This window comes from Ictidomys tridecemlineatus, unplaced genomic scaffold (genome assembly GCF_052094955.1).
Source record: "Ictidomys tridecemlineatus isolate mIctTri1 unplaced genomic scaffold, mIctTri1.hap1 Scaffold_54, whole genome shotgun sequence".
Classification (NCBI taxonomy): Eukaryota; Metazoa; Chordata; class Mammalia; order Rodentia; family Sciuridae; genus Ictidomys; species Ictidomys tridecemlineatus.
Genome location: NW_027523576.1, coordinates 1,259,022 through 1,331,110, shown reverse-complemented (window position 1 = coordinate 1,331,110; position 72,089 = coordinate 1,259,022). Strand labels below are relative to the sequence as shown.

Here is a 72,089-nt window from a genome sequence, read left to right as displayed (position 1 = left end):
GTGGTGTGTGTGTATCCAGCACATGTTCAAATGGAAAGACATCTATTCTCATCAGTGGTTGCTGAAGTACTGTTTAGCATTCAAAAATTATTCCTGCTACAGCAGTTCTTGATCCATCTATTTCCTAAAGAAGAATCCTTTCTTCAGTTTTTTTTTCTTTCTCTGGAGAAATATATCTGCTCAAATTTCTCAAAGAAACAAGGCATACTTTTTGCAAGTCAATAAAGCCTTGAAAGACTTGAAGTCTTTACTGGAAGACTTGGAAATAGAGAAAGACTCAGCCTTTCCTTGTTTTCTTTGTATGTAGGATTGACCTAGTCACACATCTGTAGTCAGGATTTCACATTTTAAATCACCCAGTTCCTTCTAAAAGTGTCATAAGTATTCTTAGGCCCAATATTTAAATCTTGAAACTTTCTCTACAATTAATAAGGTTTGCATACAGAAAAGAAAAAAACAATCACTGAATTTAGAATTTTAAAAGAAATTTTCTATCAAGGGATTGTTAAAAAACCAAGATATAGGATCAGAAGATGCAGAATTTTTTTTTTGCATTACAGATTTTAAATAAGTAGTTTAACATTCTACATTCAGTCATTTTAAATAAAACGTTTAACATTCTATATTCAATACATGCTAAGTATACTTTCTAGCATGGTAAGATGGTAAGAATGATGGTTGGTGATGGTGATGAGCAATGAAGAATATAGGGACCATGGAGATCCAATCCATCTCAATGAGTGAGTTCTTTCCCCCTGTTCACATGTGCCAATGATGGATGTTCCTTGCATATGATACAATGCCTCCAGCTGGAACTTGCATCATGATTTTAATGAGGGAGGTGCATATCTTGGCTACTCGTCTGTTTAACATTAACTTTGAACAAAAGCATGTTAAGCACAAGTGCTTAATTGTTTTCATAGATATGCTTTCTCTCTGTGTTTGGAAAAGTACATTTGAACCACAAATTATATGTATTTAACCTGATTTCAACAATCTAGAGTGCTTTATTTTATAATATCTACTATTTAACACATACTCCTTCTCTCTTCTTTCCGTACCCTTTACACTTTTGCCTTTAATTCAAATTATTACTATAACCTCTTCCATCTGCTAACTTGAAGTAATTAATTTTATGATATACTTGGAAGTAGTTGCATATCCAAACACTAATGAATCTTGTGTTTATCTCTTTATATTTTGTTGTTAAAAATTCTATCTAATTAACAAGGGGCACACTGTTGCAACATGTACCAAGCCTTCATTTATTTGTGCATTTGTTTCCCGTGGGGGCATATAACATTTTGAAGAGAGAGAGAACTAGGGTGGAGGAGTGGCAAAAGGAAAAAGAACCTACATATTTTTTGTGTGCTTTAAAAATAAAATGATTAATAGTGAAAAAGAGATAAACATAAAACAACTTTTTTTCTCCCCTAGAAAAGCTGTTTTTGGAATTTGCTTTCTTCTCTCATCTTCTATTATATAGCAATTCCTTGGGGGCACTGTAGTTTGTCTCTGCTCATTGGTTTGAAAGCAAATCTTGAGCTCTTCCATCAGTGTACTGTACTCTGTTTTCCTATATTCATCATCATAATTTTGATGTCTGGGTATCGAAATTGTTTCAGGGCATAACTGGATAGGTCGTACAATCTCCCTGAAGGTGGTGTTATTCTGATGTGGCTGATGGTAAATCTGAACTCACCAACAAGGGTATCCATGCAGAGCAGTAAGCAATGACTTTAATAAAGATTCTAAATGTTCTTCTGATTAAACTGCTTTCCAAAATCCTTTGATTTTATGAAGTCAGTTTGGGTGCTTTTGTTTCTCTTTTGTTGTTTCATTCCCCCAGACTGATTTCTCTTAAAAGCTAAAGCTATACTAAGTCAAAAATTACTGCTATTTGCCTATAAATCACTTTTTGTTTTGCATGTGAAGCACATACTGTAACTGTTGCTTATAGTAGAAAAAAAGAAAATAAATGAGTCCTTGATTTTCCTTGTTACTAACATTTTCTTTTAACCTATAGACAGGGTGCTGAATAAAACGCTAATTATATTGATAAAATTTGAAATTTATCAATTCAAATTGATAAAATTGAATGAATGAATGTTGGCTCATAGCTGAATGAATGAGTGGTGGTTGATTGAAGGCTGTCACCTTAAATAATGGTCTCTCATTTCACAAATGCTGCAGTCCCCTTGTACACTTTTAATTCAAAATTTTGGAATTGTTTTTTAAAAATAGGTTATTTTTATGCTTTCATTTTTTCACTTCCTTGCATTATCTTCCTACTATCTCTTTCTTTACCTTCCCTCTCTCTCATACTTTTCTTCTGATTACTTCCTGGTTGGACTCCTAGAGGTAAAAGCCACAAAAATATAGCTGTTTCTTTTATTCTGGGTCCCATTGGAGTTTTTAATTCTCACACTTGTCCAAATTGAACCTTCAGCAACTCATCAATTACAGTTTAATCTGCCTACCCCAACAGTGGTTCCAACAAAAATTTTTGCTTCTTGGTTTTTATTCCAGCAAGGTGTGTATTTTTGTATTTGCCTGTATTTACTCTGATTGTTGAGGCATTGCATTTACCCTCTGACCTTAGTTCTCATTTGTATCTAGGAAAACTTATCAATTTTTAGTTTGCACAGCCCTTTTCTTATTACAAAGCCAGAAGTGATGACTGTTAAGCTTTTTTCATGCTAGACCAGATATCAGAAGTCTCTTTGAGTACCTTTGAATGTAAAGGAAATTTAGAGCTTTGCAGAGAGTCTGGTACATTATAAGTCTTCTCTCGTTTTTAGTTGTCAATGTTACTATAGTTAATGCATCATATCCTATTATTTTGAAAACTATATTTTTAGATTTCAACAATTCTGAAATTATGATATGGTGTCTTACATTTACTTGTATTTAATTCATTTTGCTTCTGACACTGACTCCACCAAAAGAGAAGCTAAGAGACTATTGATAGAGTGAGATCTAGGTATTTGCCCCCTCCTTATGTTATACCTCCAAGATTCAGTCTATGCAGTGCCATTCCACTGAGGCCTCCCTATAAAGTACAGCCTGTAACAATACTAAACCAAGTTTTACACAAGGCAGGTTCACTGGAAGCCCACCAAGATATGTCTGAGCCCTGTGTTAATCAGCTTTTCCTTATTGTAGCAAATACTTGAGATAATCAAAGATAATCAATGGTTTGAGAAGTTTCTGTATAGGATCAGTTGGCCCTCATGGCTTTGGGCCTATGGTAAAGCAGCATATCATGTGGGGAGAGCATGTGGAATTCATGTTGATCTCCTAGTGAAGAAATAAAGAGAGAGCAGAAGAGGAAAAGACCAGGGTCCCCAAATCCCCTGCAAGCGATGCCCTCAATGATCTAAAAATTCCCACAAGGCCTCACTCTGAAAATTTTCCTCACTTCCTAGTTGCAGCAGGCTGGGGATCAAGCCTTTAACACATGAGCCTTTGAAAAACATTTAATATTATAGTAGACCAAAACTTATTTTTGATATTTCTAAACTGTGATGGCACAACCATCTAAAACTTTCTCTTCTATTTCTCTTTGCATCTCTTTCTCTTTCTCTGAAGTTTAACAGAAGATAGGGAAATCTTCTAGGCCAGAGAATGTTTTTAAGGAGCCTTTCTAATAAATGCAAACATTAAAAATAAATGATAAAAAATTTTCATAGTTTAATGGGCAGCATTATTTCTTGCATATATGTGTGTGTGGGTGTGTGTATATATATATATATATATATACATATATAAAAATATTAGACAATTGGCAGCAAATTATATTTGATCAAATTATCCAGTGGTACACTGAAGACAGCTCTTACTGATCTGTGAAAAAGATCATGTGTGTCTCTTCCCTCCTGTGTGTCCAGTGATGTGAATTCATAACTTGAAGTTAGTCATGGAGGGAGTATTAAGTCTACATTTGCCGCAGTCTGGCTGGGCACAAAATAACTGAGCCACCACACAAATTTGTAGATTCAAACAGCAACTCTTTATTGCCGAACTCTCACTGACACTCTACCCACACTTCCCGTGAACACACTGCCTCCATCCAGCTCTGCGCACCAATTCTCAGAACACCCCACCCCCCACCCCCCAACTCAACGGGAACTCCAAAGGAGTGGGCTACTAAGGTAGCAGAACATGCCCTAATCTCAGCAGGATCCACCCTAAACCCAGAGCCACTTTAATTCCTGATCAGGGTCACCTTTCAACCCAAAATGCCATGCGTCATTCCTACTTGGCTATGGCTCTCAGCATACATTAAGATGCAAACATTAGAAATTAGCATGCCAGCCCCAACAGCCAGTTGTAAAACTGTTATCAGAACACTACTGATTTTATCTCTGAGTTACCAACTTCACTCTGGAAAAACTTTATATGCATATAATTGATCTCATAAGATACCAACATGTGAAGTTAAAACATTTTAAAAATGTGCACATATCACCATTTATTTAGATGAGCCAGCTATATTCTGAGAATCTATGCTAATTCTCAGCATAAAGGTTTATACAAAATAAAAAATTATATTCAAGTTCATAATAAAGATATAACTCCAACAATTTTTTCCTCTTCCTTTGAAAAGCATTGAGTTTAAAAGTTTTTAAGCAATGTTTTTTAATAGCAAATCAGAGTTAGATTTGTCCATTGTTATAAAGAAGATTGATAAAGACTTTCTAGAACTTCCAAATTTATAGCAACTGAAGATTCTTAGACTTTTTAAAAAGGTGTTCCAGATTTAGCTGGTAGTTAAAAGATTTTCTTTTTTTCAGAAAGAAACTTTGTAAAGTTGAAATTTTTTTACAAAGAGCAGAAACTCCTTTAGCTAATATTATTCTCTTTGACTAATATTAAACCGTGACCTTAGAAAGACCAGTTTCTTTTCCTTTTGAGATATAGCAATGAAGAAGCAATGCTTTGTTTATGGTATAAAAGAAACAATGTCCTTTAGAGAACAGTAGGTGAGGATCCATAATTGTCTGTAGAAATCCAGTACAAATGAGTTATTAATATGAAGCTTTTATTATGGTTCTTATACCTTTAACTGAAAAGGCAGTAGAAATTAAACAATAAAATAAAGTTAGATACCTAAATCACTTCTAAGTCTACACACCACTTTAAAACTTTTGTGTAGGTCAAATGGATATCCTTGGAAAAGTTATCAACCATTGTTTTTACATCTCTAAGTTCTTATTGTTTATTTATTTTCAGTTATTTTCATATGATATATTCCCTTTGCTTAGGACAATATCCTATTATGATAGGAACTCAGTATATTTACAAATTTTGAAAATATGTGTGTATGTCATATATATAAATATATTGAAAGGGTAAAGTTTCTAAGCTGCAAGGCCTGAGTTAAAAAGTGAAGGACCAGGTATTGTTAAGTTCCTCTGCCACACTCAGAACCTGAAATTCCTGAGGCAGTTAATACAACGCCCTACTGGCCATTTAGCCTAGGGCCCTGTGCAGCTTGTCACTTAGGCATACAGGGCCCGAACCAATCAGTTTGAATGTGTACCCTGCTTAGGAGTGACCAATCACCCCCGCCCGACCTGTTCTCTCCAATGAATGTGCTAATCCTGTATGAGAGTTGTTGTTCAATTTTCCCGTGCCTCATGCTGATTTGTTCAGATGTATACAAAGCCCCCACCCTCCCCAAAAAGTGTACTTAAGCACTGCTTATCCTCTGCTCTGGGCTCTGGGCTGCTCTCGCTTCTTTAGTGAGCCTAGAGCCTCAGCACGCTGAATTGGATCCTCAATAAATCCCCTTCTGCAATTGCATGAGTCAGTCTCTTGGTGGTCTCTTCCTCCGACTTTTCACCGGACCCTTACAATATGTGTGTGCGTGTGTGTGTGTGTGTGTGTGTGTGTGTGTGTGTGTGTGTGTATAAATGAATTGCTGACAACATTCAAATGAATCTATGATAAGAAAAAAAAGAAATGAGTTTTTATAAATTATTAAGGACCTTTACTCTGGGCTAAATGAATTCTGTCCTTAATCACGTTCAACTTTGACTTTGCTTTCTTTCACTACAAGTCTTTTCCAATTTGTTTCTTGAATCTTTTTCCTATTCCTTTTGCTGTTTTATTCACTACTTCTTCAATTACCTTTTTTATTCATGTCACATCTTTGTAAGATTTGCTGAATCATACAGGCACATGAAATATTGACCCTGATTCCTTACTTTCTTTCATATTAAAATGTATTTCCTCAGTACAGGTCACAAAAATGATTGGTGACTAGATGCTGTTGTGCAGTTACATTTCTATGCATCAAATGATAAATACAGAGCAGACTGCTGGGAAGCAAGAAAACATTGAAACCATTGAAATGGAAAATCATACTGAACTGTCTGAAATGCTACTCTGACTTTATCAATGATAAACAATAAATTAAACTTTATTTTCTCAAAATGGCTTATGTCAATATTTTATAATGTAAATAGCATCCCATATTGTATACATGGATATTTAGTAATATATACATGGATATTTATTGAATAGCTAACAATTAACTTTTTTTTTCCTCGTGCTAGGGATTAAACACAGGGCCTAATACATACTAGACAAGCATTCTTCAACTTAGCTGCCCCCTCAGCAATTTTTTTTTTACTTTCATTGTGACAGGGTCTCACTAAGTTGCCCAACTGGTCTCAAACTTCTGATCCTCCTGCCTCAGCCTCCCAAGTAGCTGGGATGACATGACAGGTGTATGACAATTTGACAAGCTACTTTCTTATTGTTTTAAGAGTGTATTTTCTTAATCTGAAAAGCTAATCTATACTTGTAGAAAGGCTTAATTCAGTTTTACTTATCTGTTGTTGTAAGGTTATTATTTTTTTCACATTCTATTTATTTATTAATTCATTTTTTTGGTATTGAGGATTGACTCTAGGGCCTTCAGCATATTAAGCATGAACTCTCCCACTAATCATAACCTGAGCCCCCATTATTTTATATTTTTAGATAAATAAAGAGTAATTATTACACATGTGGCATAGATAGTCACAAACCATATAATGATGTCATGCATAACCATTTTTGAGTCAACAAAGGATGGCATGTATGAGGATGGACCCATAAGATTATAATACAGCTGTAAAATTCTCATCACAGATACTTTTAGTGTACTGTTCCTATAGTTAGATATTTTCAGATATAAAAATATTTACCACTATATTACAACTGTCTACAGTATTCTTTATAGTAACATGCTATACAGATTTATGGCCTAGGAGAAGTAGATTGTACCATACAGTCTAGGGGCACAGAAGGCTATATTTTGTGATGGTCATACAATGAAAAATATGCCTAAGAATGCATTTCTGAGAAAGTATCCCTGTCACAATGTGACACAAAATTGCATTAGGAAAAAATACTACAATTTAAATTGGAATATAGTAGGATAATTATCTTTTAATGAGTAAGATGAAATATTTATGTAAAAAATAGAAAGTTCAATATAATTAATAATATCAACCCTAATAAATTATATTAATTTGTTTATAAAATATTAAATATTTAAACACATAACACATATCAAGTGATAACATTTTGTCTGTAGGTTGCAGTATGGAAATGTTTATTAATTCAGAAGACAAATAGAACTAAGATTTAAGTGAAATTAATTGCATACTAATAATGGACATATCAGATTTAAACTTCAAAGTCCATCTTGCCTTCTGGTTTGAGATTATGGAAGCATCAAACATAGAGAAATGGAGGAAAATATCTGCTGTTCATCTGGCTGCATGTCCTAGAGGAATACTCTAAGCTTGTAGATCCTTGTCTAATTAGGAAATTCTGTACTTGAGTGGGCGCTGTAAGGTGATTTTTAATGTAAGAATTGAACTTATGTAATCCTGCTTCTATTTTATTAAACTATCTTAACCTAAGAAACTTCTGATCAGTTTATGATTATTTTAAAAAATATTCATTCTAAATGTGTGGCAATTACCTATGGAAAATATTAATCTTGAAGTTAATCTCCAGAGAGGAGTCATCAGGAGCCTTTGAAGGACACACACACACACATGCATGCAAGTGCACACTCACACACATACACACACACACACACATACACATTTAAATTTCTAACTCTTCATTTAGAAAGTCTTGGAAGACTGGTATTTGAAAAAATGAGAAGACTCTGGCTAGCAGAAACAAACAATAATGATCATAATGTAATACTTACTTATGATCTGGTCAATCAGGTCATTCATGGTGCCAATTTTGAACCTTTATTTCTTTAGGGTTGAGAATAGTGTTACTCACCTCTCAATAAAATGAATAAAAAAAAACAGAAATTAAAGATAGTACAACTTAATGTTTACTGCTTAGTAATGTTTACTGGTTAGTATATTCATTTGCAAAATATTTCTCATATAATTAAATATCACATATTTGATATTCATATACTCTTTAAATGTTTTTAGATTTTAAAATTCTATTAAATTTAATATATATCTTTACCTTTTCATTAGCCAATCTTTTACAAGAAATGTGCAGAAGATCACATGTGCCCCAGAAGGCTGACTTTAGTTTGGTGAAGGTAACAAACAAACAACAAAATGTGTCTTGAAGCTCTTGAGTTATAATTTAGCAGTGAGGATGAAGGGTCCTTTGTTTTCATTTAACCACCTGAAATCAGCAATCATATTATTAAAAGAGGCAGGCAGGTGATTTTTGTTCAGATTAAAAGAAAAAAATATCTTTCAATTCTAAAGATAAAATCAATCAGAGGGATAATATTCTGAACTGAATATATAATTAATATGATTAAAAAATTAACACAAATTTCGCTCAAGATTTGCAGTTTGCCTTCACACAAATGAGAAGAGGAATTTGTTTTTATTAATCTGGACATATCTAACACTATAGACAGTGATCTTTCTGTTTCTCAACAGCCGCTGTGTATCCTGCCACTAAACATGGGTTTCAAGTTTTCAAAATGAATTATTTTTGTGTAACTATGTCAGAAATACGTGGACTCTATAAAGTTTAAATAATTATTAAATGTGGCAAGATATTGAGTTAAATCAAGTTTGATTAATAAGACCTTGAACATAATATATATAACAACCCCAGAACATTCCTTTTGTCTGAGTTAATGATTATTAATATCATTCAACCTGTGATAGAAAATGAAAAATAAATGCATCATAAATATCAGTTACTATAATGAATACCAAACAAAAAATATTAGAACATAGAGTAGATAAAGTATATGAGTCAAAAAAAAATCCCATTTGAAGTCCAAGTCATTTTCCCTACTAGTTGAACTTAGGATTCTTTCTTTTTTCAAAAGAGTACTTTCTTCATCTGTGAAATAGGATAATATTGCCATGTGTTCAGTATGTTGAACCTTACAGAAATGATTTGGCTTGTGAATTACTCAGAAAAACTAGCTTTTATAGTTTTCAAGATATAACATTTCAAAGAATTAAAGTACCATAGCATAGTTACAACTTTTCAAAGGTGTTATTTTCTATTTAATTCCATAAGCTAGTGAAAAACTTATCTTGTTATTGGAGGGATATAAATAAAAGTTAATTTAGACTTTTAAAATGTATCTCTTAGGGGTTGGAGTTTTAGCTCTGTGGTAGAGCACTTGCCTAGCACATGTGAGGTACTGGGCTCCACATAAAAAGAAATGAATAAATAACACCACATAAAAATACATGAATAAATAACAACTAACATTTTTTTAAAAAATGTATCTTAGAATTACAGAATATGTGCATTTGTGCATACACACATAGAAATTCCTATTTGTCTGATATGTTATTTTTATTAAAGTAACTCAAGAAGTAATACCAATTTTGTAATAATTTCATTATGTTCTTTTTTTTAATGTGGTATTGGGGATTAGAACCAAGGGCTCTTGTCTGCAAGGCATGCACTTTACCAACTAAACTATATCCTAGCCCTCATGATGTACTTTTAATAGATTTACAAATTATTCCTAATGAAAAAATGTTTAGTATCTCTAAAGTAGATTTTCAAACCTATGCCATATTCACTTCTGAATCAAATCACAAAATAACTCTTCCGAACATTTTTGGTATTCATTATTTTTTCATACTTTCTTTGATTTATTTGGGAAAAATAACTGTATTTTTCATCATTAATTTAATATCACAATATGATAGATCTTACTGCTCCATCTTCATTTTAAAATACCAAATTTAGAAAAGGATCTATGTCTGTACTCTGTTGTGTTTTCGTACGTTATTTTTCTGTTTAATTTTGTTACAAATCTATTGAATCTGGTTCACAGATGCATTTTATTTGGTTAGAACAACTGGTATTTGTCTCCATGTTCATGTTTGTGCATATAAATGTACAAATAAACAATTAAGGGAATGAATATCTTTTTGTTGGGGTGTGCATTGTCCAGTTCACCATAGGCTCTTCCCCTCTCCAGTGCCTCATTCTGAGCAGTTTCACATTCCATGTGCCAGGAAGATGGATGAGTTGTGACTCCATCTCTAGAGGTCTCCAGATTGACAGAGCCCTGTAATAAATCATGACCATTGCCTGGTTGAGACACAGTCGTTTTAGTGTCCTCCAACACTTTTTCTCTGCTTATTTTTGTTGTTGAACTTATTGCTTAAATATATGACAATTATTTATTTTTAAAACCATGCAAACTAAATTGATAGACCAATAGAGATCGTAGTGTTCTATGTAACAGATGGCTAAATCTATGTAAAATATTCAGTAGGTTTTTATTCTGATGACATTACATTTATCAGATATAAAAAGCAAAACAGCTAACTTTTGCTATGAAAGCACTTTCAGAGGAGAAACTGAGATATTTTCACTTTTTTATGTGTATCTAATGTAAAAATGAAGAACTGAGTTTTGCTAATTTCAAACTACAATTTTACATACATCTGCCCTTGGTGGATACACTATCATTATTGTTTCCATAAAAGGGCAGGTTCAATCAATTCTAATTTTTGCAAAATGACAAGCAGACAGCATTTGTCATTGCCAAGACTAATGTGGGCTTGTACTTGGCCCTTTTCCAAGAACAGCTCTTCTAAGGGTCAGCAGACATTTATAATTTATTTTTGAATTTTGTGCTTCTCTTAGTAATTACAATACATGATGTTTTATCTTTAGAGTTCTAAGTTTCTAAGGAAAGAATATAACATGTATATCTATATATTCACATACATACATATGTAAATATTAAAAATGCATCTATGTGCAATAGTTATACAATTATATTCATGTTTATGTGCATGGACATGTATATTCACATGTTAATGTATATGTATATATACATATCCCTACATCCCTTTTGCATTAGATGGATTTAGGCATTACGTCTAATAACACTGTAAGAGCATAATGATTTGTTTGAAAAGACTGGGCTGATGGATTGCAGGAATCAGCACTGAATCAGAAAAGAGATCAAAGGAATTGAAAAAGATGCTGACAGTGGAATTTGGAACAAATGAAGACAAGACAGTCTAACTTTTGTGAAGTTTGGTCAATACAGAAGGAAACATTAATTATGTCTGTCTGAGATGGAAAAACAGGGATTGTACCTGGCATCAGAATCTATGTGGTTGTCATTTATGTCCTTCTACACAAAAAGATTCAAAAATTTAGTACAAGGTAAATAAGTGTAAAACTTAGGTTTCAGGTAAAACTTTTTTCTTCCAAGAAAATCTCTAGCAAACATGCTGTGTTTTAGTTCTCATCAGAAGTTATGGAAATTGTACAGAAAGCTTGAGGATTTATGGAGTGCTTGATACTGGGTGCTCTGATGGAGTAGGAGGTTAAGCATGCATTTAAAACAGGTTGGGAGAAAACACCCAGAAATGGAAGAGGCAAGCTCCCTGAGATTGGGGAGCAAACAGCCAGGTCCCAAGGACTCTATGCCCAAAACTTGACAAAGAAATTCTCCCTGGACAGCTGAAGGACAGAAAAGGAAAGCCAAGACATCTAAACAAAAAAACATGTATTAGGGCTGTTCCTTCTTTAAAAAAATATTGTTTTTTTTAAAAAAATAGATGACAGTGGAATGTATTACAATTGTTATTACACTTATAGAGCATAATTTTTTATATCTCTGGTTGTATATAAAGTATGTTGACACTAATTTGTGTCTTCATAGTGTACTTTGGATAATTATATCTATCACATTTCACTATTCTTGTTAATCCTCTGCCCCCTCCCTTTCCCTCCCACCCCTCTGTCCTATCTAGAGTTCATCTATTCCTCCCATGTTCCCCTACCCTACCCCACTATGAGTCAACCTCCTTATATCAGAGAAAACATTTGGTATTTGTTTTTTTGGGATTGGCTAACTTCACTTAGCATTATCTTCTCCAATGCCATGCATTTCCCTTCTAATGCCATAATTTTATTCTCTTTAAAATTCCATTGTGTGTATATGCCACATTTTTTTTATCCATTTATCTATTGAAGGGCATTTGGGTTGCTTCCACAGCTTAGCTATTGTGAATTGGGCTGCTATAAACATTGATGTGGCTGTATCCCTGTAGTATGCTGCTTTTAAGTCCTTTGGGTATAGACCCAGGAGAGGGATAGCTGGGTCAAATGGTGGTTCGATTCTCAGTTTTCAAAGGAATATTCATGTTGTTTTCCATCTTGGCTGCACCAATTTGCAGTGCCACCAGCAATTTATGAGTGTACCTTTTTGCCCACATCCTTGCCAACACTTATTGTTGTTTGTCTTCATAATAGCTGCCATTCTGACTGGAGTGAGATGATATCTTAGAGTAGTTTTGATTTTCATTCCTTCTTATAATCAAGAATAGTTCAGAATCTTGAGTTCCAACTGGCCTCATGTAGGGTTTTGACTGAAGTACAGGTATTGGAGAGATGGAAATAAAAAACTAATATTTATGGCTAAGAATTAGTATTTAAATAATCAAGTTTAAATGAGCCATAGTTCAGATTAGTAAGTGAATAATTTTAAACGTATAAATATCATTCTTTTATACAATTGCAGTAATAATTCCAATTTATAAAATAGGTATGCTTAAAATGTACATGCATATAATTATTGTTTTAATAAATTGTGTTGGTTTTAGCTGCATAAGGAAATTCGCTTAAAATATATATGTGTATATATGTATCAAAAGATATTATCAGAAACGTGAACTTTGTTCTTCGGTGTATATCTTATATTTTTATAGTGATTTACATTTATAATATGTGTATTTATTTTCTCATCTCATTTGAATCTTATAACTCTGCAAGTTACACAGAAGCAGTATAGTTAGTTATATTTTATGGAAGTGGTAGAGATTAAGAAAAAGAAATATTCCCAACATCACACAGCTTTCAAAAATCAATTCTCAAGTCTGGGGCTGTAGCTCAGGGGTAGAGTGCTTACCTAGCACATGTGGGACACTGCGTTCAATCTGTATCACCACATAAAACTAAATAAACAAAATAAAAGTATGTCCATCTACAACTAAAATATGTTTAAAAATCAATTCTGGACCTTGGGACATCCTTGTATTTTTTTTTCTCTCATTCTTCTTTTTCTGTTTCTGCACAGGATGTTGCCTCTTTGTTTTGAAAAATGCATTCCTTCTTCCTAAGAGTTTCAGCGCAAGGGTGGAGTCTAATTAGTGAGAGAAGGTTGCCTTCTCCTTGGTCACATCAGCAATAGTTTAGCCCATTCCCTCAGCATGCAGCACAGCAGCTCAGAGCTGGAGAATATGGCTTCCCTTCCTTACACCTGGCTCCTCTCTCTGCATCCCTTGTTACTTGTGCTAATTTTTCACTCTGAGCCTCTGATTCTGTGCCCAGGAGACCCCTCCCATTGCTGTGTGATCCTTCTTTATAGAGCTTAAACTGTAAGTCATAGAGCAGCCTATGTAGTAGCCCATGAGTACAAGGCATGCTGGAAATTTCCTCTTCTTATTCCAAGTCTGTTGTTACCACGGGGATTCTGTTTTGCTGCCACTCTGGAAGAACATAACTGACAGGGCACTTGCAATATTGAGGATAGCCTGTTACTACACCTTGGTTTTAGATGGTGCATAGTTCCTCGTTGCTGCAGTGATCTGTTTGTCTTATAAATGATTTCAATGTTCAAGGCATGTATCTCAGTATAACTCTGTGGCTTAAAAGATTTCAGTCACCAGAAAAAGGAGACACCTATCAATCTTACATTAATTACTTTCAGGTAAATAATTTTGTGACTGGACAATTAAATTATTATTTTTTTCTTATTGGAATTACACAGTGTTTCACATGTAGAATAGGTTAAATTGTAAATTGTGAACTAATTTGAAGAAACAAGCTGCGATCGTTCATTTGGGAGAAATTCATTTCAGATTCCCAAAGACTCATGCAAACCTAAATTTAAAAATAAAATCAACCTGTTTGCAGTTTCAAGGTTGTTTTGAGATGAAGCACATCTGCTTGACTAAAATTTCTAGTACCTTACTTATAATTTCTTCTCGTACAGCTGAATTCCACATACTATCTGCTCAGTAAATTAACTTAAAACCCTGTGGTGGGTAAAGTGAAGTAGTATCACCTTAAAAGCTTGATTATTTAATCATGCTTTAGTTGAATTCATGAGTTTTTTTTCAGAAAACGATGTTTGACCTTTAAAGTATCAGAATTCACAAAATAACCAAGAATTACAACATATCTTAAAGAAGAGTGTATTTGGAAAACTTTGCCAATTGAATGAGTGTTAAGTTGAATGGGAAAAAAGAAGGGAGTGGTCGATAGATAGATTTGATGAATAAATGAATTATATTGAAATGGAAAAGAAAGATTATAATAAAATAGGTTACTAGTACAAGTCAGAGGGAAATAATGGATAGAAGAATGTTATGGAGACTGAATACTATTTGAAAATTCAGATGGTAGAAGCAAGTAGAGAGAATTTGAGTGACAGTTAAAGGAACACAAATGTGAGAGTCAGCTACAAACAACTAAGCTACAGAAAATAATTCACATGGTTTTCCCTAATAGAGAAGCAAACTGCACAGATGAAATATCCCACATTGATCAAGGAAATTCACTCTTATTATTTCTGTATGATCCTAATTTTTTGAAAGCAGACAATCTGGAGAATTTATATCTTGTCAACTTTATTGTTGAATTTTTCAACAAGCAATGTTGAAACTATGTACGTACTGTTGGTATTTGATTGATGGGGATTCAGGAATATGATCATGGCTGTTTTGAAATGAAGAAAGCCATGTCGTGAGCAGAATAGATTCCTTAAATTTTAACAGGCAATACCAGAGCCTATACTTAGGACAAAAGTACAGATATTGAAGAAGTCAAGTTAACTCAAAAAACACAAAAGTTCTTTTTTACTTATTCATTTTTAATGAGTATGGACACAACACAATGAAATGAGCTTTCCAATGAGGAAACAAGGGGATAATCATGGGTGTATCTGTGGTTTAAAAGATAAAATAGGTGAAGTCTCTGAACTTTCTAAAACTTATTAGAAGAGAAGAAAATGGTACCACTATTACTATTAATAGCCACAGTTTACTGAATGCTTACTGTATTTCTGGCATTATTTAATCTCATTATAAGTTTTTTTTTTTTGAGAAGGGTGAGAGTCATCAAAGAGCTGACAACAGTCTAAAGAAAGTCTGTATAGAATCATGCTTTAAAAGATTAGGTAGGCTACTGGTGGTGTGGGTGGATTGTAAATATTGGCTTCTTGAGCTAGATAAAACACAATGGCATGAATATCTGAACCATTTGTTAAAAAGATACTGATAACTTCCTGGGAGTGATGGCACATGCCTATAATCCCAGTGGCTCAGGAAGCTGAGCATGAAGATCACAAGTTCAAAGCCAGCCTTAGCAATTTAAAGAGATCTCAAGCAACTCAGTGAGACTCTGCCTCTAGATAATATATATATATATATGTAATATATACGTGTATATATATATGTATATATATATATATAAATACATCCCCATGTTTAATATATATATATATATACACACACACACACATACACACACACACACACACACACACACACACACATATATATATATATATATATATACACACATCCCTATCTTTAAAAAAAAAAAATATATATATATATATATATATATATATATATATATATATATACATCCCCATCTTTAAAATATACATAGAGATCTCTTTAAATTTATATATATATATATATTTTTAAGATGGGGATGTGGCTTATTGGTTAAGTGCCCCTGGATTCAATCTCCAGTACCACAAAAAGAAATAAAAAACCTAATAATGTAAAGAAGGTACTTTCATTGTAATTTGAAAATGGTCTAAACAAACTTAAATGTTGATAAAGACCCTGGCTATAGAAATTACAATTTAGAACATCAGATGAGTTATATGAAGAGGGCAGAGAGGTTGTAGGAGAATAATCAAAACATTAGAAATATTAAAAGTAGGGTTTTTAGTATCCAAGCAGAATAAATAAATTTAATTGGCTTCTATCATATTCCCTGAATGTTTCCTTCTAATGAAACACTGTTATTTATTAGTCCATAATCAATTTATAAGATACCAAATCTGACCAGGCACTACTATTTTCTTATTTTTAAAAAAATAATTTTTAGTGTCAGTAGATTTTTATTTTACTTTGTGGTGCTGAGAATCAAACCCAGTGCCTCACACATGCTAGGAAATCAATATACCACTAAGCTATAACCCAGCCAACTACCATTTACTTATTTTATCATTAAAAGTATATTCTACATATATTTTAGTCTACTCATTCTAATTTTAAGGCACAATAAGAACAATTTCAACATGGCATATACTTTAAATAAGTATCATAGAGTGTATTCTGCCAAAAGCTTTTCCCTTCCTTTTCCTTTATTTATTTATTTATTTATTTATTTTTATTTTTTTAAGAAACAGAAATTCACTCTGTCTCAAATTGAAACCTGAGATGGGATTGTTCTAAAGAATTGACAAGCAGCATCAAATAACATTTTTGGGAAGGAAATTCAGTAGAGTGCAGTATCATATGAAATAAATTTAAGAAGTGAAGTAGCTGGAAACAGATTCTTTTTCTGCTACTATGTTCCAAAAAGTAGTTTTCCTTTTTGCTCCCATAACTAACTTATTTAACCTCTATTTCATAAAGACTCCAAACAGAAAGAAAATTATGCTAGGAGTAATAATCATGGGTGTATCTGTGGTTTAAACAGAAGTGTAAACAGAAGTGCTCCTGCTAGAAGTTTTCAAAAATAATCTTAATAGGAGTAGATTGCTTATGTATTTTTAAAGATCTATTTGACACAGTCATCACTGACACATTTAGTAGTAGTACACTCTGATTTATTTTCATTAGGCAAACAGAAATTTCCACTTTCAATAATGTGTTTCCTTTAGAGATCACCTATACTTAAATTATTCTTCTTGGAGACAAGAAGTTTAGTTTGTAAGTTATTTAAAGATTTTAAAAATATTCTTAGATTCCGGACTTCACCCAAAACCTTGTAAAGACTTAAACAAAAAGTGATGTTCTAAGTATTTTTAATTAGTAAATATATGGAATGTTAGGTTCCAAAAGAGGATATCGGAGTTTCTGTGATGTTTCCTGCTTACTGCCAGCATTTATTCAAGTGGGAAGACCCCCTAATCTAGGGACGAGAACCTGAAATTGTATAGATTAAATTGTTTAACATAAAGAAATCTCAATGAGGCTTTGAGAAGTCATTTTTGAAAAACCTGTTTAAGTCACTAGAAACCATACTTACAGGTATACTTTCTAGAGATTTGTCCATGTCATTTCTAAAAACCAATTAACGAGAGAACAATTTTTCACAATCTATCATTTAAAGTAGTAACTATAGCAACTATATAGTTTTTATCATTTCTATTCTGGCAGAAACACAATTACTCAAGATTTATTGGTCATTTTTATATTTTGGCTTCCACGTTTCTTTGAAGAAATGTTTTAATATTTTATACATTAATCTGATAAAATCTATCTACAAAAAACTGTAATAAGCAATATTTCATAGTGAAAGTTTGACAATATTCCCTTTAATGTTAAGAACTAGAAATATGTGACTGTTCCAATAACTGTTCAAAATTAGATATTCAGTACAGAGGCAAAGAAGTAAATCATACACACATGAAAGCAAAAATATCAACAACCAAAATTCAGTTATTTTGTATAGATCATGATCATTATGAATGAAGACACATTGATAGAATACATAAATAAATTATTAGAATTAATCACAGAGTTTAGATATGGGCTTAACAAAAATCAAAACCACTAGTGCAAAAATATATGGAATTAAAAATAATAAAAAAACCCCAGTTTGAATGACAGCAAAAATACAAGTTGTCTAGAAAACTTACTATAAAAAGCTGTAAAAATGTATTTTTTAATATACCTAAAAAAATTTAAAAAGTTAAATAAATGGTGGACATACAGGTTCATTGCTCAAATAGTCAATAATCAAAATAAAAATTCTTCCAAACTTGTTTAATAGTAATATCCAATAGTATGTGAATTTATGTGCATACATGTATATTTACTTAAATTAATTATTTTAACCTAAAGTTAAAGGGAAGTAAAAGGAACTAACAGTATCTAAGCTAATTTTATGTAAGAATACACAGGGAGGAATCTCAGTACAAAATATCAAAATTTATGATGCAGTTATAATTATTAAGAGTACAGGGTTGGTCAAAGATATATAGACAAATGTAGCTGAACAAATACACAAGGAACTCACTCCTACACAATCACATATAAGGGAGTCAATGGGGAAGATATTTCTAAATATGTTGCCTTGGAGTTACTGATTATCATCCATTCTTTTTTTGTAAAGTGAGAATTAAATTTTTTCTATATATTATAAACAAACATTAATTCTATATAGATTTAAAATCTAAATATAAAAGGAAATCGTAGAATTTTAAGAAGGCAAAATAGTTTCACAACTGCAAAAAAGGAATGGATTTCTTTATTGAAAAACAAACAAAAAAACACAGATGAAAATCATAAAAAGGAATTGCTGGAGGCGGCTACCTTTGAAAGGAATTTCTATATATCAAAATATACAAGAAAAATATAAAACATGCCCCATATATAATAAATACAAAACACTTCCAGGACATGTGAAAACCTCTCATGAGTCTATATACAAAAATGATAAAAATCTAAATGTAATATGCCAAGAGTTTTCTACATGCACTGCATAGAGGGGATGGTCTAAAATGAATTATAATTGTGTAAATTATTAATCAGGGAAATGCAGATATAATTATTTTCTGATACATACATTATTTTACACAAAGAGAATGTGAATGGCACACTTTTTGCCTTAATGTAAGCTTGAAATTGTCCCAATTTTTTCTAAGCTTTAATTTTGTAGATAATTAGTCTACAAGTATTTTCTCTTTATATATAACCTATTTTTATGACAATTTTTATCACTCTTACAATTTACACATTTTATAAGACTGTGACTTATTTGCCAGACACTTAACACTTAATATTTTTTATGTTAAAAAGTAATTATACTTAGAAACTTAAATATGTGTGTATGTATGTGTGTACATATATATATATATATATATATATATATATATATATATATATATATAGTATTCATACATATGTAACAAAGTTTACAAAGAAAATAGACTATAAATAATAAACTTTCAGGAAAAAAATATATTTCTCAGTTTTTACCTCTATAATAACCATAAGGATTCCTATAGAAAAGATTTCCCAAATTAATCCTCCTTTTTTTTCTTTTTTTTTCACTTTTCTATCTTCCATATTTTTTATTTTTGGAATATGGAGAATTTCCTGGTATTCTCTTTTATTTAGTTTAATGATTTTGATTTGCTTTTCTGACTTATTCAATCTATTTTTCACAGTTTTGGGGAGAAAACATCCCCAGCAATCATGATTTATATTTCCAACAACTACCTTAATTAGCTATATTCCATGTGACAATTGCCAGTTCCAGATTTACCCATGCAACATGCTTTCTAATTTTCCAAAAATTAAAATAATTCCTATTTTTCTTGCACCTACAATTATTTACAGAGTATGATTTGCTGAATTCTCATTTTGCATGACATAAAAATGTGATCATTGTATAATCAATGTTTTTGGATTTATAGATTTTTTTCTTTTCTCTTTAATCCATGTAAATGGAAAGGCCTATATGACCAAAATTAATATATGAAGTCCTATGATTTTTAAAAAAAGGAGGGGTGCAAGAGCATAGAATAACAGATGGCTAAATTTAGTAGAGACAAGAAAAGTATAAGAAAAACTCAAATACAAATTATAAAGTCCCATACTTACACAGATATGAAGACTTTCTTCTATAGGCTCAAGAGCAAACTCAATAACTGAAAGCAGAACCAGTGAATGCAAAGATAGACACTGGAAATAGAAATTAGCTTTGAAAAGCTACAAAGAATAAAAAAATGAACAAGGTTAAACAAATTCATAAGTGAAAAATAAAAGAGAATACAATAGCCATATATTAATAGTAAAGTTCTAACACATATAACTGACATTTCCTCAAGAAGAAATAATGAGAAGGGAGGAGATAAATGAGGAAAAAATAAATAATTGAAGAAATAAAGGCCAAATTTCAAAATTTCCCTCCTCTCCTCCCCTCCCCTCCCCTCCCCTCCCTTCCCCTCTCCTCCACCTCCTTCTCCTCCTCCTCCTTCTCCTCCTCCTCCTCCTCCTCCTTCTTCTTCTTCTCTCTCTCTCTCTCTCTCTCTCTCTCTCTCTCTCTCTCTCTCTCTCAGTAGTGGATATCCAATGCAGGAGAATAATCTCCTATTGAACTACATTCACAACCCATTTTATTTTGAGACAGGGTGTCACTAAGTTGCATGCACTGGCCTCAAACTTGTGATACTCCTACCACAGGCTCCTGAGAAGCTGGGATTACAGGCAAGAGCCCCTGTGCTTAGCCCATCAAAGTTTCTCTATATTGAAGGACAGGTATCAAATCATATATGCAAGTCATGAAAACACCAAATAAAGCAAGAATGAAAGAAATCATATAAATATTTAAAAACAAAGACCAAGAGAGAATCTTGAGGGAAACCAGAAAAGAAAAGCCAGACAACATACAGAGAAACAAATATAAAAAATACAATAGAAAATCTAGAAATGCCTTTAAATTGTAGTGTTGAACAATAATAACAGCAGAAAGTTAATCTAGAGTTTTAAATAGTAAAATTTCCTTTAAAAATGAAGTAGAGGGCTGGGGATGTGGCTCAAGCGGTAGCGCGCTCGCCTGGGTTTGATCCTCAGCACCACAAATAAAGATGTTGTGTCCGCCAAAAACTAAAAAAATAAATATTAAAAAAAACTAACTCTCTCTCTCTCTCTCTCTCTCTCTCTCTCTCTCTCTCTCCCTCCCTCTCCCCCTCCCTCTCTTCTCTCTCTCTAAAAAAATGAAGTAGAAATAGAGCATTATCAGAGAAAAACTTGAGGAGCTCACTACTAGAGGATCTCATTTACAAAGTTGTTAAAGGTTTTCATAAAAGGAATGCTACACTGTATTGAAATTTTAATATTCACAATGAAATTATGTATTTTGGAAAATACAATAAATGAGAATTAAAAGTAAACTTTATTGGCCTTCATATTTATAATGTCTCGGAAAAATAACTGAGTGTGTGAAGCAGAATAATGGCCAAGTATACTTTTTTCATAATTTTTTTATGAAACACATAAGAGATTAAAAAGGGAAATTAAGCATATAGTTTTCAAAATTCTTGTATAACACATAAAGTGTTTCATTTATTAGAAATTATTGATGTATTAAATAAAGATATATGTTTGAATCATAGGATAGCCAATAAAATTTGAAAAGGGATAAAAGCAAAAAGTGAATAGAGGAAGTAAGAGGGAAAAATACTAAATCAGTCCAAAGAAAAACAGAAAACAGGGTAGAAGAGTGAGAAAAAGCAAAATGAATAAATAGAGAACTGCTAAAATATATTAAATTTTGATTCTATAATATCAAAATGTCACATTAAATGTGAACCAAATAAATCTACCAATTAGAATGAAGAATATTTCAGACTGAATAGAAAAATATGATATAAGTGTATCATTAGATTAACTTTAATATAAAAAATTATACCTGGATGATTTTCAACACATACTTTAAAGAAATAAATGGTGTCAGTTCAACTATAATATGCTAAAGAATGAAATTGGATCCCTAACTCACATCACACACAAAAAGTTACTAAAAATGGATTATAGATCTAAATGCAAGATTAAAACCAAAAAAAGAAAAAGAAAAAAAAATACAAGAAATTTTTCACAATATTGGGTTAGTAACAATGTATTGAGTAAGATGCCAATAAGCAAAAGCAACAAAACCAAAAACATACAAGTGAATTGGACTTCATCTAAATGAAAATCTTTGTGATGTAAAAGATAACTCAAAGGATGGAGAGTCTATTTGCAAAAAAGAAAATATGATAAGAGACTTGCGTCTGGAATACTTCAAAAACATTTAGAGCTCAAATACTAAAAAAAATAATAATGATATAGGGAAAAATTGAAATAGATATTTTTTAATGAAGATATAGACAAATGTTCAATATATACAATAACCTTATTACAGATATTCAACATTACTGGAGATGCAAGTAAAAAACACAAAAGAAATACCACTTTTCACCCACCAGGAAGGTAAAACAAGATAAAAAAATTTAATAAATAACCAGTGTTGGTGAGGATATAAAAAAACCAGAAACTTATTCACTGCTGGTAGGATTGTAAAATAGTACAGCTGCCTTGAAAAACAGTTTGGAAATTTCTCACAATATTATGCATAGAGCTACTGCATAATTCAGTAATTCTTCATGTAGGTCCTTGTCCAAGAAAAAAAATACATAGCCATACATATAAGAAAACATGAAATTTTTATGAAAATTTTATTCATACTAGACAGAAAATGGATACATCCCCAATATTCATATTCCCATTCAAATATACATTATTTTACACACAGTGAATAAATAAATAAAATGGGATATATCCACCAACTGGAATTTTATTCAGCCAAAAAAAAGGAGACAAAATACATATGCATGGTATAACATGAACTTTGAAAATATTATACTAAATGAAAGAAGCCAATCACAAAGATCACATATTATATGACATTATTTATGTCAAATATCCATAACAGGCAAGTTCATAGAGCCAACAAATAGGTTAGTGTTTGGTTGGGGTTGAGTTATGGGGATAGGAATAGGGAGATATTTCTATTCGATACAGATTTTCTTTTAGGAAAAACAAAAATATTATAAAGTTGATTGTAGTGAATATTCTAAATATTCACACAGTTTTATGGTATACTCAAACCACTAGACTCTCGATGTTCTACAAGTAAATTACGTGGATGACAGTCATATCTCAATAAACTTGTTTCAAAAAGTTCAAATAAAAAGATATACTACTTAAATAGTAATGAAAAGAACTAGATTAATATCAGAGAAATAGATTTCAGTACAATATCACAGGGTTAAGGTAGAAATTTGAATGATGAAAAGATCAATTAAGAGGCTATAACAGGTATAATTGTATAAGCACTTACCAACAGAGCTTCAAAATAAATAAAGCAAAAACTGATAAGACAGAAATATGACAGAGATATATCCACAATTATAGCTGAAGACTGCAAAACTGCTTTTTCATTAATTGACTTAACAAAGAGAGACAAAAGCAGTAGGAAATAACTGATCTAAATGCAAGAATTAAAACCAAATTCAATAGATATAAAACCATTCAAAATGATTGATAAAAGTTTTTCAGTAAATGAAAAACTTTATCAATTTGAATTAATTGACATAAAAATCTCCATGCAGCAGGAGCAAAATACTTACACTTTAAAAATGAGCATGTACCAAAGGAGACCATATTCTGGATCTTAAATCAAAATTTAACAAATTAAAATAATAGAAATTACACAAAATATATTCTTATAATACAAGGGCATTAAACTAGAAATTGGTGATAGAGAAATATTCATATATCTTCAACCGAAAATTAAATATCACACTTCTAAATAACTGAAGAGACAAATAAGTAGTCTCAAATGAAATTAAAATATATTTGTACTTTTTTGAAAAAATATTAAATAGCACATAAGACTAGAGGCAAGAAGATGAATAGAGGTATGGTGAAATTAATAGCTTTTAATGAAGAATAAGGCTCGAATTAGTAACCTAAGTATCTATTTTAACAAAGTAATGAAAGAAGAACAAAAAATAAATGAATAAATAATTTAAATTAAAACTTAAATACCCAATGAAGAAAGAAAGAAGGAAAACAAGAATAGAAATAAGAAAAGTTAAGTAGAAAAACAGCACAGATTATAAATAAAACCAAACTCTGATTCTTTGAACCAGGCAGTGAAATTAATAAATCTCTAGCTGAGATAAGAAAGAAGAGAGAATATTAAATTTATCAATCACATGAGTAAAAGAGTGGGTATCATTTCAGCCCATATAGATACTACATGAATAACAAGTCAATACTACAAACAACTCTATGCCCATAGATCCAATATTTAGGAGAGAAGGATAAGTCTTTGAAAGACAAACAAAAACAAAAACAAATGCCAAAACTAACCCAAGAAACAAATAATATGAATGGCTTTATATTTATTGAATAAATTTAAATCACAGTAACAACAAAATGTTTTTTTTAAAAAAAGAAAACAAATGGGTTCACTGGAGAATTTTAGTATACATTTAAAAGGGAAATTCTAATAGAAAAAGCTTGTTCTCAAATCCATGTGTCATGATGTGATTATCACACTACCAAAATTGGATGAAGATATTACATGAAAAGAGAGTACAGATTGACATCCTCATGGATATAGATAATAAAACCATCAATGAAACATTCATATATTATAGTTGACAATATATCACATATAAGTAGTTTTTATCTCAACAACTAAAATCTGTTTTATTGTTCAAAAATTAACAAACATGGACTGGGGATGTAACTCAGTGGTGGAGGCCTTATTTAGCATGAGCAAGGTTCTGGATTTGATTTCTACTACCATGAATTTCTAAAAATATAAATTATTATAATTTATACAAAAAGTTCAGAAAAGAAAAAAAATGACCATCTTTATAGACTTAGAATATGGTTGAATAATTTAACATCTATTCAGCATATTAAAAATGTCTATTGTAGGAACACACTGATGGTAGGATGCATCACTTTTACACCTGGACTGAGTCAGTTCTCTGGGGATGCCTGGATATCTGACTTTGAGTCTTAGCTAAGATAAAGTTCACAGGCCCACTAACCAATTACCTACTGATCTATGAAGTGCTGTTTAAAGTTCAAAAGTACCCTGGAGACACAGGCAGCCAGCATGTTTGTTCATGGCTTTTAACTTGTGTAATCCTTTAGCCAGGTGGACTTGGTTACATGACCAGTAGGCTATTAGAGACCCTGCTGGGAACTTCCATCATGAGTTCTCCTGAGGCCAGGATTCCTTGCACAAATTTTGGATGTGTAATTTGGAGACAAAGTGCATGTTGTGTGACTAAAATGAACCCTGAGGAACCGCTCCTTGATGTCTCTCAAACCCTTGGTGCTTGTCTGTACTTTCTTCTCCTGTATCATATGCTTTGTTTTATGGAAAGCTTTTGCCTGAGTACATTCTGTGATAATCTTTGAGTCACTTCAAATATCAAACATGAATAATCTTTATAGAAGAGGATTTATTTAACACAGTAATAGGTGTCCACACATATCAAAGCTAACATCATACTCAATAGTGACAAGGTGAATTCATTAAGACTGGAAATAATTCTATTCAACATTCTACTAAACCTAACAAATAGTTCTAACTATTGAATAGGCAAAGAAAAAATGAAGGCATACAGAGCAGAAAGTTAAAAAAAATGTCTCTATTGGCATACAACATGATTGGCTATGTGGAAAATATAAAAGTATATAAAACAACAACAACAACAAAGATTAATGAGTTAAGCAATGGCATAGCCATAAGATACTAAATTGATATCTGAGAGTCAATTTTGGAGAATAACATTTGGGCTGGATCCTTATAGATGACAACAAAAAGAACTATAGCCCACAAACACTGTACTCCATAATTACTAAGATTATTTTAACTATTCTAATATTACTTTGTTTGTTAAATTTGAAGACTTAGGTAAGTATATTGTTGATAACCGAGAACTAAGTTTCTCACTCTCAGGAAAAGAAAATACAAATAAAGACATCTTGAAGACTAGAATAAAACCTGTGGTTTTCGTTGGAGACTCAGCTCATTTTTAAAATGCAAATACATAGAGATACAGAATACATATGGACACAGAAATAAATATAAATGTGCACATGAATAGAGTAGGTGTGCAGATATATTTTCTGGTTCTGTATATTGAGAAAGCTAAGTAGCAGCTGCACCCCAGAAATATTGGCCAGAACTTTTGTTCTAAAATCATTTTCTAATCAGAAGAACAGAACTCCCTTAGATGGTTTCTAAGGCTGGAGAAGGAAAAACCCAACAGTAATGTAAGGCACCTTATATCCAAATAGTCAGGGAGTGTAACTGAAAGATAAAGGACAAGTTGAAAGGGACACAATCCAGTCCAAAAGGCATTTCTAATGGCCAAGGCTCTTGTAATTTGAGCACCAAAGTACTTAGTATTCTTTCATGATAATATACAAAAATATATCTATGATCAATTATAATATAAATAAATAAATGATCATTTAAGAGAGAAAAGGGACAGGTCCCTCTTAGGGAAATTTCCAATTCATATATCTAAAAGGAATTAAAGAATTAGAAAACCACCCCTAGAGTCTCATGGCAATATCTGGGCCTCCAGCTATGTACTGGAAGCTATGTGAAGGTTATATTCGATGTTTATACTAGATTTCAGCTTTAATTAGAGCTTAAAATTATTTCAAAATAAAAAGGTAGAAAAAAATTTTTCAAGTAAATTTGCAAATAAAAATGAAAAGATTATTTTATAAATAAAAGCTTAAATTTAAACACTCCATTCCACCATCCTTCTCACCCCACACACCCCTTCCCTTAATTATAAAAAAAATAAAAATAAAAAAATATATAAAAAATAAATAAATAAACACTCCCAAACTTTTTGGGTTTAAATGTGGTATATAATTTATCTCTGTTTTTACATTTTTGCTGCAAAGCCTAGCTAGTGTCTGTATTTTTCTGTTTCTTGGTTCTTCTCTGCTTATTTATAATTGGAGCACAGCTTTGGACTGAAGCAAACAGAAAGGTATTTATTATAAGTGTTTTGAGAGAGTTGCACACCACTGAAATTCTCTCCTTTTCTCTCTCATCATGATTCTCTTTGAAAAAATGACTTAATCTTGACACATCAGTCTGTTACCACATCTCTGCAAAGACTGCTTCTGAGAGAACTTAACTCGCTGGTTTAGAGCCACCTTGTTGGGAGACAGAGTTCCTCAAAAGAAACACAATCTCAGAGAGTAGCATCCAGGAAGACAAAAAAAAATAAGTGTCTGCAAACCTAAACCAAGTAAAGTATATTTCATATTTTCTTAGAATAGTCAAGAAAAAGAAAAAAAAAATGGGGCAATGAAATAGCACAAAACAAATTGAAATAGGATTTTTGTGACAGTTTAATAATGTCCTTTCATATTTAATAACACAATTATAAATGTTAATGCATATATTCAAGGAAAATCTGAAAGGAACTCTTTTGAAAAAAATAAGTAACATTGAAATAGTCATAGAATAACTTAAAATTGTTCTAATATTGATTTAAATAATTACCTATACAAAAACAGATCCTTTGCTCCACTGTTAAAATGAAAGCAACAGCAAACATATTCGCTTGCTAAGTTAAAATCCAAACATGATATTTTTCCTTATTTTAAAGTAATAATTATGTCATTAATTATTTTCACCTCTAAATTGTTATATGTGCTTTTCATTTTGGCCCCTTGCTATTTGAATAAGGTATATTGTTAATCTGATAAAAGGAATTATTGTTAATAACTCTTCCTATTTTTTTGCCTTTCAAAAATGTTGGCTTTCTCCTTTAAACTTGTTTTCTAAAAGCTTGCCCATAACTGAATGTTCTTCTGATGTGACTAAAACAGAGCAAACACCTGCAACAAAGAAAAAAAAGAAAAAGGGAAAAACTCTGAATTTAATTTGTGCCTCTGCCTATAACAAGTAGTGTGACCCTGAATGCATTGATACTTGACCCTCAATTTTCTCACATTTTAATTGGTAATAAGAAGGCTTGCTGTATTATTTTGCTGCTTCTTTTTGCCTAGTTGGGCACTATAATATAAAAAGGGCAAACAGGGAACAAAGACAAAACATAGATTAATACCCTGACCAAGTCAGGCTGCAAAATTCTTTTAGCCTCCCAAGCTGCTGTTGGAGGAGATTGGTGGTGAAAGATAAGAACTATCCCCAGAGAAAAGGATTTCTGAATAGTACAAGAGACTCTTCCATGTGAAATTCTTCCTGGAAAAGCCCTTCCACCCCCACATTGCTCCAAAAGAGAGTGGTTATATATTTCACCTGGTACAATCCATCAGGAGAGCTGCAGAAAGTAATTTACAGAAATGTTGTAGCAGTCATTTATTTATTGATTTTTTTTCAGAGTGTTGGCGGAAACCATTCAAATATTTAGGTAACTCAAACATCAGCTGTACTCCAGCCTTCCTGGGCCAGCTGTGTTTCAACCTCATGCTAACTGATGTACTGAACAGTTCTTTTCTGTCTTTTAGTTTTCCATGTATTCTAGAATTTTGTGGCTATTTTGTATGTGAGTTATAACTCAACAAAAATTTAAATAAAGTATAGCATCACTTTAAAATAAATATGAATGAGACACACACCTTTTCTTTTTCAAAGTTCCCTTTAGACCACAGGGACAAACAATCATGCCCTTCTGGCAAGCCAATCTTCCTATTATTTAATTACACTCTTGTTTTCTGGCAAGCTTTTAAAAAACAAGTTTAAAAAAACAAAGCCAACATTTTTGAAAGTCAAAAAAATAGGGAGCATTATTAATAATAATTCTTTTTATAAGATTAACAGTATACCTTATTCAAATAGTGAGGGGGCAAAATGAAAAGGAAATGTAACAATTTAGAGGTAAAAATAATTAAAAATTTAAAAATATTAAATTTTTCTTCCCTTTTCCTTAGGAAAATAAGGACCTTCTCTAAGCCCAGGTTCTTGACTCTTGTATTTATTTGGCAGAGGTATCATTTTCAAAAAACAATGTCACTACTGTTAAAGAAAATTAATTTGACAGGTGTCAAGGACATAATTTTTTTCTCTAAATTATCACATACTAATTATTGAACATCTTGGTTTCCATCTGTCCTACATCTTCCTTAGCTTTTCTTGGAGGTTTATAAAGAGCAGCCTGTCATTTGTGCTCTGTCTTCCTTTCTGAACAGCTAACCACATCTACTAAAGCATGGTGTCCTTAGTGCTTCTCCTAGCTACACAGGGGTACATCTCTGTTGTGCATGGATAATTGCATGCTTTTAGAACTTTAGTCATAGTTTAAAAAGCAACTTTTTGAATACTTCACTTAGAGTGCACACTGTGAGAGCAATGTTTACTTATGATTCTCTCTGTTGGTTCTCTGGATCTTTTACTTGAGTGGAGTAAGTAATACATAAAAATAGTAGAATGTTGATATATATGTATATATCACTGCTAGTTTAGCCTCATATTTATCTCTAGGTAGGACCATCTGTGTTTTCATTTGAGGAAGATTTCTCCAAACATAATCTTGCTTGATATTGCTATTTTGGTCTTCCTTTTCTTATCTCTATGAAAGCTGTCTTATCCTACCACCCTTAATTTCACCTTGATAGAATATATTATTGGATGTTACTTTTTAAAAACTAAAATACAGAAAAATTTGCTTTTTGATATTAATTTCTATTTGATCTCATACATGCATACATTCTTGGAACCATTAGTACTGAGAGAATACAGTATACTTCCATTATCCCAAAGAATTTCCACAGGTTGCTCCTTTATATTGAGACCCTAAAACACTCCAAGCCCTTGCAATCATTGATCTTTGTTCTCTTCTATGGTATGCCTTTTCCAGAATAAATGGACTTATGTATTTTATAATCTTTTGAAGCTAGATTCTTTCCCTTGTGTAATGTTTTTGAATTTCATTTATGTGTGTATTGAGTGAATTAATAGGTTTTTTCCTTATTGTTGCTAACATACCATTGTGTGGATGTACCATAGCACATGCATTTATCCACTGAAAGATAGTTGAATTGTCTTCAATTTTTGTCCATTACGAGTAAAGCTTCTTGCTACACAAGTCTTTTTGTGAACAATGTTTTCATTTCTCTTAGATAAATACCTATGAAGTAGGATTACTGGGTTATATAGAATATCTACCCTTAATTTTATTTTTTTTAAATCACCAAACTTTTTCTAAGTGGTTGTACAGCTGCCCTTGCCTTCAAATTTTTTGCTTGATTTAGTACTTATATAATTTTCTTTTCTCTTATAAGAAAGGAAAATTGCAGCTATTTTCTAAATGTGTTTTTAGACAATTAATATATACGATGGGAAGACTTCCTCTTTATTTTAACATAGTAGAAGTTGTTTTATCTTGCATAATTAAAAAATTCATTTGGTATATTTTTCTTCTGCTGACTCACTGTATAATCTCTTATTTGCTTTTTGATAACATTGTGAAGAAAAAACAATCATGTATTATATCCTATCATCCACCTTGTAGGTATGATAGATTGATTTGCTTCTTGTATTGTAGAATAAGATCTTGATACTGTCACTTCTACATTCAGAACATCTGGACATATAACATGAGTTATAAATTAGAAACCTATCAGTAATAAACCAATTTATGAATTAGAAGAAAACATAATATGAGAGTATATATGTATTATTTGCCTTTCTTAAAAACTTTCCTGAATTTTAGGGATTGTTACAGTTGGTATCTTCTCTGGTGCTCTCTAATCCAATAAGGTCCTCCAAGTAGAACAGGTATCAATGAATCTGAAGTCCTGATCTTACAAGAGGGGATGTTTTTAAACTGTCACATCAATGATCTACAATAGAAATGAAGGTATGCCCCCAAAAGAGCTGAAAATTTAGAATCTGTGTTGGTTTGAATATTGCTATGCTTGCATTTTGTACCTTAATTCAACTATTTCGAAACTTTAGGTAAGTTTTGCAAATTTTTTTAAAATTTTTTCTCCTGAACTCCTACATTTTGGATTGCACATAGCTGTGGCAGACTCCTAATTACTGATACTATTCTTTTTATTCAGGTATTAATAAAGTAGGCAAGGAGAATTTTTCTAACATCTTTCTTCTATGAGTAGCTCCAATGTAATTCTGGCACAGGCAATCTTCTAATCGGTACCTGGTTTATCTATCCTACACATCAAGATGCCAACTTCCCTCAGGTCAGGGATTTGCCTGAAAAATGCCCAATAGAATGTTCATCCAGGGCTATGTAAAGAGAAAGATTATAGGGTGGCTGACGGAATTCACAAAACATGATGAAAAGTGTATACCAATTACAAAAAATTCTCTAATTGTAATTACACATGAGGAGCTGTGTATTATCCTCATTACAAACACAGTGAATAGTTTCCAGGTATGTCTAAAGGAAAGTTTTATTTTTGGTCCAAAATCTATGCTGATTTGAATTTGGTATCTGCTTTATTGCTTTAGTTCTATGCCCTATGTTTTTCTTGTCCCTGATAGAACACTCTGGAAAAGCATTTTTCTAATTTTGGGATCCTTAGTCCTAACTACCCTCATTTTCGATCTATAATTGCCCACAATTTTACTATCAAGAATTTTCCCTGTTCATCATTGCAGTTTTGCTTAATTAATATATTCTGTAAAATGTGACCTCCTGATTACTTAACTCTTCATGGTTTGCTGTATTATTCAGCTATCAGAGGCATAGGGTAAGCCAGCAGCACCATTCTGAATCCTTCTTGTCCAATCTTGTCTCTAGAGGAAGCATGTACAGCTTTGTATTTTTTTTTTTTTTTTTGCTGCTGTTACCTCAATATCAGGTAACATGCTTCCACATGATTTTTCATTTATTTGCTTTATATATGATATATTTCTTTTTTTAAAGGCAAAGATTTAGCTAGTTTACACTTATTTTCATCTTTATTTCTTTTTTTAAAGGCAAAGATTTAGCTAGTTTACACTTATTTTCATCTTTACGCTTCCGTCCAACAAAACAAACACATATGATGTTCAATTCAGTTTTCCTATTAACCAAAACATCATCTTCAGAAATATGTCTCTATAGATGTAAAGCATCATCAATAAATTATTTTTAAATATGATGTCTCAAATGTTACATGAGCCATCATATAGTCATCTCTAGGGGAAAGTATGGTTCTATAATTCTATTAATATAATTCTATTAATAATTTCTCTCTGTGTATTTTAGTTACAAATGATGAAATGAAAGATCTAAATGTAGAGCAGCTTAAAGCACATTACAACAGCAAACATCCTCTGACTTGGGCAAGATTTATAGAATCCAGTGCTTCTGAATGGAAATACTAGTTCTGTTTCATAGGGTTGGATATGGAATTGAATATTTTCACATATAAAAAAAAATTATAAATGTGTGTAGTGGAGAGAATCCATAAAGTGTACATTGCCATAAAAATAGTTACTTTTATATTATTCTTTGCTTTCTGTACACCGTGTCTGAGAGTTTCATATGGGTTATCACCTACCTCATTGGATACTTACAACATCTCTGTAAGAAGATACGATTATCTGCATCTTACACATGGAGATGTGAAATAAAGAAAAGTTATTTATTCAAGTTGGCATTGCCAATGATTGAAGGAGGAAAATTTAAACATGGGCATTAAAATTTCAGAGCAAATTTTCAGTCACCAGACACCAAACAAAACTATTGGGTAATAAAGTATGAAAGTCAGTTAGGATAATGAAAAAAGTTTACAATAGTTTGGGATTGGAACCTAAGTAGGATTCAAGTTGATATAGAAAGGAGAAATACAGGGACTGGCAAGTAGAGGTCAGTAGCACAAACCTTGGGTTGATATTTATGATATTAGTGCAATGAGTTCATCTCTTTCAAGATTTAGTTTGAGAGTTTTTCCAAAACTAGAATAGTGTTAATACCTAGTCAAGATAATGTTAATGATAGTAACACTTCAAAGTGAATTGAAGATAAATATTAAATGCTAAGTACAATTACTTTTAGAGATTTTTTGAAGAAATTGTGCAGAAAAATGAAAATATTGAAAAGAAACTTGTGAAATCAGAAAAATCATAAAATGTTGCTTACTGCATCTAATAGACATTTTTTCATGTGCAGCAATAACTGCACAATAACATCTATGTTCTTATTCTATGACTATTTTATTTTTGTTTAAGTTGTTATGTCTTCTTTTAAAATTAATTAATTAGTTAATTTTAATTAGGTATATATGACAGCAGATTGCATTTTGATTCATTGTACATAATTGCAGCACAATTTTTCACTTTTCTGGTTGAACACAACATAGCATCTGACAATATATGTAGTCATATATGTGCCTAGGGTAATGATATCAATCTCATTCCACCATCTTTCCTACCCCCATATCCCTTATTTGCCTCTCTGTTTTGAATCGGTTATTTAAGTGTTTAAGTTTAAATTCCATGAGCTGTCCATTTCCTTGGTAGAGTTAAATGCAAATTCATCACCAATCTCTTGTTTGATTTAGGAGAACAGATTTCATTCTGCATTGTAAATAAGGATACTTTGAATATGTAATAGGAATGCTAGTTCTCTATACCCAATCCTCATTCTAGACTTTAAGTTATTCATAGCCACTATTCCCATAACACTTAGAGTGATTATATCTATTGCCAACTTCTATAAATCATTAAGATCAAATCTAGCAATTCCCTGGCACCAAATCCCAACTTTCTACATAAAGCACAACTGGGGGAGGCTTAAATAGATTAAGGAAATGATACTGGTAACACGGTCACTAGAAATTTAGTCTTTATTTACAAATGCTTTTCATTTCTTTCCTTACTAGTTCTTATTCACAAGACTTGGTTGTCAACAAAAAATTCTGTGTAAATTCCAAGAGTCCAAGTGTGATTTTACTGAGGAAAACTTATTCCACCCAACCTTTTCCCCACAGTTTTACATAATGAGGTAGCAGAGTCACTTCTCACTTAACAACACTGTGCAGTTATTACAGTTGATTCAGCAAGGCCTTACAGACTGGATTCATAAAACAAGAACTTATTGAATTCAAAAAGAGGAATGATGAAGATAAATTGAGAAATGTCTAAATGAAATTAAAAATTATTACTTTCTCAGAATTCAGAGAGTGGCTGGCAGTGGTACGCAATATCCAGTTAACAATGTTAGGAATAAAAGGTATGTATGTAACTGATAAAGATGGATGTCTTACTTTTGTGCATATAACTTGAGAAGTTTATAATAAATATTGTAATAATTGATCTTTCTTTATGATGTGCAAGTGTTAAATGACACTTGATTTATGATATCAACTTCCTGCCTTTGGCACTGATGGATGGTTCTCATGTTTCTTCTAATAAAAGAATGGTCAAGCCTTCAATTACAAATACCAAGGTGGTACACATAAACTAAATGGAGCTGGGAGCAGTCTCTACCACCACCTTCTAATATTAGCCCAGACTAAAACCATTTCTCCCATGCATGTTGACAACAGGAAGATATCACTGCTGATTAATGAGACTTGGATTACTCTGTCATAGCAAAAGAATGGGGCAGGGGAATTTAAACTCTTTTTTTTATAACAGCTACTTGGTTACCTAAATAAGTATAAAGAAGTTTCTGAAAGATTATTAATAGCTATATTGACATTCTGATTGAAAGTAATTTTTTAGGAGGCATGGGTATAATTTAGTAGAGATTCTTTTGGCTTTCAACCACAATTTCTAAGAAATATTTCAATTATTAATGTCATGATCTATATGCAATCATGGTATCTGTGTGAAATTTTTTCCTCAGCTCAGATCTGAGTTTTTTCAAAGATAAGAATTTGACAATTTGGAGCTGCATCATTATGGCTCTTTAGGCTAAAATAGTTAAACATAACCTAAATTGCTTAAGTAGATCAGGGTATGTTGGGGAATATTCTCTCATTTGTACCCAGAGCTATGATAAGGCAACATTTGATTTTATAGACCACATTTGAGACATAGGTTCTTGTAGTTAGTGAATTTTGTCTTTTGTTTTCTTTAAAATTCTAAAAGTATATTATTTTTTTAGTTTTGACCCTCATTTAAAAAATATATCTTTGTTCCGCCTCTGAAAGACTGATTTGTAGATTTCAAACCTCATGAAAAGATATTTCAATAGAAAAATAATTCAGAGTTTTGAAAACAGTAATTCAAACTAAGTTTCTGTGGGAAACACAATCCCTAAATTTTGTTGTTTTCCTGAACCCAATGCTATCTGTGGCAATTAATTTAAACAGCTACATATCCATAAAAATATTTTATCCTGTGTCTTCTACCTTATTAAGAAGTGTCCCCAATGTGAGAAGGTGTTACATAAATTTAAATTCAGTAATAAAGAGATATTTATTTATATTACCCTTGGAGTGCAGAGACTTAGGTTAGATAGAGCAGGGCTGTCACAAAGGAAACTTGCTTTTCTGCACTGTACGTATGTGTTTCACCATGTGTGGACATTTGTATTCTTTAAATAAAAACTCTTATACATGGTATCAAATTTCACAAAATAAACAAAACCAGGTAAACATGATTCAGAAACTGAACATCACCTAAGCTTCAGTATATGTTCTCCCTTTGGCCATTACCTCTTTAATGACTCCTCTGAATTAATATGGTAGATATGAACTTTATCTTTTTATCTCTTTTCTTTTTAAAAGAAATATGTAAGAGATAAGAACTAGTCAATATAGTTCTCTTCTAAATAACCATACAGTATGTGCTTTATTGTGTCTGGCTACTTGTACGCAGTTAACATATTTAGTTTGTTTGTTTTTTTTTTTTTGCTATTTGATATTCCGTTGTAGGAATTTATTTATTTAATGGTTGATGGGGTTTGGGAGAAATTTCAAGTTGTTGTTGGCTTTTTGTAAACATCGACACACATTACTGATGGGTGTATGTTAGGAGTGAATTCTGGAGACTGGGTTACATACACATGTTCAGGTTTTTTTAAATATATGTATATGTATTTTGAGTTGTCTATGAACTTTTATTTTATTTATTCATTTGTGGTGCTTAGAGTTGAACCCAGTGCTTGCAAAATACTAGGCAATCACTCTACCACTGAGCTACAACCCCAGTCCCCATATGTTCAGTTTTAATAAATACTTTCAGGCAGCTCTCCAAAGTGGTTGCACTTGCATAGACTAATAGCACAAGTGTATGAGATTTCTAATCTTAAATTCTCACAAATGACTAGCATTTTTATGTGTGTGTTTCGATTTTAGCCATTCTTGTGTTTTGTGTGTGTAATTGTATTTTTTTATTGTTTCAATTTGTATTTCTCTGCAATTTAATACTTTTTCATAGGCTTATTATCCATTAGTTGTTCTATTTAGTGGTCTCTTTTGAATGTTTATTTTTTTCCTGTGTTGTCATTTTTAATTAATTTATTGTTTTTCATATATCCTGTATATAAAGTTTTTGTGAGATATATGCATTTCAAATATTTTTCTCCAGTCATTGCAGTGAGTAACCACGCTCTTAAATATTTTTAAGGCAAACAAATTATTAAATTTATTGTAATCCAAATGAGTAGAACATAATTGACAACATGTCTGCATCTCTCTCTCTCTCTCTCTCTCTCTCTCTCTCTCTCTCTCTCTCTCTCTCTACTGAAAACTACCTGTCAGAAGAATGGTTGAAATCAAAACTTTCTTGTAAACAAATTAGTGACCATATATCATAGCCTTCAAGCTTGTGGCATTCACTAGCAGGATGATAAACTCCTAGCCACAAAATGATTTTGAAGTAGAATATACCTGGTATTATGGTTTAGATGTGAGGTGTTCCCAAAAATTTCGTGTGTGAGACAATGCAAAAATCTTAGAGGTGAAATGATTGGGTTATGAAAGTCTTAACCCAATTAATCAGAATCGTCTCTTGATAGGGATTAGCTGGGTGGTTACTGTAGGCAAGTTGAGTGTGGCTGAAGGATGTGAGTCATTGGGGGTGTGCTTTGGTGTATACATTTTGTCCATGGTGAGGAGACTCTAAAACCAAGGCAACAACTTTTATGTGAGTAATGTTACCACACATATTGAAGAGGAATAGGATATTTTATGAACTTCCTAAGACTATTCCAAGAAAGTACATTATTTTAAAAATACTAATTTTCCTTGCAAGAACATTTACAAAGCTTCTATGTACCCTATATATTTTAAAAATATATATGTATATGCATATTTAAATATATTCATATCAGGTCTTACCGTAAATCATTACAAAGAGACATAGCTATATCATTTTTTGCTTTATTTCATTTTAAAAATTAATAAAGAGGAGAGAAGATTTGAAAATCCTATTTGTTCTTCATAAAACATTATATACTCAGTCTCATATAATCTGACACATGACCTAAAATTTTAAATTTTTTAAAATAACTTTGCACAAATGTTATTTTAATAGGGGATATTTTGAAAAAAACTACTTTGCACATGTGTTATTTATGAGTATTATTTAAGCCTCACTTGTCTCAATTACCAAACTCATAATTGTGAATCATAAATCTATAATTCTATGAAGCCTTTTCTACCATTAATATGCAAAAATATTGCTAATATATTTTGCTGGTAATTGGATAAGATACAAAGCTGGGATGTAGAGAAAATTGAGAAATGAATGTTTGCCTTGACATATTTTATATTATTCCCACTTTACTATCAATTGGCTAAGTGGAGTTTTTCCAGGAGAAATAATAGACCATTATCAATGGCTTTGACTTTGATAGATTCCTAAACTGGGGAGTCTTTTTAATATTTTAAAGCCAAGCATATTTTTTATGTAAAAAGCACACAGATATCAAATTTAACATTTTGTTATATAATTAAATAAAAATACCACTTTTAAGTCTAGATGGAATCCTCTATTTAATATGGAGGTTAAACACAAGAATATCTAAAGTCATTGTCAGTTTCTCAAAAAACAGTTTGATTTATATTTATTTTCCAAACACATACTTTGATGTAGGCCTAGACTTCTGATCCAGAAGCATGCAAGACATTATCTTATCCTGGGAGTTATTTTGGGTGGGAGCCAGTCTGCCTCTGTCATAAAGAAACCTATATATGATTCCTAAAGGATACTTTCGTGCAAAACTGCAATCAATGAGTCTACCACGGAGAGTTAACTGCAAAACATATCCTTTGACAATTCAATCTTTGAGTAGAATTGCTTACTACTAACAACCTGGATGCAGTAGATTGTGCACCCAAGAAATTTTTAGTTTCATATGAGCTGTTTGCTTAAGATAAACAGAAAAATTAGTTTATCCTTTAGAACTAAAATATTTATTTTGGTACTTCTTTTTTTGCTTGCCATTGTAATGTTGAAAATAATATATCTTTATATTTATTCTAAATTCAATTTCCTTCTTGCTTCTTTCCTACCACCACCTGAATTTGATAGGTGCAGAGTTTTAATTCATTGTAAATTATGTTTATAATTTTGGAGGTTATGCTTTAATTTGTATTTCTCAATTCATCATCTTGATGCTGACTTACAGATCATGAGTAAATGAACAGAGGTCTGTAGTTTGTCCCAACTCCTTCCCTTCATTCTTCCTTCCTTTTTTCCACTTCTGACAGTTCTTCCCTTGCTTTTATGGGGTCATAGTATTAGTCATATGCATTCTACTCTCTAAATCAGGTGTTCCATGGTTTTTAAACAAGATGAATTTAAGAAGTAAAAAAAAAAAAGAAAATATCCTCTAAAATTTATGGTTATATTATTAAAATTCACTGCAGATTTTTCATTCTACCACTAGAATATATCCTTGCTATCAATATTTTTTAATTTATACTTACTGACAAAGTAAATCTCTTATCTTTTTAGACCAACAGGAGTAAAACAAATTCCTTAATGTTTGAGGATCCAATGCTAGCTAAAACAGAGTTTCATCCATAATTTTCATACATAAAATTTACTTTGGTGATTAAGTTCTAAATATAACAAATAAAGGCTTAGCAATATGTCTTTCAAAGAATGTAGCTGGAAATGAATCACCCATTAAGATTTCCATTTACTCTTTATGGGAGTAAAAGACACTTTCACAGTAATCATTGTTTTCAGAAATACTAACTTAAAAGGAGCAAAAAAAGGGTCTAGTATTTGTGAATAGATGTGTGTATGTATATTTCAATCTTTTCAGACTGCTATAAGAAAAATACCACAGACCATGTGACTTTGACAGCAAAACCTATTTCTCATAATTCTGGAGGCTTGAATCGAGGCATTGGGTGAAGGCTCACTTCCTGGTTCATACTGATATATATATATATATATATGCATTCATATACATACACTCATATATATTTTATATATATATATACATACAAACATATAGGCACCTAATATAGGCACCTACCTGTCACACACACACACACACACACACACACACACACACACACACACACACGCATATATATGACTCACACAGCTTACATATTTACATTTGGTCTCTTGTTTTCTAGATATGTGACCTTGGACGATTAACATCTCTGAACCACAAAGATCCTATCTCAAAAATGGGGTTAGTAATCATTCTGACTATTTAAACGGTGGGAAAAAATTGAAAAAAACACTAAGGGGAGGTTTTTTTTTTTTTTTTTTTTGGATACCAGAGTTTGAAATCAGGGATGCTTGATTTTGAGCCACATTCTGGGTCCTAATTTGCATTTTATTTAGAGACAAGGTGTCATTGAATTGCTTAGCACCTCACTTCTGCTGAAGCTGGCTTTGAACTCATAATCCTCCTGCCTCAGTCTCCTGAGCCACTGGGATTACAGGTGTGTGCCACTGCCCTGGCTATAGGGAGTGTTTAAAATACACAATATTGTTATTATCATCTGTTTTAATGGACATTCAACTACTACTAAAACTAACTTTATACTAACAGAAAGATTCAACCATGTTATAATGGTGACTGTATTAGCAATTCATCTTTCCCTTAACAATTGTAATCTAGAAATATAGGTCAATTTAATTAACATTAAATTTGATGTTAATAAACATTAATTGGTGTACTTTATTTTTTTACTATTACTATACACAAACGCAGTTATACTTTTAACAAGCTTCCCTCTCCTTTTTTCTTCTTCTTTTTTTTAAGTTTAACTTCTTCTCCTGGCAGAGTATTTGTTTCAAAAATCATGCAAACACAAAAGATTATTTTTTAAAGTAATGTTGATATTGATTTAGATTTGTGGTCTGCTTACCAACTTGGTAACAATGTTATTAAACTTGTGACTCAAATTTCTCATATACCAATTTTGATGATATGCATCTACCTTATAGAATCAGTAGGAGTCAATGAAATAATGCATGCAATAAACTTTCACTTTACACATATTATACACATAATAAATGGTAGTTTTTAAACTCATAGTTTTAAATTAACAACTATAGTTCCTAAATTACTATAAAATGCTTGTTTAAATTAGAAAAACAAATATATATATATATACACACACACATACACACACACACACATACTGTTTGGAGTGTTATAAGAGTTTTAGTCTAGCAAGGCAAGTATGGCTCTTGCCTGAAGAGAAAGATATTAAACATTAATAATATGCAACACTCTCAATTGAATCATGTTACGTTCTCCATGTCAACATGTTCTATCTTTAATTAACTGCATAAAGGTTACATTAAATGAATCAGAAGGAAGATTATACAGAGCACACTTCAGACTTTGCAGAGTTTTATCCAACCATAATCTTTGCAATAGTGATATTCTGAAGTGTCAGATGAATTGAAGGAGGTGTAAAAGCATAGACATTTAATGAGTGCTTTATCAGTGCTCTATCAGTTTATATCTAAACTTCAATAAAATAAATCATTTCAGTGTGGTTTACCTCTCAGCACATTGACGTGTGCCATGATGGTTTATTATTTATGTATGTGTGTGTGTGTGGTGGTGGGGGGTGTTTACTATATTATAAAAGAATAATATCATTGGATCAAATTTTAAAAGTAGGATTGCTAATTGTATCAAAAATTTATTCAAATTTATAAAATATTACAATGATACTGTACATTTGATATAAACAGAGACAAATAATCAAGATAAGGATATGATCTTACCCTCTTTATACTTACATATGCTATGGTCTGAATGTTGGATTCCCTGAATCGCTAATATGATAGCATTAGGTCATGAGGACTCTAACCTCGTGAATGGGATGACTATCCTTACCAGAGAGACCCCAGAGAGCTAGCTCTTTCCCCATGTGAGTATGCAGTGGGAAGGCATGTCAATGAGGAAGCAAGTCTTCATCAGGCAAGCCTGGTGCCTTAGCCTGGACTTCTGTATTTCTAGAACTGTGAGAAACAAATTTCTGTTGTTTATAAGTCACACAGTCTAATGCACTCTGTTATGGTAGCCCAAACAAACTAATATGCCCATAATTACTTTTATAATAGTAATGAAATACTTATCTAAATTACAGTTTATTATATTAAAGAAAATAAATCTCATTAACAAATTCAATATACCCAAAATGTGTGAACAGATAATGAGAATCAGATTTATTTACTTGCCTATTTTCTTATTTATGCACAAATTCTTCCAGAAGGAATTACGTTGTTAAAGGTTATCATTTAATTGATATATAAATAAGAAATAAAATTTCACATACACATCACAAAACTTTTGATAGAATGATTTTAAAAAAAAATCTTTATTTTTTAGTGTAGTTGGACATAATACCTTTATTTATTTATTTCTATGTGGTGTTGAGGATCAAATCCAGGGCCTCACATGTGCTAGGTGAGCACTGCTGAGCCATACCCCCAGCTGTTGATGGAATATTAATTGAAAATTTTCTCATGTGTTATACAGTAATACTTGAAATAAAAATTTTAGGACTCATCATTGGACTTAAAGTTATTAAGAAGTAAAACCCAGGCAGTTACAATTCTAAGTGAATTACATTGGAAATGCTGTGGTATCTAGTTGTAAATACCCTGAATACAAAGTAGAAAGCTTTGTTCCCAGAACAATGTGGACCTCATTGGACTAGCAGTATTTTGAAAGTCAGCACCTGTGACATCAGACAATGGTTGCTACTTTTCCAAGGACGTAGATAAAAAGCAGTATTAAAATTATCCAACTCTTATCTACCTCTTAGAACACTTTAATTGGCTACTCCACACCATCCTCCATTAAAGATGATGCACCATTATTGGAGGTTCACTCTAGAATCATCCTGTAAGTAGTGGAGTACCCACTAGGATCCTATCCCTCACTTTTTCTCTTTCCACTCAATTCCTATGTTTTAGGTGTTGTCATTTAAATCCCATGGTTCTAGATATCATTTTACATGGTAGTAAATCTCAAATCAACATCTTTGGTAACTATTTTCCAACTAAGTACAAACCATCATCATCTGTCAGCTGAGACTCTTTAAGTTTCCTCTACAAACTACTCTCCTCAAATCAACTAGACTGACTTTGTCAAAAGGTATAAGTAACTACTGATTTCTTGCTTAAAAGACCTGTCAGTCAATCCTGCTGCAAGAACAATACAATCCATCTCAGATCAAAAACAATTTAAAAAGATATTTCCTATCCATCCACCTGGACACACACACACTCATACATAAGAGTTATTAAGCATGTTTAAATGTTTTCTAAATTGTACATAACTTTTTTTGTGTTAATCGTGGTGGTAGTACTAATGATGATGAAGATTCTGATGAAACAATGCCCTGACAAGACCTTTTGTCCTGGGAATACCAGTAGGTAATTCCAACTAACAATGTGACACATAGTTTCTATCCAGAACTAAGATCATATATTTGCCCTACATTGGGCTCAATTCTCTCAGTGATAATGTGGTTAAAAACTACTGATTTTATTAAACACTGTGTAAAAGATTTATAAATGCTACTACATATGGATTTCTTAGCAATGTATAGAGTGCACCAGATGATTTTAGAAACTTTGCTTAAATAGGCAGAACTGATATTCATTTCCTCTTTTCTACTCTTTTTATTTATTTATTTATTTATTTTTCTTTTTTTAATTAGTTGCTCATGACAATACAATGATCTTGACATATCATACATTTGAATCAAATGTTACAGGATCTGATTCAGGTTACTTACAGAGGTATTCTATCTCTAACTTAGTTAACTTTTCTGTTTTCATGTATTTTAGTTAATTTCACAATTTTGTGGGTTAACTTTTCTGTTTTCATGTATTTTAGTTAATTTCACAATTTTGTGTACTCTTAGACATTCTTAGAAAGTAAACACATATGTGCTTATATAATACATATGTATGTACACACAAACATGCAGATACATGTAGATACTAATAATTTTCTCATTGAAATTTTTGTAAAAACATTTTAAAAGACTTAAAGAGATACAGCATACATATAAAATATTGAGTTTTAGTAGTGTAGGTTTTGTAAGTGCTGAAATTAATAAAGCTGAGCTTAGCTGAGATCAAGTTTGAAGGTTCAAATTCCATTATTCTCAATCTTGTTTTATTTGTCTTCCTGAAGATCTCAATAGCTTTAGTCATAAGCAGATTTTTTCCTCTCATAAAGGTCAGCTTCTACTACTGAAATTCTGATTCAGCACAATAATTAGACTCCTGTTACTAGGCAGATGAAATTTTCAGAAGATCCTTCCCATATACATAGTCCACTTAATATCAACATTTTCTTCATTAGAATATTACCAACTTTTCTCACTTCCACTGAATTGAGCTCAATATGTGTAATATTGCATAATTTGATGGCAATTTTGTTCAAAAATTGTAGTCTTAAAATATTTAAAAGAATAAGTGTGGTTCAATCACTTAAGAAATAAAATATTTCAATTCCATTGAAATATTCTCTAAATAGTAATCATTTTGCTTAATTCAGTATTCTTACAGTTTGGTAAGAACTTACATTATGCTTTATTTCTAAAATATACTTTATATCTATTTTATTAAAATCCACTCAAATGTTTTATTGTCTATATTGTTTTCCAAATTGCTAATTTTTCTTCAATGTCATTTTGAGAATAATACACCTTGACTATCTTACTAATGATCATCCATCTCACACATATTGAATAAATTCTACATATATGTGTGTATATACATATAAATATACACACACTTATGTATGAACCTTTTTACTTTATGAAAATATAAAGGTAAATATAAATTACCTTTAAATATAAAAATTTAAAGGTTGCTGCTAAATTTTCTTTATTATAAGTGATTCTATGAGCATATGGCCTTGTACAGCTGCCTCTTTAGAGAAAAACTGTTGGGTTTTGAAAAAAAATATATATATATATATACACACACATACATATTAAGTTTATCTAGATATCATAAAGTTACTCTTCAAATTGGTTGTATTCATTTAAATTCCCAATAACAGGACACAGAAATATTTTTGCTCCATATCCTTGTCAAAACATGTTATTGTCAGACTTAAACGTTCCCAATCTCTTAGTGTGAAATGGTTTCTTATAGTAGTTTTAACTTGCAATCCTCATATTACTGTTGAGATTAAATATTTTTACACACAAATCACGTTTCCTCTTCCTTCAATTTTCTGTAGCTGTATTTTGTTCATATTATTGGATTACTTTCATTTCTCTCCCTCTCTGCTTCCTTCTCCACTTTCATCATTCTTTCTTCCTTCCTCCCCTCCCTCCCTCCCTCCCCCTCTCTCTTCCTTCCTTCCTTCCTTTGTAAATCAACTACATAACTAAGCATGCCAATTTAGTTGAAATGACATTCGAAGCCAACCTCTCTCAGGGAAGTAAGCAGTGTGTTGATTTACATTCTAGTATAAACTTCTAATCCAACTGCTGATCAACAACAATCAGCTAATTGGCTATTTCAAGAAACATTTTCTATTACATAGTATTAACAGAATTAATTTGGTAACAGCTTTCCCTTACTTTTCTTAAAAGGCTTATTTAGTTTGTACTTATCAATTTCTTGAATGTTTTGACAATTAAAATTAAATCACCATTTTTTTCCTAATAGTTTTTTTTTTTTTGGTGTGTATTTTTGGGGGATAGATTTGAAAGTTCTGATGAAACATTTTCTACTTGTTATATGATATTTTTTTTCTTCAGTTACTATTAGAAGAAATTTTCCAAGTCATACAAATTTTACATTCATCCATATAGGGAAAGTCATTGTATTTTCATATCACTTGAAATCTCTTCTATATCCTTAATATGAATGACAAATTTCATGTCTACAGATTGGGTAGGGGATGCCGGTATAGCTAGTGAAACTTTATGTCAGTGTGCATATGGGAGGATGTTTTTCCTATATTTTTACATTTATTTTTGCCCAGAATCACACATTTCTCTTATTTTTTGCATTGAAATTAATGTATTATTGCCTTGAAGATCTTTCTTCCTTATAACTCATTTTTATCCTTTAGTATTTGTTTTCCTTTTGAAAGACATGCTTGAGATTTTTCTCAGATTTGAATGTTACCTCTCTGCGAATGTTTATATGCTGCTTTTTTCTATAATAATACTTTGACCATGTACAAAATTATAGGTTTTCAATTATTGTTTTTCTCATAGGTTGAAAGGTATTATCTATTCTTTCTTGAAAATGACTTTTCAAAACTCTGGTGTTAGTCCTGGTCATCTTTTATTTCTTTCTGTCACTGTTTAAAATCTCCCTGGCATCTTTTGTGTTTTATAGTTTTAATTCTATGTGTCAAGGGATGAGTTTTTCTCTTTGTCATGTGACATCGTTTGGAAGATTTGTGAATCTCCCCAAATAGAGTTATTTTAATTATTAGTGATCTACTTACACATTTAAACTGTGACTATTCCATATCATTTATCTTACTTTGGTGTTTTTAATGAGAATATTTTCAGGACATATAATGTGTTTTATTGCTAGATACTAAAGTTTCATGAATTAAATTAAAAACTGGAAATTATTTTGTTTATAAAACATGTGTGAAATGGTGATATAACAGAAATATTTAAGGAAATATATTATTTGAAAACTAAAACAAGAGAAATGTTTAAGAGTTTCACCACAGGTAGATGAGAAATCAAACACATATAACTTTTCCAAGAAGATACTATCTTTAGTCATGCATTTAAAAGCTCAGAAAGAAAATCTGGCAAAGGAAACTCATCTTCATTTTGTGAGCAACAAATAGAAACACATTTGCCTCTATCTACTGAAAAGAAGGAAAAATATTAACCACTGAATGTAATATGGACAAAGCCTTATCTTTAATTATTCAAAATTAAATGTTCACCTTTCATGTGAAAGAAAAGAAGGGTATATCTCTACAGATTGTTGAAGAAACTTTATTTGGTGTTTTAATCAGCTATTGGTTGCAATGTAGAGAAGGAAAGGTTTATTTTGACTCAGGGTTTCAGAGGTCTCAATCCATGGTTTTCTGAGTTCATAACTCTGGGTTGAAGGTAAGGTAGAAAATCATGGCAGAAGGGTAAGAAGGGGATATGGCAATCAGGAAGCAGAGAGAGAAGTCTACTCACTAGGGACAAAATATAATTCACAAAGGCAGGCTCCAGTGACCTACCTCCTCCAGCCACACTTTTCCTTCTAGAGTTACCACCCACTTAATCCATATTGGTGGATTAATTCACTGATTAAGCCACATCTCTTATAATCTAATACTTTAGCCTCTGAATGTTCTTGTGTTGTTTCATACATGAGTATTTTGGAGGACACTGCATATCTAAACCATAACATCTGGGAAGCAAACAAGGTAATTGGAATAAGGAAAAAAACAAAAACACTTTCATTGTGCAAATTCTGTAATTAATACTTAATTCTGTAGAGATGACCTTAAGCATTTTGTCTATTGTTAATTACTATAAAAATAAAAACATTTAAACATATTTTAATTATTTTTTTTCCTAACAAAAAGTGCCTGTTTCTTTCTTAACTTGAAAATTACCTTTTTGGTGGTATTTAAGGAACATTATGACATTATAGATTTCCTGTGCTGAGGCATCATGCTGATTCATACAAGTAGAGAGAAAGTATCACACTATGATGTGCCAGCCTCTGAGACTGAGGAGACATATTTTCTTAACAAGCCACACCGAGGAATTTTCTTCAGTGTAAAATCTCTTTTATTTTTTTTTCCAATATGGTTCTTCTAAAATACATATATTTCAAACACCTCACTGAAAAAAATTTTTACTGGGTGTTAAAGGAAATGATCTGGATTAAAATACACATATCTGATCAGTACATTCTGGAAAACTGATGTCATCACATGTGAATAATTTTAAAAATACCTAAAAACTTTAATTTTAAAACTGATACATTTTCAGAAAATTATTAAATATTATGTTGAATTGTTGCAATTGAGTTAATCAGGATTTTGTAAGTATTTTGTATTAAAATTTAATATTATTTGTTTAAGGATAAAAAAATTAAGTGTACCATTTGAATTTGAATAGTAGAATTAAGAAACTAAGAATAATTAAGGAGAAAGGCAAGGGAATGGAACAGTATGAGAAACACAATCTATCTCTCATCACTAATCATTACTGAAAAACTGTCAACAGAAAATGTCTAAATGTCTTCATTATCCAAGAAACATAAATCATGAAGTAGTAGTATAAGCCTGATATTGGGGACATGAGGGAAACACAAAAAGATTTGAGAAATGAACAAGTAAATGTGGTTGCCACTAAGAAAAACTGTGATTGAAGCAGCTACCAGATGGATCCTTCTCATTAAATCTTCTATATGCCTAGGTTTTTCTTTCCTTTATTTGAAAACCATGTTTATGCATCACTATGGAAAATCATCAATAGAGTTTTATCAAGTTGAATATATGTATCATAGGGTCCTACTCAGTATACAAGATAGTTCTGTGAACTGAGGTTTTTTAAAAAGAAAATGCTGTAGGAATTTGTACACCAAACTAATACCTTTGTTAGTTTTCAGTATCAACCTGAAGAAAGATATGTTCATGTTCTCGTCTTGGGTCAGGGGGTTATTATTTCTGTACTAACATACATGCTATATAAAGAGCTATGAATCTTTTCAGGAACATTCTTGATCTGGTTATTTATGTCTATCCTGTCTATTAGAAGCAGGCATGAAATTTTTTTCATTCAATGTAGCAGTCTACATGGAACAACAAAATGAATGTATTCTTTAACTCATAACTTCTATATCCAAATATAATAATCATAACACAAGCACATATGTATTTTGTATTCACACGTTTTTCTATTCATTTTCATATTTAATTACATAGCAGAATATAGAATTCAAGCAGAATATAGAATTTCTCTAAAGTCACACAATTAGCATATTGAACAGACTACCGTTGTCTTATTTATCTATCTATTGTGATTTTCTTCTAGATCTCCAATGACATTTTTAATCTCATGTATTTGAGAAGCCTTAATTGTCACTTCTAGATAATATTGCAAAATGTTTTTTCTCTTTTTGGGGGTGTTATTTAATTAATAAATTAATTACTATGTTAATAAATTAGGCAAGTATGTTGATATTTCCAGTTATTGATTATTATGTAACAAACTATTCCAAAGTTAAGTAGCTTAAAACAACCACCATTTTATTATGACCCATCAAGAATTAGGGGGAGAGTTCAGCTGGGTAATTGTTCGGCTTCTAATGTCATTACTCTATAACACTCAATTAGCTAAGAGTTGTCTGCAGCATCCAATATGACTTCACCCACACAATGTGTATAGCTGTAAGGCTAGACTCAGCTCACACTGTTGACCTACTTGCAGCTTCTTCACTATATGATCTCAGGGTTTCAGAGTTTCTTAAGTAGCTGCTGGCTTCATATAGTTGTTGGCATTATAAGAGGTTTTGGTGAAAGCTAAGAGCCCTTTCTTCTTTGAAAATCCTAGACCAATTCACCCTATTCCACTTGCCAAGCTAATTAATTAATCCAGCTTGTTTAAAGGGGAATTGAATTTTTCCTGCACTCTCAATGAAAGGAGTAGCAAAAGATTTGCCAATATCTTTAATCTATTATGATAATTTGGCAAAATGATGCTTCATATCAGTATTCTCTATTGCTCCTAAATTTTTGAATTTTAATATACAAAACTCAGAGTATGTGCTCCTTCATCATTCCACACCTTTGTTTTCAGATTTTCAAATTATAGCCCTGTCAAAATCATGTGCTTATTAAATTTGAAAATGTATGGCTGTGAATGTGTATTTCACACTTTTATTTTTATTCTGACATACTAAACATTTTCCTACAGAAAGTTTAAGAATTGATCTTGAACAAAATTTATAAATTGGTATAAACAAAATAAAAATCTGTGAAAGATGCTGAGAGATTGAACATTTTCTATTGGAGTGTATGAAAACTTTAGCCCCCAAGCACTCCCCTCTGGTCCATCTGAAAATCCCAAATGGGCCAATAAACAGTAGCTAAGCTGAGACTCCAGGCTTGCTTTCCCTGCATTCCATCCCCTACAAACATCTGTTTCCTCCTCTTTTCTAACATTTTTAATAGTGAACAGCACTGAGCTAGGTACTTGTCTATGCATGTATGATGTAATATTTACAATTCTTATTTACTAATTTAATATCAAATCTAGGCATTAATTTAGTAATCCAATGAAGTAAGTGAGATACAATTTAAACAAAGAAATAATAATAAAGAATCTTATATTTACATTCTTCCCAAATTCTCAGATTTTGTAACAAAGGACTAGAGAATAGAAATATTGAAAAATGGCAGATTATAACCATTTTGTGAAATAGAACATTATTTTGACTCTAACGTAAAATATTATTTATATTAGCTATCAATGGCTGTATGCCATTATTCAAAATTTAATTGCTAAAAATATTACACACATATTATTTCATAGATTTTGTGGATCCAAAATATGGATGTGACTTAGGTGGATCCTTCTTTTACAGGCTGCAATGCAAGAGTTGAGCTGAAGCATCATCTCAGGCTTGAATAAGGGTTGGCTCCCCTTCCAACTCTCTCAGTGACTGTTGATCAGGTTCATGTCTCACAGGCTGAGTAAGGTAATTCGTTCCTTGGTGGCTATTGATGCTGCTAGCCATGTGGACTCCTCATAGGACAGGCCAAAACACAGCAGCTGGCTTCATCAGAATGAGCAAAAGAAGCTCCAAGACATTAGGACACTTTTTTAAAAATGATTATCTATTATTACAGGTAGTACCACACCATTTTTAAAAATTTTGTTTGTTTGATTCTTTGTTTGGTATGCAGGAGCACTTAACCACTGAGCCGCATCCCCAGCCCTTTTTATTTTTTATTTTGAGACAGGGTTTCAATAAGTTGCTTGGAACCTTGATAAATTGCTGAGGATGGCTTTAAACTCATCATCTCCTGCCTTAGCCTCCCAAGTTGCTGGGACTACATCACTTTTGCAGTATTTAATTCCTGAGAAGCAAATCATTAGGTCCACTCCATACTCAAGAGATTACCAAAGAGTACTAATACCCTATGCAGGGATAACTGGAAGTCATTTAAGAAGCTGTCAAGGATAATTATGAGAATATTTAAAACTTTTAATTAATTTACACTTCTCTAAGATAAATATATTGTCAGTTTTTGTAAGTGTAAGCTTATTTCTTGTCAACTGACATATTTGAATTATGATGTGTCTTTATTTCAGTGGATAAGTGTAAGAGTATAAATCTTTGGTTTGAGTTCTTTTATTTATTTATTTTATCTTTGCTTTTTCTTAGCCTCAAAATACCAAAGCTCAATGAATCATCCCATCTTCATTGTGTTCAGCTCATAAATATTACAAAATATTTATACCTAGAAAAATCACAAAGTATTTATACTTAGAAAATGTTTTTTTTATATATTCTTTCAAAATCATGTACAATGGAAGTATAACCCTTGTATACATCTAGCCAAATGCAAAGCACATATTTTAGTTTCATTAAGTGTTATTTAGGGCCGGAGCACAAAATCTATAAACATGGTTCCAGAGTAAGATACACACGGCATATGGTGTCTTAAGTAAGTTGAAGCACATAAAAGGAAAATCTTATAATTGTTACACTTAGTAAAATTAGCACAAGCAAAGTTAAATAAAAAGTTTGAAATTTTTTAGTAGTAATATGAAATAAATATTATTTATCTATAATAAATGATATTTCTATTATTATAATGATACTTCTGTTATTATTATTTCATTGATTCCGTAAAATTTATAAAAAAATAGAATATTATGTAACATTGGAATAGAAATTCTCTTGTTATATAGTTGATGATTATTACCAAAACAGGATTGACATAGGTGACAATGTTAGTTGAATATTAAATGACATTATGTTTTCTACCTTTCTCCTTTAACTTTAAAAAAATTTGATATTCATCTTTAATGACCACGTAGAAGATATTAGGATATATAGATCCTGAAAAAAATTTAATTTGAATGTTTTGGTTGTACTTATGTATAATTAATTCTTTTATTTATATAGAATTCAAGTACTTTATAGAAAGCTAAACATTTTTATAAAAAGCATTTGTATTTTTTTCACTTTTTCTTCTTTGAGATCATTTTATTCATTCTTGGCTTTCAGGGTATTTCCACCTTTTCTGGGCAGTAATCTGTCTTTACTTTCATTATATTATGGGGGAGAAAAGATGCTCTTCAAAGGATAGGATCACCAATAAAACTGTTTATGACAATTTGGAATGGAAAGATTATGTGAAGAAAAATAAAAATGTCAAAGGTCTGCATGTCAATGAATTAACTGGTGGGCACATGGTCATAAGATTTCTAACAATGATGGATGATGTTATACTGAAAAGATAAACATGGAAAATTAGTCTGTTTTTACAATAAGCAGGTCTTTACTTCCTTAGTAATTCTGGTCCTTTATTATCATTTTATAAGGGTGAATGTTAAAATATTTTGTTAATGTACTACTCTTAGAATCTATTTCCAGATTAACAACAACAACAAAAGCCTAATGCAAATGAAAACATTGGATTACTATAAAACCCATTATGTATTTTATCTACAGTTAAATAGACTTATTTGTATAAATACCTGTTTAATTTCATCAACTTATAATTAATAACTTTGAAGTCTGTTTAATTTTTGTAAATATGTAGATAGTATAGGTAATACTATTTTCCTGCCATGCTAATACAGTGTTATAACTCTGATTTCTATGACTTTTGTTGCTCCCACAGTTCCAACTAGTAGGAAATCCCAAACCTCCATCTTCACACAACTTCCCCCCATCCATTAATTTAGTTCCTTCTGTGGGTTGAATGTTTGTGTTTTCCCACATTCATGTAATGAAGTTCTAAATTTGACTATTTGACAAATCTGCTATTTGACAATGTTTGGAGGGGCTTTACTTTTTTTTTAATTTCAAGTACAGGATGTTTTATTATGAACATTTCCAAAATACAAGTTTTAAAAAATTCCATTATTAGTATGTACATGCTTGCTCCAGTAACCAATATTTTTAAAAATATTTAATACTTCTGCTTTGCCAGAGAGTGAAGCATTGTTCACCCTTTCTATGATTCTGTAAACTAAGATGCTTCTTCCTCCTGTCCCCAGGACTGTCAGAGTTGGAGAGGAAAGGCTACAGTTTCATTCACTTCCCACAGCAGTTTACCACAAATGTTTGCAAATTCTTTTAGAGGAAGATAATAAAAGATGGCATATCAGAAGGTCTTACCCCTTTTCAAAGACATCTGCAATATCTCTCACCCCACATGCACTTCCACAATGTGATTTTGTCACCTACTTTCTGCTGCTTTCCCAAGAAATGAAGTCTTTTTAATCTCCTTGAATCCTGGTGATCTACAACTACACAGACCTCTAGAATATGGCAGAAAAGAAGTTGTGTCCATTCTGGGTTCAGCCATCAACTGGCCTAGCAGCTTCTGTATCCTTCCATTTGGATCACTTAGTCTTGACTTGTTCCATCTGAGAAACCAAACAACGTGCTATGAGATTTACAAGCCAAGAGGAGAGACCACATGCAGGCATACTGATTGACCAACAACCACTACTGCCAGCCACAAGAGGCTGCCATCTTGGATGACCAGGACAGTCTAGTCTGCAGATGACTGCAACCCCAGCCACCATCTAACTGCAATGACATGAGCTATCCCCCAGAGTGTCATTTGTTTTTAATCAATACAATTTAAAAAAAATCCTCGTTGGGTGATGTGGCTCAAGCTGTACCATGCTTGCCTGGCATGCGCTGGGTTCCATCCTCAGCACCACACAAAAATAAAGATGTTGTGTTCACCAAAAACTAAACAAATAAATATTAAAAAATTCCTTTTCTCTCTCTCTCTTTAAAAAAAAAATCTGACTTAGTCCTATTATGATGTTTCACAGATGGTAAAATGGATGCGCAAAGAAGAGTGGGAATTTTGAATTGTTCCTTCATGGACACAGTCACCCATGTGGTGGCCAGGTCTGATATTATTATATATACATGACAAATTGGAATAGGGGTATCTAGTTATCTATTACTGTAAAAAATTTTCTCTAATTTCAGTGGATTAAAACAACTATTTATCATCTTTTACCATATTTCTGTGGGTTGAGTGGATTTATTTAACCTTTAATTAAGTTTTAGTGAGGTCAAAAGGTGAGTTCTGATCCAGTGGGATCAGCGTATTTATAATAAGAGCCTCCAAAATTCCCTCTCTTTGTCTGTCTCTCTATCTCCTCTCTCTCCTGTCTCCCTCCTGCCTGCTTCTACTATGTGATGATAGAGGCAAAAAATGGTTATCCAAAGTCAGGAAGAAAACCACCATGAAAAGCTGAGTTGGCTGGCAAAGTGATCTTGGAATTCTCAGTGAGAAAATGAATTTCTGTTGTTTAAGTCCCACAGTCTGTGGTATGCTGTTATGGCAGCCTGAGCTGACTACAGCAGCCACCATTTCACTCAGTCCACAAGGTGCCCTCAACTTTCTAACAGGAGAACCAAGAACTACACCTGGAAATAAATTCCTTTTATATTTCCTTCTTTGTTCCTTGATGAAGGATGGGCTGCTTTTCCAATGCTGTCAGAAGGAACTGTTTTAGTTGTTTTTTTTTTTCATTCTTGAGACCAAAAGACCTGACAAGAACAATTAAAGGAGAAAAGTTTATTTTGGGGGCTCACAGTTTCAGATGTCTCTTACCATGGATGGTGAACTCCATTCCTCAGGACTCCAGGGGATGCACGACATCACAGCAGAAGGATATGATAGAAGAATTCAGGTCAAGACATGGCTACTGAGAAGCACACACAGAGATTCCACTTGCTATGGACAGAATGTATACCCCACAAGCACACCTCCAAGTACCCACCTCCTCCTGCCACACCCAACTTGCCTACAGTCACAACTCAGTTACTCCCTATCAGGGGAGATTACTCACTGATTAGGTTAAGGCTTTCATAACCCAGTCAGTTCACTGCTAAACTTTCCTGCATTGTCTCACATGTGAGCTTTTTGAGACATCTAATAGTGAAACCATAGTAGGACCTGACAGGCAATGTCTCAAAGACTAGAGTGCTGCTGGCCCATACTAAGCCCCTAGGATGACTAGCTCTTGTATCTTAGAATTTCATGTTAAGCCATTTTTTTATACTGTGTATCTGCTGGCTTAGGGTATCAGAGAATGGAGGATTCCTAGAGAAAGGAATGAACGCTTCTCAAAGAACCATTAGGCTCTGGACCCACATTCTGAGTCTCAAGACTTCCTTCATCATTCTTGTTTTCTACCTAATGACACATATGTCACAAAGACCCGTATAAAGCATGCCTTTTGTTATTTTATTAAACTATGAAACTTACAACTCTATTTTAAATTGCATTATCTTAAAAATGCTCATATAGGAGCTGGGGTTGTGACTCAGTGGCAGAGTGCTTGCCTAGCACGCATGAGGAAATGGGTTTGATTCTCAGCATGCCATATAAATAAATAAAATAAAAGTCAATTGACAACTACCATGTTTTTTTTTTTTAAAAAAGTTGAGGTAACTTTTGAAAATATGTGAGTGAATGTATATGTGTTCAACATATATATTAGAATATATAATTATACATTTTAGTACACTTACTAATATAACAGCTGGATTGTTTTGATATAATGGAAAACATGAGTAATTTAATTTTTGATATAATGGAAAATATGAGTAATTTAATGTGTTTACTTCATAGTTAAAATTTTTTATTGCATAGAACAATTTTCAAGGTATAGGTTTATAAAATTACTCAGGGGATATACTTCAGGGAACTATCCATGAGAAAGTAAAATTATCAGGGAGTTGAAGTTTACTAATAAAGTTCACAATGATTATTTATTGAATATGATTGAATTTGACCTACACTTTTCTGGAGATATCACATCACTACCACATTAAATAATGCTTATAGTGTGTCTGAAGAACTAGAATTTCTTATATTATACCTCTGTTCTATCTGGCCCAAAATATAAGTGTCAATCAGAAGATGAAAAGAGAGAAGTTGTGGAAACTCACAGGTCATTTGATATCAGTGAACACAAAACTGCCACTGTAAAGAATTTGAGTAAACTGAGCTAGACCTTCAAAGATTGAGTGAGCTTAGAAATCATATTCATATCTCACTAAATTTTTGTGAGAGTGAATGAGTTTGTACATGAAATATCTGGGGAGCAGCTCTGCCTATATTCTTTGGAGTTTTATAGATCTTTATAAAAATTTCTAATTGTGTAATTTAGGCAAAAATTATTAATATCTCTCTCCATCAATTTAATCAGCTTTAAATTATTTTAAATGACTGCCTCAGAATTACTTTGAAAATTATATAATGTGTGTAAGATCTTCATGCCTTAATAGATTCCCGGAAAATGATAAGAATCATTACTTGAGAGTTGGGAACACTAACTTATTGCTTCTCATATTTATTTCAGCAAGGAAAGGTGCACATTAATGAGAACATCACATGCCGATGTGGTCTGAGCCTTTATTTTGTACATTTGTTCTGTCAGTCACATGGGTTAGACTGCAACTTGAACTTACACCTCCTCTATCCAGTTTATGAGCTTGGGTGAATAAACACTTAAAATATTATACAACCAGAGATATGAAAAATTGTGCTCTATATGTGTAATAAGAATTGTAATTCATTCTGCTGTCATATATAAATACAAAATACTATGTAGATGTAGAAAAGAAAGGAAAAGCATGTTTTATAATTTATTTTTAATTGGTAAATGAAGGAAATATACATATGCAATATAAAAATGAGAGAGGAAAAATCAAAAATAAATTTAAAAATTAGATTAGCTACCTAATTACAAATAAAAAAAAATTCAAGACTAACAGTCAACTTGAATTCTGGTTCCTTTATAGCAAGAATTATCTTTATTCATCTTCATATTTATAATGGTCCTTCACTCAGCACTTTACTCAATAAACAGTAGTTGATTGACTGTCATTTGAACATATGCTGACAGCTTATTTCAATTGTTCATATCTTAAAATAACCCAACACATTAAATATCTCTAAGCAGTGTCTTTTAATGATTGACAAGCTTTATTAATTAATATAGCTTGTAATGGACTTATTAAGATCAAGCATAATTGGGTTCCATTTTGACACATTTGAGTAATACATTTTTTATCCATTGTACTGCTTTTTAAGCCTTGGCAATCTTAATGGCATGTCTGAGTCACCTTTTCTGTGGCTTAATGCAATATCGGATAGAGGACATAATGAATGGAAATGTATTTAAAGGTACAAATATGCTCCTAAATTATCATTCCATTCTGTGACATTTGGTAGTTAAAATCTATTCCAATTAAACTCTTTTGAGATAGTAATTTATGATGAGAAGCAAGAATATTCAAAATACTTAAATGCTCAGAAGCTTTATTCTATTAAAAGCATAGATGTCCAAGAAAGATTTCAGAGCATATCTACAAGAAGCAGAATCTGCCTATGGTAAGGATTATTAGTGACATTAAGTTTACATAAAGTATTTATATTTCTAAAATATTGCTAATGTATATGGTAAACAATATAATTCCTCATTGTGGGGTATATTTAGATGACATTTTCAAACAAATAAACATGGATATGTTTAAGCCATTTAGCTAAGGTTCAAATATTTCTTATCAAAATTTAATTAAAGTTTATTTTTATATATATCAACCTTTTTTTGGTTCAAATATTTTGCATATGGATTAAGTATCACTAGTCAGGATGAGTAGTTTTGTTTAGTGGAAATATGACTAAACAAGATAAAATTGAAATTGTTTTATTTATTTTAGAAAATGGCTTGAAGATGCAGTTCTCAAAACGAATTCCATGAAGTGTTTGAGTTTAGGTGAAATCCTAATATATTGAATCAATATATATTCTCAGCAACACTGTGTGTCTGGCAGGAAATGAAACAGACAAGGTAGTTGCCCTTGTGGAACTGATGTTGAGGGACTTCCATCTCAAAGAAATGAACATACACTTAATAGGTTAGATTATGATAAGTGTAGAGAGCAGGATAAAGCAGTTTAGGAGGTTGGAGTGCAATGACATGAGTGGATAAAATTTTACACAGTGTATTACTGGAAGGTCTCTCGAATAAGTAGTTGTTAGAGCAGATGTAATGCCGTGTGAGTGAGCCATGGACTACTTAGTGGCCGAGTCAAGAAAAGAACAAACATAAGGGCCAGTAGTGTTAATGACCTTGGAACTGTAGGATGGTTGAGGAGTCCAGTGGGCTTGGGGAGGAGAAGAGAAAGTTAGAAGATGAAGCTAAAGATGTTCAGAGCAGTGAGAATGGTGGACATTGCAAAGACTTTGGAATTTATTCTGAGTGGGGAAAGTGGTTTGGGGAGGGTTATGAATAGAGATGAAAATGGCAATGAATAATTGGTAGCAACTATGTATCACTTCAAAATGTTAACCATATTAAAATGCATTATATCAGTATGATGTTATATATACATTATTGGATGTATTAAATTCTTATTTCAAACATGTATCATATTTTGAGAAAATATAATAATTATTTTTCCTAATTTAAAAAATCTTGATGCATATTACTTTTGATGAATATGCTAAGAATACATTAAACATTTTAAACTGTTTTAAGGTGAAGTTTATTTGTAAAACTCTGATCTAGACACATAAGTTTGAAACATGTAATTATGCTACTTAATTGCCCAATCCTGAGTCAATCAACTGAATTTCTTTGTAACTTGCTTTTGTTTTTGTTTTTCTGCTATAAAACAAGTGTATTGGTTTGGATGACTTCCAAGGACACTTATAGCTTTCATGTCCTGTAAAATTTCTATTTTCCCAACTATCAGAGAAACTTCTAAGGAAGTAATATTCTCCAAAATCATATTTTAAATCTTAATAAATTTCAGAATTTGGAGAATCATTGATTTCTTGATGTAAACCACCATAATACTAGAAATATTCAATACTTTGATATTGTATAATTTGCTATTATAAGTAATTTATAAAACTATACTTTGTGTATACTTTGCTATTATATATACTTTGCTATTATACTTTGCTTTATAAGTAATTTATAAAACTAAATATACTTTGCTATTATAAGGTTTGGTGCAAGAAACCTATGAGCAATCTTATGCAAACATTGCAAGCTCCAAAAAGTGTTACTTTTTTTTTCTCTTACACACTAGAAAGCAGATATTTAAACAAAGGAAAATAGCTCTATAAGGCAACATACCAATGTGCATTAAACTCCTTATGACTTGACTTAATTACATGTATTCTTTTGTAATTTGTCCATACATTCTTTTTAATTTTCTTTAATTTTCCCTGATCAGACATTTTAAAAATTTTCTCTAAGACCTGAGGTAGTAGGACTCATTTACAATGTTCCTTTGCTTCTCTGGCAGCTTTATGTAACAACTGATGCTGAGCAATCTTTACTTAAAGTTCCTCATCCCAGGCTCCCAGTTGTCCAATTAAAAACAGAATCACTGCATGACATTTGAATTATTTTTATACACCCAATGAAACTATGTCCAGTTTCCATTTCTGCAACTACCAAGAGAGAATCCCTTGTAAACACATTTTTTTAAATGAAATAAATTCAGGAATACATTCAAATTAGGAGCCAGATATATCTTTAAAATGAGTGTTGTTTGAATAAACTGAGATTAAGAAGCTCAAGGGGCTGGGGTTGTGGCTCAGAGGTGGAGCGCTTGCCTGGCATGCTTGAGGCACTGGGTTTGATCCTCCTAGGTTTGATCCTCAGCACTACATAAAAATAAAAAAATAAAAGGTACTGTGTCAACCTACAACTAAAAAATAAAATTTTTAAAAAAGAAGCACAAATATTCATTTGTGTATGTGCGTGTGTGTGTGTCTGTGTTTGTTGACATTTAAGGATGAGGGGACGTTTCTTTACTATGCACTTATGTTTCTAGTTTTCACAGATACTTTACAAATAGAGAAGCATGAGGTTATGTTTGAGATATGAGGTATCCCCCCAAAGCTATTATGTAAGACAATGCAAAGAAATGTGGAGGTGAAATGATTGGATTATGAGAGCTTTTTTTTTAAAAAAATAATAAATTTATTTTTAGGTGGTGCTGAGGATCAAACCCAGTGTCTCACACATGGTAGGGAGAACTCTACTGCTGAATAACAACTCCAGCCCATAGATTATGAAAGCTTTAACCTGACAACTGATATGGATTAATCTGGCTATCACCATAATCAGATGGAGAGTGGCTGAAGGAAATAGATCACCGGTTCATGCCCTTGGGGTGCTGCAGTCTGACTGGGCACAAATAACTGGTAGGTCACTAGACACTTGTAGGTTCAAACAAGTCTCTTTGAGGTCTGGTGCTAAGTCCTGAGCTTCTTTCCTCTACCATGCCCTTCTGCTTCAACTTTAGGCCCAGAACAATGAACAGAGCCATTTATGGATGAAGTCCTCTCAAACATTGAAGGCTAAATAAATTCTTTCTCCTTTAAAATTTGTTTTGTCAGGTCTTTCTGTCAAAGCAGTAAAAATGATGACTAAAACACCTGACAAAGTGGTGTACATAAATGGGAAGAAAAATATGTGAAAGACCTAGGGTTTAGAATAATCACAATTCTGAGGGGTGAGGGTATTGTGTTCCACTCCTTAGTTTTATAAGTAGAGTTTTTTTTTTCTTTTTCCCTATTTAAGTAAATGTAAATGATTGCTTGTCATGGGTCCCAGAAGCAACATATCAATCTTAATAAGGATTTCTGTTAGTGATAACAGTAGGATGAGATTGGAAAGTGAGAATGCAGTGCTCGTTTATTGTGTGTTCCTAGTGCTAAGTAAATGGCAGAGGACATTTGATATGAGAAAGGAGCTATGATGTTTGTTTGGCAAGTAGAAAGAAACATTAGGGAAACGTGAATGACCAGCTAAAACTTGTAGACCAGCCTTTAAATTTTTATTTTGTGTTTTAACTGCTTATAAATCCAACTGCCTTACTCTCAAATGTTTACTCATAGGTTATGAAATCTCAAGTTTATGACATCTAATTCATATCATATTGTGGATAATGTCATTCCATAATTTCTGGAACAGATAACTTTGAATAGGAAATTGTGGTTATTTCCAAATGGCTTAAGCTAAATTGATCATAATTGACCACAGGTTGTCCATCATTCCTTGTATGAAAACTAATAAAATAGTTATTTGACTTAAAGACTCATTGGTCTTCAGATTTAGCATTTTCACCCATGAAGTGAAAAAGAATCTCTTATACAGCTAGATAAAGCATTCATGTAGTTGTTTTTCAATTTTCTTCTTGAATCACATTCTTAAGACCTATAATATAAAAAAAGTAAAAGGACTGTATTTTAGCTTTCTGTCACTATAAAAAAGTATTGGAGACTATCAACTTATAAAGAAAAAAAGGCTTATTTTTTGGCTCATAGAGGATCCAGTCTATGATCAGTCGGCCCCAAGACTCTGGGCCAATGGCAAGTCAGCTCACCATGGTGGGAGTGCATGGTGGAGCAAAACTACTTAGCTCCTGATGAGCTGGAGAGCAGGAAGGTGATTGGGGTCCTAGTATATCTTTTAAGGGAACACCCCCAATGACCTCCTACTAGGCCCCTCACCTCTTAAAGATTCCATTACCCCTCAAAAGGCACTTTATCACATGGGAATTTGGGAGAATTTGATATCTAAACCATAACAGGCAGTTAGTGTAATACAATGTAAAATAAACACATAATTTTTTAGAATGGTAGTAGTATACAATCTATGTGATCTTTGAGGGAAAATCAAATTCTTAAGACATTGAAAGCATGATTCTAATTTCCTTAGCACTTCTAATAATTTCTTAATCTTTTTCCAGCAGTTGGTGACCATTCCAACTTGACCTATCTTTACAGACTTTGGTGGACAATACCTGGGATTGGTTCATAGTCTGAATGCTGAAAACTACATCTCTCAGACTCCTTTGCAGTTGGTGCTCTGCATATGCTCAGGAATTTTCTACCACACACATTCTCATGGAAAATACAAAGGGAAGATCCTTCCACAAACTGCTTCTTGACTTTGACCAGAGGAGATTTTTAAACTCTGTGGTTAGGAAGAAAACATAAAGGTTATTTGAACGTGACACAGCAGAATGAGAACCATATACAGTATCTTACTCGTTCATCTCAAAGGAGTAACTAGGGCAACAAGAGAATGAGGAACATAAGAAAAATAGGTCTTACTTGCTGTCCATTTGCAACCTGGTGGGTACCAGAGTAGAGGCTTTCAAATAAAGTAAGTCCCACTGTGAGACACACAATAGCTAGTTTCCTGTTCTCAGGTTCAATAGTTAGAAAATGCCAAAGCTGGGATCTGAGCCAACTCTGCTCAGACTAGTGCACTACAATACCTCCACTTCAGGAGACGTCTGTATGATATACAATCACATCTTTGTACTAATATTTTTGTATCTTTTCTGGTTGGGCTAGGATTTGTGTCTTTGTTTAACTGACTCTGGTCTAGGGTTATGTTCAGTGTGTCTTAAACCATTCTTGTCTGGTGCTGTCTAATATGGGGCTGCTCTGTTCTCTATATCAGGGTCTTTATAATTAATTGCAAAAAATCATCAGTCTATTTATTGGTCTACAGTAACTAGAAATCCAGGTTATAAATATGCTGCTGACAGTCTTGTTGAAAGGATGCAGCCCTCCTGAACTTTCTTCCTGTAACCTAAAGGCCTCCAGGTATTTAGCACTCTGGGAGTAATGTAACTGAGGGCTTTCGGGTCCTGAATTTGTGTTTCTGAGCTCTTTGCTTGCTGCCTTCATGGTCAACATTCTCTTGCTTGAGGGGCTGGGAAGATTTTTTTTTTGAAGAAACAGGCACTCCTGAATACTGGGTCAGAGCTGAAAACAAATAGTTGTCATACTTCTTAGGAAGTATCACGGGAAGTATGCACTTAAATCCCTTGTCTGGGTAATAACAGTTCTGGTTTCTATGCTTGAATCATTTTATGTCCAAGAATCATGTCAATATTGGTTTTAAAATATGCATGCCATCCAAATTGGTTGTCTACAATTTTTCCATTGAAAGTGTTTTTCTTAACTAAATATTTCAGCATTTCCCCTCACATAGACAACAAAAAATGAGAAACTGAAGCTTATTATGAAAATAAACATTTAGACATCATCTGAAAAATCAAGATTAAATTCAAACTGATACAGTAAATTATACTTTGCTTTTTTTGACAGATCTCCAAAAATGCATTTTTGACACATTCTGTCCGTATATTCCAATTTACTAATTATAACTCAATTTAAAAATTTTTTAAAGACTGCCTGCTATCTGCTTTGTCCATGAGAGTATTCCCTAACCCTCTAACCCTAACACCCAACCCTAACCCTAACCCTAAATCATAACCTTAACCCCTAACCCTAAACCCTAAAACCTAACCCCAACCCTAACCCTAACCCTAAATCCTAAACCCTAACCCCTAAACTCTAACCCCTGAACCCTAAACCCTAACCCCGACCTCTGACCCGTGACCCTAACCCCTAAACCTAAACCTAACAATAACCCTAACCCTAAAACCCTAACCCTAACCCTAAAATCCTAACCCCAAAACCCTAACCCTAACCCTAAAACCCTAACCCAAAAACCCTAACTCTAACCCAAAAACCCTAACCCTAAAACCCTAACCCAAAAACCCTAACCCTAAAACCCTCACCCTCACCCTCACCCCTAACCCCTACACCCTCAATCTAAACCCTAAAGCTAAACCTAACCCTAACCCCAAACCCTCACCCTCACCCTAAACCCTAACCCCAACCCCATCCCCAACTAACCCTAAGCCTTAGCCCTAGCCACAGCCCCTAACCCCTAGCCCTAGCCCCAACCTCAACCCTAACCCCTAACCTTAACCCTAGCCCCAGCCCCTAACCCATAACCCCTAACCCTAACCCCTAACCCTCTAACACTAACACCCTAACCCTAACCACCCCAACCCTAACCCCAACCCTACCGCTACCCCTAACCCTAACAACCCTAACCCTAACAACCCTAGCCCTAACCTGAACCCCTAACCTCTAACCCCAAACCCTAACCCTAAACCCAAACCCTAACCCATAACCCCTAACCCAACCCCAAAACCCTAAAACCTAATCCCACCCCTCACCCTAAACTTAACCCTAACCAACCCTAACCCTAACCCTAACCGTAAACCCTAAACCTAACCCTAACCACCAAAACCACCCTAACCCAAACCCCTAACCCCCTAACCCCAACCCTAACCCCGAACCCTAACACTAACCCTAAACCCAACCCCTGACCCTAATCCCTAACACTAACCCTAACAATAACCATAACCCTAACCCTAAAACCCTCACCCTCATCCCTCAACCCAAAACCCTAACACCTACACCTTCACCCTAAACCCTAAACCTAACCCTAACCCAAAACCCTCACCCCTCACTCCTCACCCTAAACCCTAAACCCAACCCCAACCCTAAGCCATAGCCCTAGCCCCAGCCCCTAACCCCTAGCCCCAACCCCAACACTAACCCTAGCCCCAACCCCTAAACCTAACCCTAACTCTAACCCTAACCCTCTAACCCTAACACCTTAACCCTAACCTTAACCCTAACCCTAACCCCAACCCTACCCCTACCCCTAAACCCTAACAACCCTAACCCTAAACCCTAACAACCCTAACCCTAACAACCCTAAACCCTAAACCCACCCCTCACCCTAACCCTAACCAATCCTAACCCTAACCCCCTAACCCTAACCCCTAATCCTAACCCCAACCCCTAACCCTAACCCCCAACCCTAACCCTAACCACCATAACCCTAACCTTAACCCTAAACCCTCACCCTCACCCCCACCCTCACCCCCACCCTCACGCCTAACCCTACCCTCTAACCCTAACCAACCCTAAACCCTAACCTCCTAACCCTTAACCCTTAACCCCTAACCCTAACAATTTTCTCCATTAAATTTCCTCCTGATCAATAAAGATAATTAGAAATGCAATATCGCATAGGCTTAAGACAAAAATAAAACCAATACAATTTTATGAAAAGTCTACTTACCTCTACATAACTCTTCACAAAAGGGTCCCAAACTCCAGGAGTTTTAATCAATCCACAAATATTTACAGATGTCTTTCAGCTGTCACTGAGCATACTTTGGGTTGCTGAACTGTATGCATAATCATTTTCATCTGCTCGAAGATAAAAAAATTTTTAAAGTCATTTGGTGAAGGCCCAGAGTTGAATACCCAGCATCACAAAAAAACAAAAAAGAGAGAAAAGTCATTTAGTATTGAGAACTTCTGTTAAGACAATAGTAAACTGAGCTATTGTTAAAAGAATAATACATCATGCTCAAGTGGGATCTACTCTAGGAATGCAAGGTTGGCTTAACAACTGAAAATCTCTTAATGTAAATAAAGATCTACTGATCTAAACCAAATCAGTAGACCAAAGAACAAAAACTACATGATCATCTTGTGACCATGGACAATCTAGGAACTTTCCACAATCTGATTAAACAGTATCTATGAAAAACCCACAGTAAATATGAAATTTAATAGTGATAGATTGGATGCTTTTTTTCCCTAAAATCAAGAACAAGATAAGAATGTCCCCTCTCACTATTTCTATTCATTATACTGGAGGTTTTAGCTAGGGCTTTCAGCAAATTATAGAAAAGACATCTAGACTGAAAAGGAAAACTATATTTTCTGTCTAGAAAATTCTAAAATTCCATTAAAATTTATTAGAATTAATAAATGAATTCATCAATGTTGCCAGGTACAAGATAAATACAAAAAATGAATTTACAATGAAGAAGCAAACAATGAAATTAGGAAAACAATGCCATTTGTAAAAGCATCAAAAACTAAAAATAAAAGGTGTAAGTTTTACGAAAGAGATGAAAAGTTCCATCTGAAAAGTAATATTGTTGAAACAAATTTCAAAAGACCCAAATAAATATAAAGACACCTCAGATACACAGGTTGGAAGACCACTATTGTTAAACTAGTCTACAGAGTCCTATCATTCCTATCAAAACCACAGGGAATCTTTTTGTATAAATGGACAAGCTAACTAACTGCATTGTAGGTTTTTTAAAATTATATATATATTTTAGTTGTAGATGGACACAATACCTTTATTAATTTATTTATTTTTATGTGATGCTAAGGATTGAACCCAGTGCCTCACACATGCTAAGCAAGCACTCTACCCATTTAACAACTCCAACCTGCAACTGGCAGTTCTTTTAAAGTAAAGAATAAATTTGCCAAGGCCTGTAATCTGTTCAGCTCAGTAGGCTAAAGCCAGGTGGATCACAGTTCAGAGCTAACCTCAGCAACTTAGCAGGGCCCTACGCAACTCAGTAAGACCCTGTCTCTAAATAAAATACAAAATAAGGCTGGGGGAAGTGGCTCAGTGGTTAAGTGCCCCTGGGTTCAACACCTGGTACCCCCCCACATACCCAAAAAACATTTAATTATGTCAGAAGCAGCCAAAATAAATAATCCATTACTCAACTATTACTATGTTCCAAGCACATAAAGATATTTCCCCTTAATTTTAAAAAATTCAAGCCTAGAGAAAGAAACAATAAAATGCAAATAACAAATACAATACAAATAGTAGTAGCTAATATTTATTGGATCTTTACTACATACCTGCTCTATTATTTAATTTGGGGCTAGGGATGTAACTCAGTGGTACAGTGCCTGACTAGTGTGCATGAGGCCCTGGGTTCTATCCCTCCCACACAGAATCACACACACTCACACTACATACTAATTGTTTTCTTCCACATTATGTTGAAAAAACTAAGGGAGTGAAATTATGAAACTTGTCCAAGGTCACATACACACACACAAAATGAGGACAAGGAAATTCAGAGAACATAAAACTACTAGGCATGACTAGAACTAGGACAAGAGATAGGTAGGAGGCAATGATATTGCAGGTGGCAAACGAAACTAGAAATACAAATGCAAAAGCGAGTTTGGAATTAATCCTCAAGAGGCTCAGTGTCTCTCTCCCTCATTTCCCACATCGACCCAAGCATTAAAGCTTCTGATCCTACCACCTAGAATTTCTACAATATTTCCTCTTCTCTGGAATTCTACAACACCCTGAAATTGTGTTAATCACTGCATTAGCTTTCTAACTAGTTACCCTGCCTAAAATACTGCTTTTCCACATTACTACCAGAATTAAATCCTTTAAAGTCAATTTCCGGGGTTAAACACCTAAGTTTGAAATAATATGTGACTCTGAATGCGACCCAGCATGTACTTTGAGGAGTTATAACACAAATTCTCTTTTCAAATCCTCAAAAACCAGAATCAGTAACACATGGTTGCCACAGTAACCAAAGCTTCTCCAACTGGCTCACATTTCCCAGAACGCAAGGTTTTAGAGCATAAGGGGAAAAAACTCGGAAGGAAAATCCTCAAAAACCAGAATCAGTAACACATGGTTGCCACAGTAACCAAAGCTTCTCCAGCTGGCTCTCATTTCCCAGAACCCAAGGTTTTAGAGCATAAGGGGAAAAAACTCGGAAGGAAAACACGGGTAAATCCAAGCACACCCTTTTTGTCTTCTAAACAAGTAAGCTCGCAATTATACTCGCGGCACTCACCCACCTACCGCCGGAGCTCCGCAGGAAACCGCCTCCACTCCAGAAGAAAGCTCTCACCAGAAATTGTGAGCGTGGGCTTGCTCTGAGCATGCCCCAAAACCTGCCTTGGGAGCATGCGCAAAACCTAGCCCCGCCCCAACTCCTCCTTTGAAGGTTGGAACGAAGTTGCCCGCCCCTTGAGCCGCTACCGGCTAACGGAAGTGAACCAAGAACTGACTATAGGATGCTGCCTTCCCATTTGTTTGGCCAGAGATTTGCATCATTCTGTCCCATCCAGAAGGTGTAAGATTTCCATTGCAAATAGAGATTGTGGAGAGGGGACGGCGGCTGGACTAGGGGAGTAAGATGTCACTTTACCTGGTGGTCCTTTGGATTTTACTTCGCTTTCCGACGGGAGTGGTGGTGCACACCTGTAATTCCAGTGGCTCAGGAGGCTGAGGTAGGAGGATTTTGTCAGTTCTACCTTTGGTTAAACAATCCCTGCGAAAGGAAACCACATAAGCAGTAATAAATACCTAGAGCAAAGGACTCATCAGGTTATGTAAAGCCAAATCATAGAATAAGGAAAAAATAACAAAGAATTTTTATTTTAAACCATTAAGTTTATTACACAGTTAACTAAAACACACAGTGCATCTGTTTCTACCTGATGGATCATCTCCTTTTATCCTGAAGAGGTTCTTTTAGCATTGTTAATAGTAGAGATCTATTGGTATTGAATTTTCTTACTTTTTATTTATTTTAAAATGTCTATTCTGCTTTCAGTTTTGAAGAGATTTATCCTGGATTAGCAGTTTTTGTCTTCTAGCACCTTAAACCTTTCCATTAACTTTAACCTCTCATTTCTGATAAGAAGTCAGCTATCATTTTAGTCATTTTTACCAATGCATAACACACCACTTTTTTCTAATTGCCTTCAAGACCTTTTTCCTTCTAATTGATCATTTACAGTTGACTCTGATGCATCTAGATGTGATTTGCTTTGTAACTAACCTTAGTATTCATTGAGTTTCCTAAATCTCTTGACATCTTTTTTGTTAATTTGGGATAATTTTAGTCATCATTGTCTTAAATATTTTTTTTCTGTACAATTTATGCCTCTATTCTTCTAGAAATGTAATTATATGTATGTTAGGTCACTTTGTATTGATAGTAACCAAGTCTCTATTTTTTTCTTTCTAATTTTTAGACCAGATAATTTTTATTGGTCTATCTCCAAGTTAACTTTTTGCTGTTTTTGCACTATACAATCTGATGATAGATTTGTTTCATGAATTTTTCGTTTCCAATACCGTACTTTTTATTTCTTTTAAAAGAAATTTTTCATTTATATGTTGACACCCATATCTACGTATTCATTATGATTAAGCTTTTCTTTAACTCCTTGAAATTAGTTATAAAAACTATTTAAATTTTTTCTGCTAATCCTAACATCTGGGTCAGCTCACGGAACTTTTTTTATATGTGATATTTTCTCTTGTGGTTCTCATTTTTCTATCTTCTTTGCATTCTGGCAAAATTTAATGATATTCTACATGCCTATAATCCCAGCGACTCAGGAGGCTAAGGCAGGAGGATCAAGAGTTCAAAGTTAGCCTCCGCAACTAAGGGATGCACTTAGCAACTCAATGAGACCCTGTATCTAAATAAAATGCAAAAAAGGGCTGAGGTTGTGGCTCAATGGTTAAGCACCCCTGGGTTCAATCCCTGGTACCAAAAAAATTTCTGGTCATTTATAGATGATACATCATAGGAAGTCTGGATTATGTTTTCTTCCTATAAAGGATATTCTGTTTTATGTGTCATGCAGGCTAATTACTGGTGAATTGTTTTGATCATATTAGATTTGGTATTATTATTATTATTATTATTATTATTATTATTATTATTATTATTATTATTATTATTATTATTTGGTTCCAGAGATTGAACTCAGGGTACTCAATTACTGAGCCACATCCCCAGACCTATTTTGTATTTTATTGAGAGACAGGGTCTTGCTGAGCTGCTTTAGCACCTCTATTTACTAAGGCTGGCTTTGAGCTCGTGATCCTCTTGCTTCATCCACCTGAGTCACTGGGATTATAAGCATATTCCGTGCCTCACTAGGTTTGGTATTTTTCTTTATTTCCATATTTCATGGTGCATTATACTTGTACATAATGGTGGGATTTGTTGTTATGTTTTCATACATATGTACAATATAGTGATAAAACTTAGCCAATATCATTCTTGAGTATTTCTCTTTTACCTGCTTTCCTCTCTCCCCTGATCCCTTTCCTCTATTCTACTGATCTCCCTTTGATTGCCCTCAGATTCCTTTCACACACACACACACCTTTCTTTTCCTTTTTCCTTTCTGGCTTCCTCATACATTTTCAGCATGAATCAATTTTGGTTTCAAATTTAGGTCTACCATTTTCCCTTTACTCTTTTTTGTGTGGTTCTTTTTGCTAAGGCTTATTTATGAACTCTTAATTAAGTACCTGATATATTAGTGAAGCTGCTGCAACCTGACTCTGCTGAAAACCTAATTTCTTCCAACATTGCCATTTAGCATCATCTTCAGTCTCCTTTATAGCAGTCAAACTCTGCTAAGCCTTAAAGAGTCTCATCTGGTACATTCATATCAAAAATAAATTTCCTCCAGGCTTTTAGTATTCTCTCTCTCTAACACACACACATAATCACATTGCACCCACCATAAATAGCTCAGACATTCTTGTCCACAAAATTCCAACCACTATGATAATCTTGCACTTTGATAATTTTCTCCTTAACTCAGTATGACCACCATCTTACTTGAGCTTCATCTCTCTGAAATTAATACCTGAAAATGTTTAGTTTTTCTAGTTTTATACTCTTTTGTGTCAGGAAAACAAATCCCGTACAGTAGAACTATAACAGTTTCAAGTAAAAGTACTAAATTAGTTATATCCTTGCCCATCAATAGTGGTAGAAGAACTTAGGTGAACTTACATAGAAACTGCAACATCTTACATACTCAACAACAATTTCATTGCCCATGGAACCCAAAATTAATTGAAAGAGTAAACCCCAAAATGGATATCTGAAAAATAAACTGGTCAAAATTAGTAAGGCAATCAGAGTTAAATAATCATATATTTTACCAATAGCACTAGCTTAAAAGTATGGGTCTACAATAAGTAGAAAAATACAAGTTAATGGCTAGAGTCATAAAAGTTTCTATTATGATAGGCAGTCTCTTATGATGCTTTAATATTATATGATAGTTGTGAAATGATTACAAACTAATAATGAACATAATCTATTTGCAGATTAAAATGTTCTTCCCTGTATTATCTACAAATTTTAGATACACCTCAAAATGCCCTGGAAAAGAAATTTCTTAAGTCTCATCAAAATGAACTGCCAGGTTTTTTCCTACATTTGACATGACACAGTGCCAAGATTTCTAGTCCTGAATACACACTTTCTATAGGGAAGAGACATATATCTTGGCAATTAATAGATCATTTATCTCATTTCATACAGCCAATTTTAGTCGTAAGAAAAGAAATGTTTATGTATTCATTCTGCTGACTTTAGTCTATAATCTAATCATGGATCAACAAACTTTTTCTGAAAAGAGACTGATAATAAACATATTAGACTTTGTAGGCAAGTCTTAATTGCCACTCAAATGCCAGTGTAGCACAAAAACAGCCTAGACTATGGGTAAATAATATAAGCTTCTGTGTTCTAATAAAACTTTGTTTACAAAAGCAAGTGTCATTGTTGGACACCGTGGTGTGCTCCAACAGTCACAACTACTCAGAAAGCTGAGGCAGGAAGATTACTTGAGCCTAGGAGTTCAGGCCAGCCTGGGAAATAAGAAAGAAAGAAAGAGAGAGAGAGGGGGGGGAGAGGGAGGGAGGGAGGGAAGGAGGGAAGGGAGAGAGAGAGAGGAATGAATGAAAGAAAGAAAGAAAGAAAGAAAGAAAGAAAGAAAGAAAGAAAGAGATAAAAGGAATAAAGGGAACAATTTAAAAAAACAGTGTCAGGCTTACAGCTATGATTTGCTCAACACTGTTCCAGAGTATTAATGTTATGCTCACAATAGATGTTTGGCTAGGCTGTATACATACATACATACATACATACATATATACATGAAAGCAATTTTGTTCTTTTGTTTGCTTTCTTTTATTTTTTCCATTTTTTTGTTGATACATTATAGTCGTAAATCATGGCAGTATTTGTCGTTACATATTTCCACATGCACAATATAACACTACAGTTTGGCCAATATCATTCCCCAGTATTTTCCCTTCACTCCTCCCTCTCCTGGTCTCTTTCCTACACTCTACTGATCTCCATTTGATTTTCACTTTTTTTTCCTTTTTCCTCTCTTGCTTCCACATCCGAGAGAAAACATAGGCTCCCTTGATCTTATGAGTTTAGCTTATTTTGTGTAACAGAATGTTCTCAAGTTTCATCCATTTTCCAGCAAATGACATAATTCACCTTTATGGCTGAATAAAGCTCCATTGTGTGTATATGCCACATTTTCTTTATTTATTCATCCTTGATAAGCACCTAGTTTGGTTCCATAGTTTGGCAACTGTGAATTGTGCTGCTATAAACATGGGTAT

At 32.8% G+C, this 72,089-nt stretch overlaps 2 long non-coding RNA genes across 4 annotated transcripts; one reads left to right on the top strand and one right to left on the bottom strand.

Moving 5' to 3' along the window:
- Positions 1-39,732: 39,732 nt before the first annotated feature.
- Positions 39,733-53,909, top strand: LOC144373955 (uncharacterized). Its single transcript, XR_013433505.1, has 2 exons — positions 39,733-39,883; positions 52,920-53,909. It is a non-coding gene; the product is annotated as an uncharacterized LOC144373955 (long non-coding RNA).
- On the bottom strand, positions 50,501-67,560 carry LOC144373954 (uncharacterized). 3 transcript variants are annotated; one of them, XR_013433504.1, is made up of 5 exons: positions 67,478-67,560; positions 64,896-65,026; positions 61,735-61,907; positions 54,506-54,599; positions 50,501-53,291 (listed from the first exon to the last, which is right to left on the bottom strand). It is a non-coding gene; the product is annotated as an uncharacterized LOC144373954 (long non-coding RNA). The 3 variants fall into 3 exon arrangements; XR_013433502.1 differs by lacking the exons at positions 50,501-53,291; positions 54,506-54,599 and adding an exon at positions 60,744-61,145; XR_013433503.1 differs by lacking the exons at positions 50,501-53,291; positions 54,506-54,599 and adding an exon at positions 60,744-61,145 and having other exon boundaries at positions 67,474-67,530.
- Positions 67,561-72,089: the final 4,529 nt, after the last annotated feature.